Source organism: Coregonus lavaretus (assembly GCF_964263955.1).
Source record: "Coregonus lavaretus genome assembly, chromosome: 29".
Classification (NCBI taxonomy): Eukaryota; Metazoa; Chordata; class Actinopteri; order Salmoniformes; family Salmonidae; genus Coregonus; species Coregonus lavaretus.
In genome coordinates this window covers 16,841,596-16,913,684 of record NC_140016.1, presented here as the reverse complement: position 1 = coordinate 16,913,684, position 72,089 = coordinate 16,841,596, and the positions used below count along the sequence as shown (strand labels likewise).

The 72,089-nt window shown below is 44.7% G+C and overlaps 1 protein-coding gene across 1 annotated transcript; it reads left to right on the top strand.

The window, feature by feature from the left end:
* Positions 1–24,948: 24,948 nt before the first annotated feature.
* LOC311104721 (glutamine--fructose-6-phosphate aminotransferase [isomerizing] 2-like) lies at positions 24,949–51,584 on the top strand. The gene is made up of 18 exons (XM_084146609.1): positions 24,949–25,069; positions 28,114–28,221; positions 29,533–29,637; positions 30,352–30,477; positions 31,135–31,193; positions 33,504–33,638; positions 35,562–35,623; positions 40,470–40,549; positions 42,543–42,660; positions 42,775–42,938; positions 43,799–43,894; positions 44,436–44,533; positions 44,737–44,857; positions 45,671–45,943; positions 47,769–47,896; positions 48,134–48,301; positions 48,503–48,664; positions 50,350–51,584. The coding sequence occupies exons 1-18, from the start codon at positions 25,063–25,065 to the stop codon at positions 50,392–50,394; spliced, it is 2,055 nt and encodes a 684-aa protein (XP_084002735.1). The 5' UTR covers positions 24,949–25,062; the 3' UTR covers positions 50,395–51,584.
* The last annotated feature ends 20,505 nt before the right edge of the window (positions 51,585–72,089 follow it).

Here is a 72,089-nt window from a genome sequence, read left to right as displayed (position 1 = left end):
AGTGTGCCCCCTCTGCAAAATACTGATGACAGATATTTTTATAGATAATGGTGCTAAAGCGTGGGCTTAAAAAATTATAAAACGTGACAAATCTGAGGGGGCACGTGACCTTGTGCCCCCTATGGGCATGACGCCTCTGCACACACGTACACTCAACTCTCACACACACATACTAACAAGCATGCACACACTCGACATACAAACACACACACACACACACACACTGTATACCCCATACCATGGGGATGTGGTGGAGCTGAGAGTTGCTGGAGGCAGGAAGCTTTAGGCCTCTCCTGTCTCACGTCAGGTTACTGTGGGAAACAGGCGGATGCCACAACACTGGAGGAATCCATCCAGCTGATAATTAGCTGGGGCCTCAGCCCATACCCACCGCTGGATTCCCTTAGTTACGTCAGCCCAGCCAAGAGAGAGCGGGGTGCAAAGTTGACTGTCTGTAACATTAAACCCACACAATCAGCAGGCTAAGGCAAAGAAACACAGGCAAAAGAGAGGGAGAAGGAGAGAAAGAAAAACCAAGAGAGACAGGGAGGAGAGAGAGATAAAGACAGGAAGACAGGATAGAGAGACATAACTTCAAAGAGTGAGATAAAGTCAAAGACAGACCAGAGAGAGAGAGAGAGAGAGAGAGAGAGAGAGAGAGAAAAATTCAAAGAGAGAGCAGAGAAAGAGAGAGAGAGAGATTCAAAGAGAGAGCAGAGAAAGAGAGAGAGAGAGAGAGAGACAGAGAGAGAGAGAGAGAGAGAGAGATTCAAAGAGAGAGCAGAGAGACAGAGAGAGAAAGAAATTCAAAGAGAGAGAGAGAGAGAGAGAGATTAAAAGAGAGAGCAGAGAGAGAGAGAGAGAGAGAGAGAGAGAAATTCAAAGAGAGAGCAGAGAGACAGAGAGAGAAAGAAATTCAAAGAGAGAGAGAGAGAGAGAGAGAGATTAAAAGAGAGAGCAGAGAGAGAGAGAGAGAGAGAGAGAGAGCAGAGAGAGAGAGAGAGAGAGAGAGAACAATTCACAGAGAGAGCGCAGAGAGAGCGGTGGAGTCCCAGACCAGGACAACCATGACATAATACAGCCTTTTCTTTTCTCTGACACTACGTTCTGCCTATACCACGCACTGTGGTCCACACAGATGTGTGAAGGCCAGCACCATAAGGCCGCAGCACACAACAACAAAATCACTTACCTCCAGCCTAACTCAGACAACACCCCATGGATGACATCTCAACTATGTATACATTTAATAGACAGAATTTCTGTCAGAGAGTTCAGAGGAGATGAAAGAGGAATGTCTCTCCACAGGGATCTACCGAGTAGTTTGGATCCTGGATGCTGATTAGCTAAAATAGCATTCCAGCCGTGTGTATGTCAGACGATAGGCTACCATGGGTATGTCGCAAAATACTTGTTTACTGTTCTATCTGAAGTATCACTACGCTGTTCTTGATATACCACGGCAAATGACAAAATAAAAGTCATAAGGCTTTTATTAACATATAACATCAAACTCAATTTCACGTTGTGCCTAACAACAGCCCTTAACTGTGGTATATTGGTCAGCTACCACACCCCCTCTGGCCTTATTGCTTAAATAATGCCCTATAGGAGAGGGCTGGAGATGTTACCTGGATTCATTAGCCATAATGCTAGTTTATTTAGTAAATATTTTTTTAACTTAAGGGCTTGTAAGTAAGCATTTCACTGTAAGGTGAATACCTGTTGTATTCGGCTCATGTGACAAATACATTTTGATTTGATTTGATTTGAGAAACAAGATTCTCTGGTCAGATGAAACCAAGATTGAACTCTTTGGCCTGAATGCCAAGCGTCTAGTCTGGAGGAAACCTGGCACCATCCCTACGGTGAAGCATGGTGGTGGCAGCATCATGCTGTGGGGATGGTTTTCAGCAGCAGGGACTGGGAGACTAGTCAGGATCGAGGGAAAGATGAACGGAGGAAAGTAAAGAGAGATCCCTGATGAAAACCTTCTCCAGAGCGCTCAGGACCTCAGACTGGGTCGAAGGTTCACCTTCCAACAGGACAACAAACCTAAGCACACAGCCAAGACAACGCAGGAGTGACTTCGGGATAAGTCTCTGAATGTCCTTGAGTGGTCCAGCCAGAGCCTTGACTTTAACTCGATAGAACATCTCTGGACAGACCTGAAAATAGCTGTGCAGCAACGCTCCACATCCAACCTGACAGAGCTTGAGAGGATCTGCAGAGAAGAATGGGAGACCTCCCCAAATACATGTGTGACAAGCTTGTAGCTTCAGACCCAAGAAGACTCGAGGCTGTAATCGCTGTCAAAGGTGCTTCAACAAAGTACTGAGTAAAGGGTCTGAATACTTATGTAAATGTAATATTTCAGTTTTTTATTTTAAATACATTTGCAAAAATGTCTAAAAAACTTGCTTTGTCATTATGGGGTATTGTGTGTAGATTGATGAGGGATTTCTTTTTTTAAATCCATTTTAGAATAAGGCTGTAACGTAACAAAATGTGTTAAAAGTGAAGGGGTCTGAATACTTTCCGAATGCACTGTAAACTGATTCGCCTAGCTAGCCTATAGCCTCAAATGGAGGACGCTAACAAATGTTTTCAACGCTGCAGGAGCTGTGTTTATTTTGCTCTATTCCGGGACAATGTGGACCTCCCAGACTTTCAATGTAGCAACTGTTTGCTTGCAGAGGACTACAGGGGCGAAGTGGCTACTCTTAGCAAACAAGTATTGAACTTACACAAGCTACTGCGGAATCCACGCACGTCTACTTTTCCCTTTCTCTTCTACCCAAGTAGCCGTACGCCACTCTGGCCTGGTGGAAGTGTCACCGCCGTGTCGGCTCTCCACAGCCGACTGGCCGGTGCTCTGCAGGGAACTCTCCCCAAAGGGGTCTCCCCCTTCCCTGGAGAATGGAGTTAGTAGGTTGCTTCCAGATGACTTGGTGGATGTTCCTGTTCTCGATCCTACCAACCAGCCATGGAGATATGTCACTCGCCGTGGAAGTCGAATGCAGCAACCTCTGGCAATGGGGGCCTCCTTGGCTATGGGAAGCCCAGACTGGACACAGACTAGAAACAGCTTCGCCGCCCTGGATCCAGAGGTTCCGGCGCCTTCTTCCCTGGGTGCTTCCGATTCGAGATCGGATCGGGAGTTACCTGCACCTTCATCATTTGTTCTGTCTTCCTCTCTGGTGGCTTCTACCTCGGGTTCAGATCCTCAGAGATCCCCCTCATCGGACCGTGAGTCTGTCTGAGACTCTGGCCCATTCAGCATCCCGATGGATACTACAGCTGAGCGATATGATCCTCCAAGGTGGCCGAGTAGACCAGGATGTCGTCGATATACACAACCGCCTGGCATCCGAGCATGTCCCGGATCACCTCGTTGACGAATGCCTGGAACACTGATGGAGCATTGGCCAAGACAAAAGGCATCACCAAATACTCGTAGTGACCAGACATCGTGCTGAAAGCTGTCTTCCATTCATCCCTCTCCCGGATGTGGATGAGATTGTAAGCACTCCGCAGGTCCAATTTGGTAAAGAACCGGGCCCGCGGAGCTCTTCGATGGCTGCCGGAACCAATGGGAGAGGGTAACGGTACTTGGTGGTGATCTCATTTAGTCCTCTGTAATCAATACATGGGTGTAATCCTTAGCCACAAAGAAGAAGCCTGCAGACGCAGGAGAGGTGGATGTGCGGATTAAACCTTGTTGGAGTGCCTCAAGGATGTACTCCTCCATGGCCTTGGTCTCAGCCAAGGCAACCACAGGACTCTCAACCAACGTGGGGCCGGGAAAGCAGGTCCTCCGCCATTCGGGTGCCCAGTCCGTGATTTTCAACCTCAACCATGAGATGGTGGGGTTACGGCGTTGGAGCCATGGGAGCCATGGGAGGCTGAGGATGATCTTGTGAGCTGGTGCACTAGTGATGAAGGGAATGTTCTCTGATAGATGGACTCCACAGTGAGGGTGAGTGGTGTGGTGATGTGTGTGATGGTCCCGGATCCTAGTGGCCGATTATCAAGGGCTTGAACCGGAAACGGAGAGGAGAGCGGGTATGAGGTGATGTTAAGAGAGGAGGCAAGGGTCTGGTCAATAAAGTAGAGCGGGTATGAGGTGATGTTAAGAGAGGAGGTCTGGTCAATAAAGTACTCCGCAGCACCGGAATCCACTAGCGCTGTAGAAACAGTACATGAGGGACAGTCAGTTTGTGTGATCGACACAAAAAAAGTGATGTAGAGGGGATACTCACACCTGCCCCAGGAGGTGGAAGATCACGTGACCATCCCTCTGCTCTCGTGGATCCCGAGTTGGGAGGTACTGGACACTGCTGGAGCTGGTGCCCTCCTTGACCACAATAGAGACAGAGCCCCAGCTGTCCCCGTCTGCGTCGATCCGCCATGGGGAGGCATGTGACCCCTACCTCCTTGGGTTCAGGCTCTGATACAGAGTGTTCACTGAGGGAGGGAGAGAAGCGATGAGGGTACCGACACTCCCGAAGTAGGTTATCCAGACATATGGCCATCGCGATGAGTGCGTCCAAGGAGAGGTTCCGTCTGGACCTCCTCGTGCAGTCCTCTTCTGAATAACGTATGGAGCACCAGCTCATTCCATCTGCTGGATGCTGCTACTGTCCGGAAGGTGAACGCGTACTCATTTTTATTTTTACATTTTAGTCATTTAGCAGACCCTCTTATCCAGAGCGACTTACAGTTAGTGAGTGCATAAATTTTTCATACTGGCCTCCGGTGGGAATCGAACCCACAACCCTGGCATTGCAAGCACCATGCTCTACCAACTGAGCTACAGGAGGACACGGTCTGGCCATCCTGCCGTTGTTGGAGTAGGCGCTCACCCCCCTCTCTGCCCTCCGGCGGATTATCTAAGATACCTCTGAACAGAGCCATGAACCCCTCATACGAATCCAGCTCCTCCTCTCCTCTCTCCCAGACAGCTGTGGCCCATTCCAATGCCCACCCAGTCAGCAGACAAATAACCGTGGCAACCTTGGACCTCTCGTGGTGGGGGCTCCCATCTGGTGCGCAAAATAGAGGGAGCACTGTAGTAGGAAGCCACGGCATTTAGATGGGGTTCCGTCATAATTATCCGGGAGGGACAAACGGGCATCGCTGACCTGGGCGGGCTGCTGAATAGACTGGTGTGCTGGCTCGCTGGGTCAACTGGTGGCAGAGTATCCTCTGCTAGTTGAAGGCAACGCCTCTCGGGTATGTTCGAGACGTTGAAGACTGTGAAGAACCTCTTCCATAGCTGTCCCCAGTTGCGCCAGCTGGTCGTGGTGTTGACGAAGTAGGTATCCCTGTTCGTCGACCGTCTGGGAGATGTCCTGATTTCCTGCCGCTTCCATTTGTTTAGGCAGTATTCTGTAACGATGATGCTGGGAGTCGAGAAGCAGGTGCATGTGGAAAGTTTAATAAAACAATGAACATCCAACGATACAAAACAGGAGTAGCGTCTGGACATGAAACACATCATCAATACTGCCTGGGGAATGAACCTAAGGGAGTGACAGATATAGGGGAAGTAATCAGTGAAGTGATGGAGTCCAGGTGAGTCTCATGATGAGGCGCAGGTGCGCGTAATGATGGTTTTCAGAGCCAATGATTAGTAAACCAGCGACTTCGAACGCCGGAGAGGGGGAGCGGGAGTAGACATGACACTGTGGGATATTGTCTGACATACCAAGGCTTTTAGCCAATCAGCATCCAGGACCCAAACTACCCGGTTTATAATTAAGCAATAAGGCCTGAGGGGGCAGGTATATGGCCAATATACCACGGCTAAGGGCTGTTCTTAGGCACTATGCAACACTTGATACAGCCCTTAGCTGTGGTATATTGGCAATATACCACAAACCCACGAGGTGCCTTATTGCTATTATAAACTGGTTACCAATGTAAATAGAGAAATAAAAATGAATGTTTTGTCACCCTGATTAATAACTTGTAAATCTATATTTACAATGTTAACGTGGTGTTATCAATGTTTGAGGAACTGTAAAATAGAGTTCACGTTAACGCCTCATCCATACACACAAATACCACACACACACACCATCCCTAATGTAAAAGCCAAGTATGTTCTCGACAAAAGGCTTAAAAATGATGATGAAGCGGAATGTTGAAGCAAACCATCCTTGTCTCATTTATATGGCTGACCGCTGAATGAGCGCCCATCATTTCATATCACCATAGCGATTAGGGAACCTTTGATCTCTGGGGTGGATATGATAGGATGAGGAGGAGGGATGGTGAACACATCGTTAGAGCACGCAAATGCTCACAGGCACGCACACACACCTGCACAAGCACCTTGCTCATAAACACACACACACACACACGCGACAGCACCTTTTTTCCCCTTCAGGAGGTTGAAAATATTTGGCATGGCCTATCACATCCTCAAAAAGTTGCAGCATTGAGAGCATCTTGACTGGCTGCATCACCGCTTGGTATGGCAACTGCACCGCCCTCGATCACAAGGCGCTACAGAGGGTAGTGCGTACGGCCCAGTACATCACTGGGGCCGAGCTCCCTGCCATCCAGGACCTCTATACCAGGCAGTGTCAGAGGAAGGGCCCTAAAAATTGTCAAAGACCCCAGCCACCCAAGCCATAGGCTGTCCGCTCTGGTAGCGCATGGCAAGCGATACCGGAACGACAAGTCTGGGACCAAAAGGCACCTGAACAGCTTCTATCCCCAAGCCATAAGACTGCTGAACAGTTAATCAAATGGCTACCCGGACTATTGCATTGACCCTTTTTTGTACTGACTTTCTAACACTGGCTCTATGTACACTCACTGGACTCTACCCACACACTCTCACACACACATACACACACTACATACGCTCACACATACAAAACAAACACACACGTGCATATTGACGCCACACACACACACACACTTTAACACTCTCCACATACGCTTCTACTACTCTGTTTATTATCTATTCTGATTCATAGTCACTTTTACCCCAACCTACAGTGCCTTCAGAAAGTATCCACATCCCTTGACTTTTTCCACATTTTGTTGTGTTACAAGAAAACTGTAGGCTACTACACAATTATTTATGATTACTGCATGTCAGAGGCATGAAAAACTTGCGAATGGACATGAAAACGGGTGGTATAGCCTACAATGTGGTTCGACGAGAACACTGACATTTTGCCAAGGAGGAGATAAGTGACCGGTACCGAGACGTGCTTGGACAGCAGAAGTTGCATAAATTCTGGCCTAATGACTACCACCAAATGTCACTACACTTTTTGGTATTTTGTGTAACAGATTTCTCTTTCCATGCACCAGTGTTTAGAGGCTGGAAATATGTTGCGAGTCGATGAACGTGCGCTGGTAGCCTATTAAAAGAGCCCTTTGAAGTGAGTTTGACAATCAGATGAAAACATGACTGGTTGTGTTTATGCCACAATAAAATGTAATACATTTTCAAAGTTAAATGACAAATCTTTACAACTAGGCCCACAGAGATCCTATTGAATTAATAGGGATTGTATATGTAATTCTATGATTAGGCATGCACACATTGGAGGCCTCGTACCAGGAATAAATATATTCTACTTTCACCCCTGGTTACAGCCTGAATTAAATCAAGCAATCAATCAAATGTATTTATAAAGCCCTTTTTACATCAGCAGATGTCACAACGTGCTATACAGAAACCCTGACTAAAACCCCAAACAGTAAGCAATGCAGATGTAAAAGCACGGTGGCTAGGAAAAACTCCCTAGAAGGCAGGAACCTAGGAAGAAACCTAGAGAGGAACCAGGCTATGAGAGGTGGCCAGTCCTCTTCTGGCTGTGCCTAGTGAAGCATATAAGAGCACATGGCCATTAAGGCCAGATTCGTAGATGACCAGCATGGTCCTAGGGCTCAGGTCCTCCAGGAGGGAGAGAGATAGAATTAGAGGGAGCACTTAAGCACAGAGGACACCAGATAAGACAGGAGAATTACACAAGATATAACAGACTAACCCTAGCCCCCCGGCACATGGACTATTGCAGCATAGATACTGGAGGCTGAGACGGACGGAGGGGGGGGGGGGTCGGGGGACACTGTGGCCCCGTCCGACGATACCCCAGGACAGGGCCAACCAGGCAGGAAATAACCCCACCCACTTTGCCAAAGCACAGCCCCCACACCACTAGAGGGATATCAACACACCACCAACTTACTACCCTGAGACAAGGCTGAGTATAGCCCACGAAGATCTCCTCCACCGCACGAGCCCGACGGGGCGCAAAACCGGACAGAAAGATCACGTCTGTGACTCAACCCAACCCAAGTGACGCACCCCTCCTAGGGACGGCATGGAAGAGCACTAGTAAGCCAGTGACTCAGCCGCCGTAATAGGGTCAGAGGCAGAGAATCCCAGTGAAGAGAGGGGAGCCGGCCAGGCAGAGACAGCAAGGGAGGTTCGTCAGATCCAACAGCAGATCTCTTTGTTTCTTGGGACCTAGAACTAGCATCTCTGTGTTGTCCGAGTTTAAAAGTAAAACATTTGCCGCCATCCACTTCCTTATGTCTGAAACACAGGCTTCCAGGGTAGGCAATTTTGGCACTTCACCATGTTTCATCTAAATGTACAGCTGCGTGTCGTCCGCATAGCAGTGAAAGTTGACATTGTGTTTCCGAATGACATCACCAAGAGGTAGAATATATAGTGAAAACAATAGTGATCCTAAAACGAAACGTACAATTGATTTGTCAGAGGACAAACCATCCACAGAGACGAACTGATATCGTTCCGACAGATAAGATCTAAACCAGGCAAGAACTTGTCTGTTTATACCAATTGGGTTTCTAATCTCTCCAAAATAATATGGTGATCGATGGTGTCAAAAGCAGCAATAAGATCTAGGAGCACGAGAACAGATGCAGAGCCTTGGTCTGGCGCCATTAAAAGGTTATTTACCACCTTCACGAGTGCAGTCTCAGTGCTATGATGGGGTCTAAAACCAGACTGAAGCATTTTGTATACATTATTTGTCTTCAGGAAGGCAGTGAGTTGCTGGGCAACAGCCTTGGCAGGGGGCGGGGCGTGGTCTGCTCATCAGCATGGCTGAATTTGAGAGAATATTTTGGCATTTCTAACCTCTACGGGATCGGGTTCCAGTGTACGGGATGGTTGAGCTAACGTGCGCTAACGTGATTAGCATGACTGTTGTAAGTAACAGCAAACTTTCCAGGACATAGACATATCTAATAGGGCAGAAAGCTTAACTTCTTGTTAATCTAACTGCACTGTCCAATTTACAGTAGCTATTACAGTGAAAAAATACCATGCTATTGTTTGAGGAGAGTGCACAACAACAAAAAACATATCACGGCAACTAGTTTGATACATTCACCTCTGAAGGTAAATAATATACTTACATTCAGTAATCTTGCTCTGATTTGTCATCCTAAGGGTCCCAGAGATAAAATGTAGCATAGTTTTGTTTGATAAAATCAATTTTTATATTCAAATGTAGGAACTGGGTTCTACAGTTTGAACCCCTGCTGTCTCTGGCTCCACACCCACCCCGCCCGGCCATCTAGATGTGTGAAAGTTAGTGTATAAGCTAATGATCCATCATGTATGACATTCCTGGGAGTGTGTGAATTTACATTTTGCAATTCCATATCATTTTTGCATGTTCTCTATAGTTATGTACTTGAAAATGTATAAATTGACCAATTTGGCACATTTGGGCAGACTTGATACAAAAATGTCCAGTATTGCAACGCTTCACTGGATCAATCTGAAACTCTGCGCACACACTGCTGCCATCTAGTGGCCAAAATCTAAATTGCGCCTAAACTGGAATATTATATTGTGGCCTTTCTTGCATTTCAAAGATGATTATAAATAACAATAATAGCAAACACATGTTTTTTTGTTTGTATTATCCTTTACCAGATCTAATGTGTTATACAGTGGCTTGCGAAAGTATTCACCCCCTTGGCATTTTTCCTATTTTGTTGCCTTACAACCTGGAATTTAAATGGATTTTTTGGGGGGGTTTGTATCATTTGATTTACACAACATGCCTACCACTTTGAAGATGCAAAATAGTTTTTCTTGTGAAACAAACAAGAAATAAGACCAAAAAACTGAAAACTTGAGCGTGCATAACTATTCACCCCCCCCCCCCCCAAAGTCAAAACTTTGTAGAGCCACCCTTTTCAGTAATTACAGCTGCAAGTCTCTTGGGGTATGTCTCTATAAGCTTGGCACATCTAGCCACAGGGATTTTTGCCCATTCTTCAAGGCAAAACTGCTCCAGCTCCTTAAAGTTGGATGGGTTCAGCTGATGTACAGCAATCTTTAAGTCATGCCACAGATTCTCAATTGGATTGAGGTCTGGGCTTTGCGCCAGACATAACGTTTTCCTTGATGGCCAAAAAGCTCAATTTTAGTCTCATCTGACCAGAGTACCTTCTTCCATATGTTTGGGTAGTCTCCCACATGGCTTTTGGCGAAAATCAAACGTGTTTGCTTATTTTTTTCTTAAGCAATGGCTTTTTTCTGGCCACTCTTCCGTAAAGCCCAGCTCTGTGGTGGGTACGGCTTAAAGTGGTCCTATGGACAGATACTCCAATCTCCGCTGTGGAGCTTTGCAGCTCCTTCAGGGTTATTTTTGGTCTCTTTGTTGCCTCTCTGATTAATGCCCTCCTTGCCTGGTCCGTGAGTTTTGGAGGGCGGCCCTCTCTTGGCAGGTTTGTTGTGGTGCCATATTCTTTCAATTTTTTAATAATGGATTTAATGGTGCTCCGTGGGATGTTCAAAGATTCAGATATTTTTTTATAACCCAACCCTGATCTGTACTTCTCCACAACTTTGTCCCTGACCTGTTTGGAGAGCTCCTTGGTCTTCATGGTGCCGCTTGCTTGGTGGTGCCCCTTGCTTAGTGGTGTTGCAGACTCTGGGGCCTTTCAGAATAGGTGTATATATACTGAGATCATGTGACACTTAGATTGCACACAGGTGGACTTAATTTAACTAATTATGTGACTTCTGATGGTAATTGGTTGCACCAGATCTTATTTAGGGGCTTCATAGCAAAGGGGGTGAATACATATGCACGCACCACTTTTCGGTTATTTATTTTTTTGAATTTTTTGAAACAAGTTCTTTTTTTCATTTCACTTCACCAATTTGGACTATTTTGTGTATGTCCATTACATGAAATTCAAATACACATCCATTTATGGATGTAAGTCGCTTTGGATAAAAGCGTCTGCTAAATGGCATATTATTATTATTATTATTTAAATTACAAGTTGTAATGCAACAAAATAGGAAAAATGCCAAGGTGGATGAATACTTTTGCAAGACACTGTATTATCCTACATTAATTTCACATTTCGACAAACTTCAAAGTGTTTCCTTTCAAATGGTATCAAGAATATGCATATCCTTGCTTCAGGTCCTGAGCTACAGGCAGTTAGATTTGGGTATGTCATTTTAGGCGAAAATTGAAAAAAAGGGTCCGATCCTTAAGAGGTTAATGAATTCATCACCGCTGAAGTGAAAGCCATCCTCTCTTGTTGAATGTTGCTTTTTAGTAAGCTTTGCGACAGTATCAAAAATACATTTTGGATTGTTCTTATTCTCTCAATTAGGTCGGAAAAATAGGATGACCAAGCAGCAGTGAGGGCTCTTCGATATTGCACGGTACTGTCTTTCCAAGCTAGTCGGAAGACTTCTAGTTTGGTGGAGTGCCATTTCCGTTCCAATTTTCTAGAAGCTTGCTTCATGGCTCGGGTATTTTCTGTATACCAGGGAGCAAATTTCTTGTGACAAATGCTTTTTGTTTTTAGGGGTGAGACTGCATCTAGGGTATTACGCAAGGTTAAATTTAGATCCTCAGTTAGGTGGTTAACCGATTTTTGTACTCCGACGTCCTTGGGTAGGTGGAGGGAGTCTGGAAGGGCATTTAGGAATCTTTGGGTTTGTCCGAGAATTTATAGCACAGCTTTAGATTATCCTTGGTTGGGGTCTGACCAGATTATTTGTTGGGATTGCAAATTTAATAAAATGGTGGTCCGATAGCCCATGAATATGAGGAAAAATATTTATATCCACAATAATTATTCCACGGGACAAAACTAGATCCACGGTATGACTGTGGCAATTAGTAGGTCGGGAGACATGTTGGTCAAAACCCCACTGAGTCGATGATGGCTCCGAAAGCCTTTTGGAGTGGGTCTGTAGACTTTTCCTTGTGAATATTAAAGTCACCAAAAATTAGAATATTATCTATTATTATAAGTCCAATAGGAATTCATGGAACTCAGTGTGGAACGCTGTAAATGGCCCTGGAGGCCTGTAAACAGCAGCTATAAAAAGGGATTGAGTAGGCTGCATAGATTACATGACTAGAAGCTCAAAAGACTAAAACGTAGTCTTTAAAAAAAATTATAATAATAATTAAATTTAGATTTTTTTGTCACTGGCCTACACACAATACCCCATAATGACAAAGTAGAGTTATGTTTTTCAATTAGTTCAGGAGTAAAACATTTGCTTAATAAATCACACAAAAAATGACAATGAAATCAGTTTTAATCCCAATTTGGAAAAAAACTAAATATGGGAAAAGTCCAGGGGTGTGGATACTTTCTGAAGGCGCTGTACATGTACATACAGTTGAAGTCGGAAGTTTACATACACTTACGTTGGAGTCATTAAAACTAGTTTTTCAACCACTCCACAAATTTCTTGTTAACAAACTCTAGTTTTGGCAAGTCGGTTAGGACATCTACTTTGTGAATGACACAAGTAATTTTTCCAACAATTGTTTACAGACAGATTATTTCACTTATAATTCACTGCATCACAATTCCAGTGGGTCAGAGGTTTACATACACTAAGTTGACTGTGCCTTTAAACAGCTTGGGAAATTCCAGAAAATGATGTCATGGCTTTAGAAGCTTCTGACAGGCTAATTGACATAATTTGAGTCAATTGGAGGTGTACCTGTGGATGTATTTCAAGGCCTACAGTGAGGAAAAAAAGTATTTGATCCCCTGCTGATTTTGTACTATTTGCCCACTGACAAAGACATGATCAGTCTATAATTTTAATGGTAGGTTTATTTGAACAGTGAGAGACAGAATAACAACAAAAAAATCCAGAAAAACGCATGTCAAAAATGTTATAAATTGATTTGCATTTTAATGAGGGAAATAAGTATTTGACCCCTCTGCAAAACATGACTTAGTACTTGGTGGCAAAACCCTTGTTGGCAATCACAGAGGTCAGACGTTTCTTGTAATTGGCCACCAGGTTTGCACACATGTCAGGAGGGATTTTGTCCCACTCCTCTTTGCAGATCTTCTCCAAGTCATTAAGGTTTCGAGGCTGACGTTTGGCAACTCAAACCTTCAGCTCCCTCCACAGATTTTCTATGGGATTAAGGTCTGGAGACTGGCTAGGCCACTCCAGGACCTTAATGTGCTTCTTCTTGAGCCACTCCTTTGTTGCCTTGGCCATGTGTTTTGGGTCATTGTCATGCTGGAATACCCATCCACGACCCATTTTCAATGCCCTGGCTGAGGGAAGGAGGTTCTCACCCAAGATTTGACGGTACATGGCCCCGTCCATCGTCCCTTTGATGCGGTGAAGTTGTCCTGTCCCCTTAGCAGAAAAACACCCCCAAAGCATAATGTTTCCACCTCCATGTTTGACGGTGGGGATGGTGTTCTTGGGGGTCATAGGCAGCATTCCTCCTCCTCCAAACACGGCGAGTTGAGTTGATGCCAAAGAGCTTGATTTTGGTCTCATCTGACCACAACACTTTCACCCAGTTCTCCTCTGAATCATTCAGATGTTCATTGGCAAACTTCAGATGGGCCTGTATATGTGCTTTCTTGAGTGTGTTACCAATTGTTTTCTTGGTGACTATGGTCCCAGCTGCCTTGAGATCATTGACAAGATCCTCCCGTGTAGTTCTGGGCTGATTCCTCACCATTCTCATGATCATTGCAACTACACGAGGTGAGATCTTGCATGGAGCCCCAGGCCGAGGGAGATTGACAGTTATTTTGTGTTATAATCGCACCAACTGTTGTCACCTTCTCACCAAGCTGCTTGGTGATGGTCTTGTAGCCCATTCCAGCCTTGTGTAGGTCTACAATCTTGTCCCTGACATCCTTGGAGAGCTCTTTGGTCTTGGCCATGGTGGAGAGTTTGGAATCTGATTGATTGATTGCTTCTGTGGACAGGTGTCTTTTATACAGGTAACAAGCTGAGATTAGGAGCACTCCCTTTAAGAGTGTGCTCCTAAACTCAGCTCGTTACCTGTATAAAAGACACTTGGGAGCCAGAAATCTTTCTGATTGAGAGGGGGTCAAATACTTATTTCCCTCATTCAAATGCAAATCAATTTATACAATTTTTGATATGCGTTTTTCTGGATTTTTTTGTTGTTATTCTGTCTTTCACTGTTCAAATAAACCTACCATTAAAATTATAGACTGATCATTTCTTTGTCAGTGGGCAAACGTACAAAATCAGCAGGGGATCAAATACTTTTTTTCCCTCACTGTACCTTCAAACTCAGTGCCTCTTTGCTTGACATCATGGGAAAATCAAAATAAATCAGCCAAGACCTCAGCAAACAATTTGTAGACCTCCACAAGTCTGGTTCATCCATGGGAGCAATTTCCAAACGCATGAAGGTACCACATTCATCTGTACAAACAATAGTATGCAATTATAAACACCATGGGACCACGCAGCTGTCATACCGCTCAGGAAGGATACGCGTTCTGTCTCCTAGAGATTAACGTACTTTGGTGCGAGAAGTACAAATCAATCCCAGAACAACAGCAAAGGACCTTGTGAAGACGCTGGAGGAAACAGGTACAAAAGTATCTATATCCACAGTAAAAAAGAGTCCTATATCGACATAACCTGAAAGGCCGCTCAGCAAGGAAGAAGCCATTACTCCAAAACCGCCATAAAAAAGCCACACTACGGTTTGCAACTGCACATGGGGACAAAAATCATACTTTTTGGAGAAATGTCCTCTGGGCTGATGAAACAAAGATAGAATAGTTTGGCCATAATGACCATTGTTATGTTTGGAGGAAAAAGGGGGTCCTTGCAAGCCGAAGAACACCATCCCAACCGTGAAGCCAGGGGTGGCAGCATCATGCTGTGGGGGTGCTTTGCTGCAGGAGGTACTGGTGCACTTCACAAAATAGATGGCATCATGAGGAAGGAAAATTATGTGGATATATTGAAGCAACATCTCAAGACATCAGTCAGGAAGTTAAAGCTTGGTCGCAAATGGGTCTTCCAAATGGACAATGACCCCAAGCATACTTCCAAAATTGTGGCAAAATTGCTTAAGGACAACAAAGTCAAGGTATTGGAGTGGCCATCACAAAGCCCTGACCTCAATCCTATAGAAAATGTGTGGGCAGAACTGAAAAAGCGTGTGCGAGCAAGGAGGCCTACAAACCTGACTCAGTTACACCAGCTCTGTCAGGAGGAATGGGCCAAAATTCACCCAACTTATTGTGGGAAGCTTGTGGAAGGCTACCCGAAACATTTGACCCAAGTTAAACAATTTAAAGGCAATGCTACCAAATACTAATTGAGTGTATGTAAACTTCTGACCCACTGGGAATGTGATTAAATAAATAAAAGCTTAAATAAATCATTCTCTCTACTATTATTCTGACATTTCACATTCTTAAAATAAAGTGGTGATCCTAACTGACCTAAGACAGGGAATTTTTACTAGGATTAAATGTCAGGAATTGTGAAAAACTGAGTTTAAATGTATTTGACTAAGGTGTATGTAAACTTCAACTGTATTATCTCAACTACCTACCTCCGCACGTTGACTCGGTACCGGTACTCCTTGTATATAGTCTAATTTCTACCTCGTACCCCCGCACGTTGACTCGGTACCGGTACTCCTTGTATATAGTCTCATTACTACCTCGTACCCCCGCACATTGACTCGGTACCGGTACTGCTTGTATATAGTCTCATTACTACCTCGTACCCCCGCACATTGACTCGGTACCAGTACTCCTTGTCTATAGTCTCATTACTACCTCGTACCCCCGCACGTTGACTCGGTACCGGTACTGCTTGTATATTGTCTCATTACTACCTCGTACCCCCGCACATTGACTCAGTACCGGTACTCCTTGTATATAGTCTCATTACTACCTCGTACCCCCGCACATTGACTCGGTACCAGTACTCCTTGTATATAGTCTCATTACTACCTCGTACCCCCGCACATTGACTCGTTACCGGTACTCCTTGTATACAGCCTCGTTATTGCTATGTATTGTGTTACTATTTTCTGTTAGACATTTTTTATTTTAAACTCTGCATTGTTGGGAAAGGGCTCATAAATAAGCATTTCACGGTAAAGTCTACACCTGTTGTATTCGTCACTTGTGTCAAATAAAATGTTATTGATTGATTGACATACAGACACACACTCAGCATACACTACAGTAACATAGCACATATACCCTAACACAGAACGCACTCACTGCAAGCACCTGCCTGCATATAAGAAATCCTTATACACAAAATATGCCCATCACCTGATAGACTCTAGATCTTGAATAACTGTGAATACATAACCAGCTGAACTTGGTGGAGTGTGATAATGTTTTGTGAGAAGGTCTCTGTGGATGAGGATTACTTTCCATTGACTGAAGGATGGGGCTCTCGTACTGTACATTACAGCACTGAAGACAGACACCCTCATCTGCTCCGATCTCTCTCTCTCACTGGAACATTTCTGGGCCTTCCTGAGATGGCATTACGTAAATGTTTTATGACAGGGTAGGCCACCTGTGAAATAAGGCCTGATTCCTGTAGTGTGAGAGGCTATCGTCTGGACTGGGTTAGGGTATGGGTCATGGCCTGGGTCGGACATAGCGCAGAAAGGCGTGTGACTTGGCTGGACTCGCACAAATTCCTCAAGCAGAGTCAGAGGGGATGATGTGGTCAGACAGAACCGTGCTAGTGCGGATCTCACTCTCCTCTCTTTCTCTCTGTTTCTCTCTTTTCTAAATGTCTCCCTTGTTTCTGTCTCTCTCTCTCTCTCTCTCTCTCTCTCTCTCTCTCTCTCTCTATCTATCTCTCTCTCTCTCTCGCTCTTTCTCGTTCTTACACTTTCTGACCACTGTCTTTCTGTCATTGTTTATATGAATTTGTTAATAATGGACCTGCCTAGTAAAACAAAGGTTACAATAAATAAAATTCAATTTTTTCCATCTTTATTTTAAGTGCTATTTATTTGTACAGTGTTAATATTAGGACACTCTTAGTCTCAGTAAGAGTTGAGACACAATCCAGAGACTTCCCATCATACTATAATTGAGACATCATGTGCACTGAACTAAACTAATACCTGACATTTTGCATCAAAAAGAGCCAAAGGCATAATTAAAACACTTCCATGGAGGTAAAAGTTCCTGGAAGCACATTTTCCATCATCAGTGATGTTATGAAGAACAAGGGAATGTATCTTGTGAATAGTTGTGAAATGAATTTTATATGGAAAGTCCTTAAACATCCTCATTACCATCATCATCATTCTCATCCTCATCATCATTCTCATCATCATGCTCATCATCATCTTCCTTCTTCCCCTCATCATCATCATCATCCTCCTCCTTCCCCTCATCCTCATCATCACCCTCATCCTCATCTTCCTCCTCCTCCTTATCATCATCATCATGATCTTCCTCCTTCCCCTCATCATCATCCTCATCATCAATATTATTCGATGTCCTTGCACATACGTTGGTCTAGTTCTTGTGGCAGTTTTGTTCGGCGACCCTAGCCGGCTGGACTGACCACCTGGCAGTCAAACCTGGGTTGTCAAGACCATGTTAGTACTCATAGCTAAGGCTCGGGTCTCTAGGTCTCAGACGAGATCACTCATCATGCAAGCATAGTTCACTGAACCACCTCCGCAGAGCTACAGATATTCAGAGCAACTAGCCCAGGCATGCAAATCTGCCCTGCCAATGGAGTCTATAGTCCAGTCCAGTCTTTATCAGACTGACTCAACTTCTACCGAGAATGACTCAACTCTTACTGAGAATGACTCAACTCCTACCAAGAATGACTAAACTCTTACTGAGAATGACTCAACTCCTACCGAGAATGACTCAACTATTATAGAGATCAACTCAATGCCAACCAAGACTGACTCAACTTCTACTGACTCAACTTACATCTTATCCAGAGCGACTTACAGTTAGTGAGTGCATACATTTTCATACTGGCCCCCCATGGGAAACCAACCCACAACCCTGGCGTTGCAAGCACCATGCTCTACCAACTGAGCTCCAGGGGACTACTGAGACTGACTCAACTTATACTGAGACTGACTCAACTTATACTGAGAATGATTCAACTTATACTGAGACTGACTCAACTCCTACTGAGAATGACTCAACTTCTACTGGCTCAATTTCTACTGAGACTGACTCAACTCCTACTGCGACTACTGAGAATGACTTCTAACTGAACTCCTACCAAGAATTACTCAACTCTTACAGAGACTGATTCAACTTCTACTGACTCAACTTCTACTGAGAATGACTCAACTTCTACTGAGAATGACTCAACTTCTACTGAGAATGACTCTACTTCTACTGAGATTAACTCAACTTCTACTGACTCAATTTCTACTGAGACTGACTCAACTCCTACTGCGACTGACTCAACCTACTGAGAATGACTAAACTCTTACTGAGACTGACTCAACTCCTACTGCAAATGACTCAACTCTTACTGAGATTGACTCAAGTCTTACTGAGACTGAGAGCGTCCTAATATGGACACCGTACATCTGCTCCCTCTGCTCCCTCTGTCTCTCTACACACTAAGAAAATAGGGTTCCTCAAGGGTTATTTGAGAAGGGCGATGGTTCTATGTGGAACCATAATGACTCAAAGAACCCTTTGAGCACTTCAATGGTTATTTGCAGTTCAGAAAAGGGTTCTTTCCTCTTTTAGTGATAATTAAAATGTAGGGGTGGCGGCTCATTCAAATATTTTGGGGCGTGGTTTGCACACAGCTCTTTTTGTGGAACCATGAGTGAGAGTGTCATTCCAGTTCATGCAATCTGTTGTGTTATGTGGCTACAAGTTTAATTAAACTAAGGCCAGTGATGGTATCTTGTGAAAAACTCTCACATTGCCTTGTGTCAATTGAGAACAGTTGACTAAATCAGTGGTTCTTAATTCTCTCCTCAGGGACCCCCAGCTGTTCCAGAGCCAGCACACCTAATTCAACTTGTCAGTTAAAACAATAACAACAATACAGAATTTTAACAATATAATATGGCTAACCAGAATAAAAAGTTATGTGTGGTTCTTCAAATTGATCTACAAATAACTTTTGAGATTAAGAAAATGTTTTTTATAGAATTATTCTCCATAAAAGTTCTATAAAGAACCATAAAACAAAACTGTTCTATATAGCCCCAAAAAGGGTTGTAACCATAACGGACCTCTTTTTCGGTGCTACATATAACTTTTTATTAAAGGTTCTTTAAAGAATCTTAGTAAAGGGTTCTTTACAGCACCATACAGGTTCCATTTAGAACCTAATGAGCATGGTTCTTTATATAACCTTTTAAAAAAAGGTTCTATATAGCACCAAAAAGGGATCCGCTATGGTTACAAGCCAAATAACCCTTATTTGGCACTATATAGAACCATTTTCTTTGTGTGTATTCTTCCCTCTGACTCTCTGTTGTTACGGGAGGGGATCGCAGTTCCGGAGCGACCCACTAGGTGTCATACTCCAACAACCTTAGGCACCTCCTCACACACAGTAGGGACTAATCATCTTCCTATTGGTGTCACCTGTGTCTATCTGATTCACCTGTGTATTTATGCCCTCACTTCCCTTTTTTCCCTTGCTCAGTTTTCTCTACTAGTTTCACTATGCCAAGCAGTACTAATCAGTGTCTGATCACGGGACGTATGGACAGGCACGTGCGAAGTGTTCTCTGTAGCTCAATTGGTAGAGCATGGCGCTTGTAAAGCCAGGGTAGTGGGTTCGATCCCCGGGACCACCCATACGTAAAAATGTATGCACACATGACTGTAAGTTGCTTTGGATAAAAGTGTCTGCTAAATGGCATATTATTATTATAAGTGTTCTCCCTGTTTATTTATTATTTCAGTCATAGTTAGTATTTTGTATTTTTGTCTGTCTGCCTGTTTTTTTGAGTATTATTTGCTCCGCCTTTCTTTTTCGTGTGAAGTCTGTTATTTTGTATCCTGGCTTCGGGACCATCAGTAAAGATCATTGTTTCACCATCTCTGCCTACTGCCTATTGTCTAACCTGCACCGCACCTGGGTCACACCTCACACCAACCCTTTCATCTGTTCTGACTGTCTCTACCCTCCACTCCTCTCTTGATAAACTATTAATCAAACAGTACTGTGGACAAACATCGCTTTGCATCACCTTAACAACAGTTTATATAGACGATTTATCACTACAATTCCTGTGTTATACAGCCATACACATTTAATATGTGCAATAAAGCTCAGTTACTGTGTGCACAATCAACCCACTCCTAAATAATCAATGCATGCCATTCATCCCTCTGTATCCACTATCATATATTTAAATTGGGCCATCCCTTGGTGGATGTTTCCTTATATCTCCCTTTATTTGTTGCTAAATGATTGTGAGTAATTACTCTCAAGGTCCTCCCTTGGCCTACAAAGTTATAAAGCCACGTCAAGATTGTAAATGTACAGGGATTGGGACGATATCAGTACCCCACTGACAGTAATGGTATGATAAAGACTGGACTGGACTATAGACTCCATTGGCATGCTTGGCCTAGTTGCTCTGACTATCTGTAGCTCTACGTAAAGTTGAGTGGAGGTGGTTCAGTGAACTATGCTTGCATGATGAGTGATCTCGTCTGAGACCTGAAGACCCGAGCCTAGGCTTAAGCTCTGTAGAATAACATGGTCTTGAGGTGTACAACCCAGGTTTGACTGCCAGGTGGTCAGTCCAGACTGCTAGACTCGCCAAACAAAACTGCCACAAGAACTAGACCAGCTTATACAGTAGCTTGCGAAAGTATTCACCCCCCTTGGCATTTTTCCTATTTTGTTGCCTTACAACCTGGAATTAAAATTGATTTTTTGGGAGGTTTGTATCATTTGATTTACACAACATGCCTACCACTTTGAAGATGCAAAATATTTTTTCTTATGAAACAAACAAGAAATAAGACAAAAAAAACAGACCACTTGAGCGTGCATAACTATTCACCCCCCCCCCCCCCCAAAAAGTAAATACTTTGTAGAGCCACCTTTGCAGCAATTACAGCTGCAAGTCTCATGGGGTATATACACTGCTCAAAAAAATAAAGGGAACACTAAAATAACACATCCTAGATCTGAATGAATATTCTTTACATAGTTGAATGTGCTGACAACAAAATCACACAAACATTATCAATGGAAATCAAATTTAACAACCCATGGAGGTCTGGATTTGGAGTCACCCTCAAAATTAAAGTGGAAAACCACACTACAGGCTGATCCAACTTTGATGTAATGTCCTTAAAACAAGTCAAAATTAGGCTCAGTAGTGTGTGTGGTCTCCACGTGCCTGTATGACCTCCCTACAACGCCTGGGCATGCTCCTGATGAGGTGGTGGATGGTCTCCTGAGGGATCTCCTCCCAGACCTGGACTAAAGCATCCGCCAACTCCTGGACAGTCTGTGGTGCAACGTGGCGTTGGTGGATGGAGCGAGACATGATGTCCCAGATGTGCTCAATTGGATTCAGGTCTGGGGAACGGGCGGGCCAGTCCATAGCATCAATGCCTTCCTCTTGCAGGAACTGCTGACACACTCCAGCCACATGAGGTCTAGCATTGTCTTGCATTAGGAGGAACCCAGGGCCAACCGGACCAGCATATGGTCTCACAAGGGGTCTGAGGATCTCATCTCGGTACCTAATGGCAGTCAGGCTACCTCTGGCGAGCACATGGAGGGCTGTGCGGCCCCCCAAAGAAATGCCACCCCACACCATGACTGACCCACCGCCAAACCGGTCATGCTGGAGGATGTTGCAGGCAGCAGAACGTTCTCCACAGCGTCTCCAGACTCTGTCACATCTGTCACATGTGCTCAGTGTGAACCTGCTTTCATCTGTGAAGAGCACAGGGTGCCAGTGGCGAATTTGCCAATCTTGGTGTTCTCTGGCAAATGCAAAACGTCCTGCACGGTGTTGGGCTGTAAGCACAACCCCCACCTGTGGACGTCGGGCCCTCATACCACCCTCATGGAGTCTGTTTCTGACCGTTTGAGCAGACACATGCACATTTGTGGCCTGCTGGAGGTCATTTTGCAGGGCTCTGGCAGTGCTCCTCCTGCTCCTCCTTGCACAAAGGCGGAGGTAGCGGTCCTGCTGCTGGGTTGTTGCCCTCCTACGGCCTCCTCCACGTCTCCTGATGTACTGGCCTGTCTCCTGGTAGCGCCTCCATGCTCTGGACACTACGCTGACAGACACTGCAAACCTTCTTGCCACAGCTTGCATTGATGTGCCATCCTGGATGAGCTGCACTACCTGAGCCACTTGTGTGGGTTGTAGACTCCGTCTCATGCTACCACTAGAGTGAAAGCACCGCCGGCATTCAAAAGTGACCAAAACATCAGCCAGGAAGCATAGGAACTGAGAAGTGGTCTGTGGTCACCACCTGCAGAACCATTCCTTTATTGGGGGTGTCTTGCTAATTGCCTATAATTTCCACCTGTTGTCTATTCCATTTGCACAACAGCATGTGAAATGTATTGTCAATCAGTGTTGCTTCCTAAGTGGACAGTTTGATTTCACAGAAGTGTGATTGACTTGGAGTTACATTGTGTTGTTTAAGTGTTCCTTAATTCTTTTGAGCAGTATATGTCTATAAGCTTGGTACATCTAGCCACTGGGATTTTTGCCCATTCTTCAAGGCAAAACTGCTCCAGCTACTTCAAGTTGGATGGGTTCCGCTGGTGTACAGCAATCTTTAAGTCATACCACAGATTCTCAATGGGATTGAGGTCTGGGCTTTGACTAGGCCATTCCAAGACATTTAAATGTTTCCCCTTAAACCACTCGAGTGTTGCTTTAGCAGTATGCTTAGGGTCATTGTCCTGCTGGAAGGTGAACCTCCGTCCCAGTCTCAAATCTCTGGAAGACTGAAACAGGTTTCCCTCATGAATTTCCCTGTATTTAGCGCCATCCATCATTCCTTCAATTCTGACCAGTTTCCCAGTCCCTGCCGATGGAAAACCATCCCCACAGCATGATGCTGCCACCACCATGCTTCACTGTGGGGATGGTGTTCTTGGGGTGATGAGAGGTGTTGGGTTTTTTCCTTGATGGCCAAAAAGCTCAGTTTTAGTCTCATCTGACCAGAGTACCTTCTTCCATATGTTTGGGGAGTCTCCCACATGGCTTTTGGCGAACACCAAACGTGTTTGCTTATTTTTTCTTTAAGCAATGGCTTTTTTTCTGGCCACTCTTCAGTAAAGCCCAGCTCTGTGGAGTGTACGGCTTAAAGTGGTCCTATGGACAGACACTCCAATCTCCGCTGTGGAGCTTTGCAGCTCCTTCAGGGTTATCTTTGGTCTCTTTGTTGCCTCTCTGATTAATGCCCTCCTTGCCTGGTCTGTGAGTTTTGGTGGGCGGCCCTCTCTTGGCAGGTTTTATTGGTGCTCCTTGGGATGTTCACATTTCTGTTTTTTTTTTATAACCCAACCCTGATCTGTACTTCTCCACAACTTTGTCCCTGACCTGTTTGGAGAGCTCCTTGGTCTTCAAGGTGCCGCTTGCTTGGTGGTGCCCCTTGCTTAGTGGTGTTGCAGACTCTGGGGCCTTTCAGAACAGGTGTGTGTATATATACTGAGATCATGTGACAGATCATGTGACACTTAGATTGCACACAGGTGGACTTTATTTAACTAATTATGTGACTTCTGAAGGTAATTGGTTGCACCAGATCTTATTTAGGGGTTTCATAGCAAAGTGGGTGAATACATATGCACGCACCACTTTTCCGTTATAAATTTTTTAGAATTTCTTGAATTTTTTTTTTTTTTCATTTCACTTCACCAATTTGGACTATTTTGTGTGTGTCCATTACATGAAATCCAAATAAAAATCAATTTTAATTACAGGTTGTAATGCAACAAAATAGGAAAAACACCAAGTGGGATGAATACTTTTGCAAGGCACTGTATGCAAGGACATCAAATACTATTGATGATGATGGGGAGGAGGAAGATGATGAGGATGAGGATGAGGAAATGTATCAGTTGCCCAATTCGGCACATTTGGGCAGACTTGATACAAAATAGTCCAGTATTGCAATGCTTCACTTGATCAATCTGAAACTTTGCAAACACACTGCTTCTAGTGGCCAAAATCTAAATTGCGCCTAAACTGCAATATTATATTGTGGCCTTTCTCCTGCATTTCAACTATGATGTAACATTTTTTTATTTTTAAAACGCATGTTTTTTTGTTTGTATTATCTTTTACCAGATCTAATGTGTTGTTATTCTCCTGTCATTTTAGGCGAAAATTTAAAAAAAGGGTCCGGAACCTTTTAAGTATGCCTTTGGCTCTTTTTGACTATGTTAAGATTCAGGTATTAGTTTAGTTCAGTGCACATGATGTCTCAATTATAGTATGATGGGAAGTCTCTAGAATATGTAAGGACAGGTTTACAGTAAAACTTGAGTGATAGGAAGTAGTCCACATTACAGTATAAAGTTGGTGTAGGTTACAGTGAAAGGGTGGTTTCCCTAGTTGCCTTGGAGACGGGGCCGGGGTGCAGCCCGCGCTTGCGGAAACTGGCTTTAAATAAGTGGTGTGAGTGAGAAGTTTTACACAGTTCCATTTGGATTCTACTCGGGAACTACAGACAGTAGTAACGGGTTAAACTACCACGAACCGGCCGTCGCCCTGAACAGTATCCAGTTGGGACAAGACAATCAGAACCATGTGTGGTAAGGCGGATAGGGCTACATCTTTTACTGTGCATCATGGAAATGGCAACCTGGATAGCCTAATCAGGAGACAGATTACGCATTATGCATAAACATTACGGTAGGCTAGTCTAGTTTAGGCTACTACTAGTATTGGAATCTGACCTAATTATTATGTATGTTGTTGTAGGCTTTTTTAAACCAGTCTGTTCAGACAGTTTGTGTATGTGCGTCACTGAATGCGGAATGAGGTGTCATTCTTGTAGGCAATTTACATGTCAGTGTAGGGATTTTTTAAAATATATATAAATATAAACCTTGATTAAATGTAAATATAAGTTGTATTACAACTAGTAATAAAAATGGAGGTTATTACAGTGTTCTGCTGCGGTCCTCAGTACCATATATTGGTGGGACTCTGATCCTTCCGCGATAGATTCCATGCATCCTGAATAGGATGTTGAGCTGCTACGTAGCCTATGCTTAAAGATGTAGGTGTCATCCGAGTCGTTGGACTCTAGGCCTATGCACATTTCTGTTGCTGAAATATGATTATGCATTATCATGCAAATGTAGGATTATAACTATTTAAATACTTTTAGTTTAATAGTAATAATAACAATTTTACCCCGAGGTGAGTAATATAAGCAAAGCTTTACAGCAGACACTATATCTAGGTCGACCAGTTTGCTCTTCTCGGCAACTCTTAGAAAAAAAGGTGCTATCTAGAACCTAAAAGGTTTCTTCGGCTGTCCCCATAGGAGAACCCTTTGAAGAAGTATCCCCTTTTCGTTCCAGATATAACTATTTTGGGTTCCAAGGATAACCCTTTCCACAGAAGGTGAGGGTTCTACCTGAAACCAAAAAGGGTTCTACCTAGAACCAGAAAGGGTTCTACCTGAAACCAGAAAGGGTTCTCCTATGGGGACAGCCGAAAAACCCTTTTGGAACTCTTTTTACTAAGAGTGTACCTGGGTGAGGCGAACATTGCGCAATGTGCTCCGCTAAATGGCCACCTTAAACCAACCTCCCTCCATCGCAGCGCGCAGACTGGGAACTTTAATTGCACACATCACACATCACGGACCCCCTTTGAGGCACTCTACAGAGCATAATGTGTTATGTTTTTATCAGAACCCCGGCAATATAGTGCACCAGTGGTTCCTAACCCTTTTCAGTTCCTAGTACCCCTGGTTGGGAACAACTGTAGTACACTGTAATGGTTTGCTCATTGAGACAGGCCCTTTACATCCTATTCAGACAGCACCAAATATTCTGTAAATGCTACCATTATTTCCCCAGTTGGCTAGGGACTAATTCATTGATATACAATTTTTTAAATGATATTATAATTTCATTTCACTTTTATGCTGCCCCAGTTGGCTGGGGCGGCAGGTAGCTTAGTGGTTAAGAGCGTTGTGCCAGTAACCGAAAGGTTGCTGGTTCTAATCCCCGAGCCAACTAGGTGAAAAATCTGTCGATGTGCCCTTGAGCAAGGCACTTAACCCTAATTGCTCTGGATAAGAGCGTCTGCTAAATGACTAAAATGTAATGTCAGTAACCCATCTGCATAGGCCACTGTTTCCAGTATATTATAGAGGATTATATTCCCAAACACAGGAAGAGAGGATTATGAACTACAACAAACAAATGTTGGGTTACTGAGTGACACTTTATCCGTCTCTGTTCTCAACTTCTTACACTACTTTGCTGAGAGTTTTATTCTATATTTGAATAAATACACTGTAAAACATATATAGTACAAGCCTCCTCAACTCATCAACTGTTTGCTGCACCATAGCAACAGAATAGGATTTACACCCTTTGCAAACAGAATATAGGACGTATTGTAACACGACTATGGGAAATGACAGCCCAATCCCTAACTCAACAACCCAGTACCGAATGTACAATCTACAATAGACCTACACACTGCTCATTTCAGTAAAATAACTGATAAAAAGGCTCAAGTTGAATATGAAGATCGAATAACGAAAGGGAGGGTTAAAAAAACAGTGAAAAGACGAGAGCTGATCTGTGTCTATCTCTGTATCTCTGTCTCTGTCTGTCTCTCTGTCTGTCTCTCTCTCTCTCTCTGTCTGTCTATCTCTGTCTCGCTGTCTCTATCTGTCTCTCTGTCTGTCTATCTCTGTATCGCTGTCTCTGTCTGTCTCTCTGTCTGTCTCTCTGTCTGTCTGCCTTTCTGTCTGTCTATCTCTGTCTCGCTGTCTCTGTCTGTCTCTCTGTCTGTCTATCTCTGTCTCGCTGTCTCTGTCTGTCTCTCTGTCTGTCTATCTCTGTCTCGCTGTCTCTGTCTGTCTCTCTGTCTCTCTATCTGTCTCTCTGTCTGTCTATCTCTGTCTCTGTCTGTCTCGCTGTCTGTCTGTCTCGCTGTCTATCTGTCTCTCTGTCTGTCTATCTCTGTCTCGCTGTCTCTGTCTGTCTCTCTATCTCTCTGTCTGTCTCTCTGTCTCTGTCTGTCTCGCTGTCTGTCTGTCTCGCTGTCTATCTGTCTCTCTGTCTCTGTCTGTCTCTCTGTCTGTCTGTCTCTCTGTCTGTCTATCTCTGTCTCGCTGTCTCTGTCTGTCTCTCTGTCTGTCTATCTCTGTCTCGCTGTCTCTGTCTGTCTCTCTGTCTCTCTGTCTGTCTCTCTGTCTGTCTATCTCTGTCTCTGTCTGTCTCGCTGTCTGTCTGTCTCGCTGTCTATCTGTCTCTCTGTCTGTCTATCTCTGTCTCGCTGTCTCTATCTGTCTCTCTCTCTGTCTGTCTATCTCTGTCTCGCTGCCTCTGTCTGTCTCTCTGTCTCTCTGTCTGTCTCTCTGTCTGTCTATCTCTCTCTGTCTCTGTCTGTCTCGCTGTCTGTCTGTCTCGCTGTCTATCTGTCTCTGTCTGTCTATCTGTCTGTCTGTCTGTCTGTGTGTCTGTGTCTGTGTCTGTGACTGTCTCTCTCTCTCTCTCTCTCTCTCTCTCTCTCTCTCTCTCTCTCTCTCTCTCTCTCTCTCTCTCTCTCTCTCTCTCTCTCTCTCTCTCTCTCTCTCTCTCTCTCTCACTTGGCCTCATTGCAGGGATCTTTGCCTACCTCAATTACTGTGTGCCTCGCACCAGAAAGGAGATATTTGAGACGCTGGTGAAGGGACTGCAGAGGCTGGAGTACAGAGGCTATGATTCAGCAGGTAAATAAATAAATAAATATGTTTTATTTTCGCATACACCAGATAGGTGCAGTGAAATGTGTTGTTTTACAGGGTCCGCCATAGTAGTACAGCACCCCTAAAGAAAATTAGGGTTAAGTGCCTTGCTCAAGGGCACATCGACAGATCTTTCACCCTGAACACACACACACACACACACTCTACTAATGTATCCAGTCTTACTGTGTAACTATACAGACAGTGTTATGGCACAACTCAACTATGACTAATCATAGTAAATCACTGTTACATCATAAAACCCAAGGACTACTGATTTCTGCTCTTTGTGCTTCGGGCCGGTTAGACCGTATTGGTGCATGCTCTGTGTGGTCATACTGAAGCTATGGTATCTAATCACTTACAAGGCAGCTGAGTGCTGCCAGTTACTGTCAATTATAGATCATCCTGATGAGTGCATTGTAGATCTAGGTCCAGGAATCAGGGCTATGTTGACAGACAGACAGGACAGGTACGATTAGGTGAGTTGTGCACATCTGATTACATGCTTCATATGAAACTGGGTGTGGGCACTCCATCTAGCTGTAATACCTTATTACTTCCACTATCTGATCTTAGCTACAGCTAGGGGTTGATTTGGGACAGGGCATCGGTCAGCAACGTTCAGATAAGTCTGATGAGTTGAACTTATAACAGAGAAGGTGGTAGTAGTAGAGAGCCCTCATGTGAGGAGAGAATCTGTAGCCTTTAATCCTGTTCTGAGCCTCACCGTACACCAATGATATCTGCCTCACTGGTATTTATTATTGCTTTGACATTCCTCCAATGGCATATTCCAGAGTCCACAGACACGCATGAACACTCCCCCCCCCCCCCCCCCCCCCCCCCCCCCCCATATTTGTTTATCATGGAACACATATGCCCTTTCATGGCCGGTAAAACCCATATGCTGCACACACACACTCATTACCTGTCATTCTATTTGAGCTCGTTAAAATTCACAGGGGTTCCACAGTAATCAGCTGGTTGATATTCACAGGGGTTCCACAATAATCAGCTCTTTGCTCTAAATTAACAACTTAACTCTTCCCTGAATTATCTCAGGGAAGATAATTAAATCACATTAAAAGGTTTTAAATGGATTAGGATTTGGAGTCTTTCAAACAAGCTTTCACATTGTCATGACTACTGTCTCAGTTCTCAAGTTGACCTGATTCATTGATTAGCCTTGCAGCGTACTAGCCAGCTAATATAGACTGCAGTGATGATGATTGGTTTATGGTTGGTATTGGTTTACATTTGCCTCATTAGTTTTTCTGGTTTTTCTGGTTTCAGGCATCGCTGTGGACGGCAACAAGAAGACGACAGCAGAAGACAACAGCAACATTGTTCTCATAAAGAAGAAAGGCAAGGTCAAGGCCCTGGATGAAGAGCTCTACAGTAGGTTCCATGACTACCTGCATCCATCACATTCCTTTTCTCCAGTGTCAGTATTATGTGTTTACAAAGTATTCTATAGTCTGTAGCTCTCTTTCTTCTTGGTAACTCCTGTCTTCTGTCCTTCTGCCTAAGGACCCTTTCAGTTCACTTCCCTCCTTCTTTGCCATAACCAATACCTCTCTAATGAAAGAGGCGACAGTGTAGGGTTATGGTAAGGGTAGCCTCTGCCGAGTCCTCAAGAACCGGATGTTCCGGTTTTCAGGGGAAATGAAAAGAGATTATGTGACGCGACTTCCGTTTTTAGACGTTAACAAGGCGACACCACAGAGTTTCTAAACCTAAGTACTATACTGTCTTTGGCGATACTCCATCTTAACTCCTCGTCCTCATTTACTGGATTGGTTGAATAGTGCAGAAGAGAACCTCCCCAGACAGTTTTTTTCTTCTCGTCAAGACCAGTATATAAGGGGATCTAGTTTTAGGCGTTTCTTTCACACCTACTACGTTAGGTTATGCTAAGGGTTTATGGTAAGACTTCTGAGCTGAATTACACTTCCGTAGTCCTCTGTCAGCTTCACCCTTTATCACAGTGCTTTATAATGTACCTTTATTGACCGATGCAATGTCGCTCCCTTTCATGTTACTGATCAGTCATTGATATATAATATCACATGCTCATGGCATCGATCAGTTCTTGATGTGTCTTGTGAGCAGAGAAAGACGGCATGGATCTGGAGGCGGAGTTGGACACACATTTTGGCATCGCTCACACACGCTGGGCTACCCATGGTGAACCCAGTGCCCTCAACTGTCATCCCCACCGCTCCGACAAGAACAACGGTAACACACACTACACACACTACACACATACGCACACATGCCATACATACATACACCCACCCACTGCTCTGCCACATAGGTTTCTGGAATGGAGGTGAGCTAGCTTTTTTTCTGGTTACTGATTGTCCAGAGATGTCACTGTGTAGTTACCGGTACACCTCACAGACTGTGACCAGCCCACCACCTCTGTGACCAGGCCCTGCCTCCCCTTCACCGTCTCTATTGTAGGGAGGGTCTAGAGGAGCTTGTCTCTTATACAGGGAGGCCTCAGTGAAAGGAGTAATTATACACATCCAGACATAGTACATGAGATACGCCAGACAGACAGAGGACAGACAGACAGACAGACAGAGGCCAGACGGAGTGACAGAGGCCAGACGGACAGACAGAGTCCAGACGGACAGACAGAGGCAGGCCAGACGGACAGAGGCCGGCCGGACGGACAGACGGACAGAGGCCGGCCGGACAGAGGCAGGCCGGACAGAGGCAGGCCAGACAGAGGCAGGCCAGACAGAGGCAGGCCAGACGGCCAGACAGACAGACAGGTTCTACTTGAGTTGACCAAAGCCATGTCCTTCCTCAGGCACACATTATCATATTAAATATGTTTTGGACAGTATCTTCACTGTATTCTCTCTCTGTCTCTCTTTTCCCCAGAGTTTGTAGTCATCCACAATGGCATCATCACCAACTACAAAGAGTTAAAGAAGTACCTGGTAAGTCCTACCCTACCTCTCCAGTCCCCCGTCTGTGTTTCTGTAGTTTCACTCTATTTCAGTATAAATGACTCCACCATAAACTTCAGCCTGTTTTGGGTCACACCCTTGGTTAAGGTCCGAGATATGATCAGAAGTGTTATAGGGTTTCAAACATTCTGTCATGCAAAGCTTTGCCTTTGACAATCTTAGGCCTGGGTCCTTTGTGTAGGGCTTTTTGACTGTTGCACTATTCTATACAAATGCAAGTGAATTGAAATGGAATTGACAAAGTGGCAATGGGCAATGTTTGCTTTAGGCAGAAGTCATACATAGGCTATGTAGAAATCCTACAACGTATTTGTTCAGTTACCCTCTATATTGTGGACTTCACAGCGTGAGCAGCGCAAGTGATTTAAATAAGGAAGGGAGTTCGTAAAATCTAAATAGTTTTCAATATAAACTTTCTATGCCCAAACTCAGAATCACTTGGGCTCTCCAAAAATAATATGGTTGCTGTGATAGAACATTTATTTTGATTGGCGATTCTCTCTCTTGCCTCGATTTTAACGCACACCCCTTTCAAGTCCCACTTTCTCATAGTCGTGTAATTCACTCAGAATTTGAATTGATTGTGATGTCACTCAGGTTAGGCCTAGATAGACCTCTACTGGTATTACTAGTTACCACTCCTTATTAATGTGGTATAGAATGTTGTTACCCATCCCATTGCAACTACACTGAGTATAAAAAACATTAAGAACTCTTTCCATGATATCCAATCCAATCAAATCAAATTGTATTTGTCACATGCGCTGAATACAACAGGTGAATACAACCTTACAGTGAAATGCTTACTTACAAACCCTTAACCAACAATGCAGTTTTAAGAAAAATAAGTGTTAAGTAAAAAATATAAATAACAAATAATGAAAGAGCAGCAGTAAAATAACAGTAGCGAGGCTATATACAGGGGGTACCGACACAGAGTCAATGTGCAGGGGTACAGGTTAGTCGAGGTAATTGAGGTAATGTGTACATGTAGTTAGAGTTAAAGTGACTATGCATAGATAATAAACAGAGAGTAGCAGCATTGTAAAAGAGAGGGTGGGGACAATGCAAATAGTCCACTTAACCCTACCCATGCCCATGCCAAATCTTTACCAGGTGAAAGCTATGATCCCTTATTGATGTCACTTACAATAAAACATCAACCTGCGAAAGTTGCTGGGAAAGTAGCGCTGTTTCTGCCCCAGCCATGACTGTACTATACATGCTGTAAACTACAAAGGGAGAAGCCAAATTCTGAACCATGCCCTTCTTAAGGAAGTACTTTGATGTTGTTTACCCCGTTCTTTTCCCCCATTTGACCATATCTCAGCTATTACCAATGTTATCAGTAATTATTAGCAATTAATTTATCATAAGCAGTTGATATGCTATGACAGTTAGTCAATATGGTATGTACTAATTCATTTTGTATCTGTGTTCTGTCTCACTGGTTTCTTGTGGCAGGTGAAGTCTCAATATATACTAAAATACACTGAGTATACAAAACAGCTCTTTCCATGACATAGACTGACCAAGTGAATCCGGGTGAAAGCTATGATCCCTTATTTATGTAACTTGTTAAATCCACTTCAATCAGTGTAGATGAAGGGGAGGAGACCGGTTAAAGAAGGATTTTTAAGCCTTGAGACAATTGAGACATGGATTGTGTATGTGTGCCATTCAGAGGATGAATGGGCAAGACAAAATATTTAAGTGCCTTTGAACGGGGTATGGTAGTAGGTGCCAGTTGCACCGGTTTGTGTCAAGAACTCCAACGCTGCTGGGTTTTTCACGCTCAACAGAAGAGTTGTGATGCTAGAGGAGTTGTGATGCTAGAGGAGTTTTGATGCTAGAGGAGTTGTGATGCTAGAGGAGTTGTGATGCTAGAGGAGTTGTGATGCTAGAGGAGTTGTTATGCTAGAGGAGTTGTTATGCTAGAGGAGTTGTGATGCTAGAGGAGTTGTTATGCTAGAGGAGTTGTGATGCTAGAGGAGTTGTGATGCTAGAGGAGTTGTTATGCTAGAGGAGTTGTTATGCTAGAGGAGTTGTTATGCTAGAGGAGTTGTGATGCTAGAGGAGTTGTGATGCTAGAGGAGTTGTTATGCTAGAGGAGTTGTTATGCTAGAGGAGTTGTGATGCTAGAGGAGTTGTTATGCTAGAGGAGTTGTTATGCTAGAGGAGTTGTTATGCTAGAGGAGTTGTTATGCTAGCTAAAGGAACATCTGGGAGTGCTGCTTCAGTAAGCTTGTAACATTCATTCTGATCCCCACCCTCTTTCAGAACTCCAAGGGCTACGAGTTTGAGTCAGAGACGGACACAGAGGTCATCCCTAAACTGATAAAATATGTTTACGACAACCGTGAGAGAGACGACTTGTCCTTCTCTACGCTGGTGGAGAGGGTCATTCAACAGCTGGTGAGTACTGGGACACCTCAACACTGTACCAATATGTTATTACTATGGTACTACTAAGTAAGGTACTTCTGTTACTACTACTGCTACTACTACTATTATTAATACTACTGCTACTACTACTATTACTACTACTATTACTACTGCTGCTACTACTACTGCTGCTACTACTACAACTACTACTGCTATTACTACTACTACTACTATTACTACTAAACAAAACAATTAATTGCTTGACAAAATAACAATAACCCCCTTAGATTCCATCTGGCGCTATGATGAATGCCAGTTTTAAAACAGCATTGTAAGATGGGGATGTTTTTAACAACAGCAGAGCAACAATCTCCCCCAGTTCCTCTCGATGATGTCATCATACCATACCCCTGTCCCGTAGTTCTATGTCAAAGAGGGGGTCATTGAGTCCAATCTGGCCTAAAATTTGACCCCCTCCCATCTTTCTCTGTTCAGCCCAGTATGACGTTACTTCACTTTCCATCCCATTAATAGTGTTACATCATCGCCAAAACAGTCATCATGGTAACCGCCCTAACAACATATTTAGTGACATCACATCTGTATCTGGAGACCAGGAGCGAGACAGACTAACTTACTTTTTCACCAACTAGATTGTCCAGTCATTTTCTCTCTCTTTCTCTCTGTCTCGCTCAGTTCTTAACACACTCTTTTGTGTTTAATGTTGTTGAGTTTTGTCTTATTGGAGCCCGTCCCAGCTCATGCCCATCTCCCCTCTCCCTGGCTCATCTCAGCCCCATCTCCCCTCTCCCTGGCTCATCTCAGCCCCATCTCCCCTCTCCCTGGCTCATCTCAGCCCCATCTCCCCTCTCCCTGGCTCATCTCAGCCCCATCTCCCCTCTCCCTGGCTCATCTCAGCCCCATCTCCCCTCTCCCTGGCTCATCTCAGCCCCATCTCCCCTCTCCCTGGCTCATCTCAGCCCCATCTCCCCTCTCCCTGGCTCATCTCAGCCCCATCTCCCCTCTCCCTGGCTCATCTCAGCCCCATCTCCCCTCTCCCTGGCTCATCTCAGCCCCATCTCCCCTCTCCCTGGCTCATCTCAGCCCCATCTCCCCTCTCCCTGGCTCATCTCAGCCCCATCTCCCCTCTCCCTGGCTCATCTCAGCCCCATCTCCCCTCTCCCTGGCTCATCTCAGCCCCATCTCCCCTCTCCCTGGCTCATCTCAGCCCCATCTCCCCTCTCCCTGGCTCATCTCAGCCCCATCTCCCCTCTCCCTGGCTCATCTCAGCCCCATCTCCCCTCTCCCTGGCTCATCTCAGCCCCATCTCCCCTCTCCCTGGCTCATCTCAGCCCCATCTCCCCTCTCCCTGGCTCCCTGTAAAAGCTCAGAGTAGCTTACAGCTTCACAGGGTTTGGGCTAATAGAAACCAGACCAGAGCACACCCCTTACAGTCTAAAGACCACTGCCTCCCATCTCTTTCTCCTCCTCATCCTCCTCCATCTCCCTCTCCCCCTCCTCTCCCCTCTCTCCGCCGTCTCCCTCTCCTCTCCCCTCTCTCCTCCGTCTCCCTCTCCCCTCTCCCTCTTCTCTCCCCTCTCTCCTCCATCTCCTTCTCCCCACTCCTCCCACTCCTTTCCCCTCTATCTCCCCCCGCTGGTTTTATACAATAAGGGTCTTATTCCCCCTTAGCTTCCCTAAACATCCCCCATCCCTCCCTCCCTCACACCCCCACTACTACACAGATTAAAATACTATCCAAAAACAGACAGGGAATTTTTATGTTGCTTTTTAAGCTCGCTGTCTGTCTGTTCGACTTCTACATTTTCCTCCCATGTATTTAGTCTTTTTACAATTCCTTCTCATCTTCATCCTTCTTCTCCTCTGGCATCATCTTCATCATCATCATCATGGACGCTAACATATTCTCTCCTCTTTGGCATCCTGTTTTAGGAGGGGGCCTTCGCTCTGGTGTTCAAAAGCCATCATTTCCCCGGAGAAGCTGTAGCCACCAGGTCAGTATCCACGTCCACTCACCCACACGTCTCGGTCTGTCTGACTAACGTATGAACACATGATAGAAAAAATGATCAAGACCCATTGGCATTGACTCATCGTCTATTGCCATAATAAATCAATAAAACCTGACTATATATAGCCATATATTGATCTTCAGATTGTGTGTCTCTACCTACGTCTATTCCATCTATTCCATGGGTCACGTATGATGACTGGAAGTTGGAACAGTCAGGGTTTACAGGAAAGGGGTGGACGTGTGTGTGAGCGGTTAAGAGCGTTGGGCCAGTAACCGAAAGGTCGGTGGTTTGAATCCCCGAGCCAACTAGGTGAAAAATCTGTCCTTGATGTGCCCTTGAGCAAGGCACTTAATGCTAATTGCTCCTGTAATATGCTCTGGATAAGAGCATCTGCTAAATGACTGAAATGTAAATGTTAGTTTGTGTGCCTCATGCATACTTGTGTGTGTGGTACTGTATAGAGAAGCAGTGTGACTTTGAGACCCAGACAGGGGGAGAAAGAGAGGAGTGTGGTCCAGGTTCAGTCACTCCTTACAGGGCCTCTCTAAGGCTGGCTGCTGGCCTCCTGCCTGGCTCTACTCTACTCTCTGTGACTCATTAAAGGAAGGCTCTGCTCTGTTTCCTCTTGCTTCTCAGGGAAAAACCCTGGCCAGCACCTATCACACTCAATCACCTCTGATCTCTTGATTTCTCTCTTGATTTCTTCAATTATTTCTCTCTGTTTCCTTGTTGGTAGACTGAGGGAAAGAGGGTGAGGCGAGGGCTGTTGTTGACCTATGGTTTATAGTACACAGTAAAGAGGATGGTTGGTTGGTGCTGTTGCCAGCAGACTAATATACTGGCCAGGGTTCAGTTAGTCCACCTGTTGTTGCTCCACCTGGATACAGTGGGTTTGACTAAATAATACAACTCTCTCTCCCTTTCTCTCTGTCTCTCTGTCTCTGTCTCTCTGTCTCTTTCTCTCTGATAGTTACCTGCTGTTTTTAGCTTAGCCTAGTCTTGGGAGTCAGAGACTGAGCTGTTAGGTGTGTCTCCCAGGGTAGAGAGAGAAATGGAGGGATGGAAGTGATTAAGTAGTGATGCTAGCCCCTGCTCCCTCTCTTTTTGGCAGAACTATCAGCCCTCCAGCAAGGCTCGCCTGAGAATCTCTCTCTCTCTCTCTCTCTCTCTCTCTCTCTCTCTCTCTCTCTCTCTCTCTCTCTCTCTCTCTCTCTCTCTCTCTCTCTCTCTCTCTCTCTCTCTCTCTCTCTCTCTCTCTCTCTCTCTCTCTCTCTCTCTCTCTCTCTCTCTCTCTCTCTCTCTCTCTCTCGATGAATAATGTATAGTGCTATTTCTTCTGTTGTTTTTTTATGACCATTTTCATTCTTTAATTTAACTTAGTCCTGCATGTTGAAGCTTGGAGCCTAAGACTTTCACTGTACCCTGCAATCACACCTGCAACCCTGTACATGTGACTATTACAGTTTTTCTCGATTGCTAAGACACATTTCTTTCTCTTAACTGTGAACACAAAACCCAATTTTCAAGCTACATTCACAAAACCTCAGACTCTTCTTGCAAAACCAAACTTTCACCTCAAAACAGTTCAATCTGTGCTCAAAACTGAACTATGTTGTGAAATCGTGCCCCGAGTCAATCAAAATTAAAAAACACTACTGAACAGTCACTAAACACTACGTAGAAAAATAGAAAACACAATGCTCAGGACATGAAGCTGGAGAAATAAATGTTTATTGTTCACTGTAGGCTAAATGCATGTTGCAAAACAAAAAAACAAAACAGAAATCTTGTGCATTTACATGTAGCACTTGTAAAAACAAACAGAAATCTTATGCGTTTGCCACTTGTGTACAGTAAGCCCATGTAAAAAGAATGTACAAAAATATAAAAATAAGTGCATTACTCAGCCACAGCATCATGTCTCCGTACTGGGTCAGGCCACAGGACTTCATCCACATCACAGGCCACATTTTGTCTGGCCAGGCAACGGGGGAAAAAACCCCTGGCATGCCGTATCCAGGCTTGGCATGCCTCCACACCTATGTCACCACAGGCAAGTCCCATGGCTTGCAGGAGATTTACCCTGGTGTAAGGTTGGCGTTCATATACCTTCCACCGCCATGAGGAGAAGAATTCCTCAATGGGGTTTAGGAAAGGGGAGTACGGTGGAAGGCAAAGATTGATAAAACCTTGGTTCATATTGTACCACTCTCTAACCTGGAGGGCTCTGTGAAAACTCACATTGTCCCAAACAACAACATAGATGGGATGCTCATCCTGCTGCCCTAACAAAGCATCTCGCATGTGATTGATGAAAATGAGGAGCTGGTGAGTGTTGTAGGGCCCCAGGTTGGCATGATGGTGGACAACCCCATGATTGCTGATGGCAGCACATAATGTGACATTGCCACCACGCTGCCCAGGAACACCAATCACATTACGGCCTCTCCTTCTCCTTTTGGTGAGATTAAACCCAGCTTCATCCATGTAGATGTATTGATGGGGTCTTTCCATTGCATCCAGTTGAAAAACCCTCTGTAGAAATAGATATAGTTTTGTAAGTGATACGGAAAAAGTGATTTAGGCCACTACAGTAAATCACTACTTAGAGTAATCAACATTGAATGTGTCTGGATATATGCCAACCTGTACATACTGGAATCTTTGCTCTTTGACTCTGTCTGAGTTGCGATCAAAGGGCACTCTGTATAGCTGTTTCATGCGCAGTCTGTTGCGCTTGAGGACACGATCAACAGTAGAGAGGCTGACACTGTTGATACCCTCAAAATTGTAATGGTCCTCAATGATCTTCTGCTGAATTTCGCTCAGTTTAATGGCATTGTTCTCACGGACCATATCAACAATTAGGGTCTCTTGGTGTGGGGAGAACATACCTGTCCTCCCACCCCCATGTGGCAGTCTTTCAATTCTACAAAAAGAGAACATGGAGTTACAAAAAATATACATGGAATACTAGGCCTACAAACAGTTAGACCAACCCTCCATTACAATACTACAGTACATTGGTACAGTGATGTACTGAAACATATATTTACTTACAGTATACTGTGGTACAGTATATAGTATGTCATACAGTAATTGCTGTCAACATTTACATACTGTACTATAATGTCAAAAAAAGGTAATTACCTGTTCTCTTCTCTAAATCTTCGGATTATGGTGGACACAGTGAATCTACTGATGTTTGGTTGTACCCTTTGTCCAGCCTCCCTCATGCTCATACCATGGACAAGAACATGGTCAATCACAGTAGCTCTGATTTCATCAGATATTACTGTTCTTTGTCTTCGCTGACCACCTCGACCACCTCGACCACCTCGACCTCCTCTCACACGAACTCTTCCTCTCAGATTTCTATCCATTGTAGGGCCTCACAAACCAGTGCTCTCTGAACTGGCTTACTGTATATGTTCCCTCACATCATTAGCCACAAGTGTGATCAATTTTGAGTTGTTGTGTTCAAGTGGTGACACCTGTGCTCTAATTGTGTTTGACTTTTGTCACCTGTGCTCACCATTATGCAGCACGGGTGCATCACAATGAAAATGTGTTGGCAAGTTATGTCTAAACAGGTGAAAAGTGCTTATGGTTTTGCCAAAAGAGTGATTGATTCAATCAGTGGGTTCAGGCAACTGAGCATTTGGTTCAGACAATAGGGTTTAGTGTTTTAGCAATTGAGAAAAACTGTAAACACTGTACCCTGCAATCACACCTGCAACCCTGTACATGTGACTATTAAACACTGTACCCTGCAATCACACCTGCAACCCTGTACATGTGACTATTAAGCGCTGTACCCTGCAACCCTGTACATGTGACTTAAACACTGTGAATCTGAAAAAGAACAGCACAGCAGCCTGCCTTTCTGCCTGACGTCACTCTGCCCCAGCTTACAGCTCCCAGCCCCACATACAGGGCTGACAGAGAAGAGAGGGATGCAGTAAACAGAGGGAAAGAAAATAGTGTAATTGAGAAACGTTGCTGTTTTCTTTGAGCCTCAGGTGGGTATTACCCCAGCCAGGTGTAAGCTGTCAAGCACTACAATGCTACATACATAGGTGTAATTGAGATGTAGATATTTATCAGGTGCTTTGTGTACAGTACACTCCGTCATAGGTCCTACTTGATCTATATGCAGGTTAGGTTTGCCAAGCCATCTCTCCTCACCAGTTATGGACACTTACATCTACACCTGCATCAGCCAATCAGAGAAGCACACATGGCGTACTGGAGACAGAATGCATGGCTGATGAGCTAGAAACATGAGCAGGAACTGACGCAACCACCTGTAGGGGAGAGGGTGGACAAGGAGCAAGAACGTGCTAGAAAAGATCAGAGACATAGATTAAAGGAAGGAGGGAGGGAGGGAGGGAGGGAGGGAGAGAGGGATGGAGGGAGGGAGGGAGGGAGGCTGGCAAAGAGAAAGTAAGAGATAGTATGACGAGAGAGAGACACACAGGGGAGAAAAAGGAGAGAGAGAGCGAGGAGTGCTCCAGGTACTTCATTATTGTGTAGTGAACAATGGGAGTCATTCAAAGGTAACACTCGGGAGAAAGAGTTCAGCTGAGGTGTGGAGACCAATCCCAGCTCATATTCCCCTGCTGAGGGAAATATTACAGTCACAAGAAATGTATTAAGACATTACACTGTGTGTGCGCACGTGTGTGTGTAAGTGTGTGTTTGTGTTCTCTCACACAGATAGAAATCTAACCATTTCTCCCCTTCTACCCCCTCTGTCTTTCTCAATCTCTTTCCCATTCATCCCCATCCCTCTATCCATCCCCCCTTTCTCTCTCTCCTTCAGGAGAGGAAGTCCTCTGCTCATTGGTGTGCGGAGCAAGTATGAGCTGTCTGCAGAGCACATCCCAATCCAGTACAACAGTGGTGAGCTCTGTTCCTCTCTCTCAACCCTCCTCTCTGTCTGACATTCTCACTTTACAGTGTTCTTAAACCTCTGTCTGCCCACTGTTCTCACAGAAACCTGACTGGGTTAGTTAACGCATCTCAACACGTTCTGGAACATAATATTCATGGACCGATCTCTGACTTGAGATACGAGTGCATAACTCGAACAAACGCATAAATCATGCATTGATATTAATGAGGTTTGCATGAAAAGTGAAGTTATGTCTGTATCTCAAGTCATGATTCAGGTAAATAGGAGTAAACCCATGAATAACAAACTAACCAACCTAATCATTCAATTAACTAACTGTGTCCTAACCCGAACAGTAGCAGTACTTACTGTGAGCAGTATCTGTGTCCTGACCCTAACAGTAGCAGTACTTACCATCTGGTCCAGACTAATGATAACCCTCTTGTGTGTGATAACATGTAATCATCTAAGACTAACCCTAACCCTGTCCTATCCGTAGCGCCGTACTACTCTGTCCTGAGGGACTGTGCAGTCACCCCAGTGTTTACAGCACGACAGGGGGCTGCTGAGCCCGTAGGTGCGCTAACTACCCAATACACACGTGGGTGTTGTGGGTTTTGACCTCTGATTGGACGTTAAGATTGAACCACCTCATAAGAGTTGCATGACTAACAACAATCAGATTCTCTTTAATCAGACAAATGTCTCCAATGATTCGAATGTTAAATGATTGTCTACTAGTGCAAAGATTATGCAGAATCACAAAAATGATGGTTGAGAAATGAGACTCTTGCTTCTTGTGGAAATGCTGCCAATACTGTGTTGAACCTCTATGGGTTATTATAGGTTAACATCATGATCACACTCAGTGGAAAGTAGTGTCAGGTTAATAACATAACATTGCAATATAACATTCTGACTCTAAAGTTCCCTTTCTTCTAATGAATAGGGTGCTGAATCCTCATCCAGTAACTATTACTTATAAACAATGAGTAGGATAGCACTCTCCAAATGATAGATTTCAAAGATGTATCTTGACATGTGTGTCATAATAAATCTGCTCCTTACCTACTCATTGGCCAGTTAATAACAGTTGGTTATGTTCTCTCTGTGTGCGTCAACTATCTAGAGAACACCCTGTAGATTTATTCACTGTCTTCACCCTGCTATATGTTTACTTAGCTAAGCTCCGATTTATTAGTGATGTATCCTGCTGGAAACATTTTGTGGGGCGGGTCCGAAGTCTGAGGCCCAATGAAAGGAACGAGGAAGAGTAGGAGGTTAATGGGGTGCATCTCAACGCTATAAAGTGGCTTCCTCCTCTATGCTCCTTTCCCTCATCTCCGCTCATCTAAAAACACAGGATAGGTGAAAGCAACATAGTGGATGGAAATGTGTTTTCACCTGTCGCGTGCAGATGAAGGAAAGAAACAAGGAGACAAGGAGATGTCACTTATCGCTATCAGGGACTAATACTCCTGTAACTGTGACAAAGGGCAAAGGTCACTGTGTGTGAGTCACCTCATAAATACCATGTGACAAATCAATACAGATTGCAAATTGAACCTTCACCTCCACCTGGTGAAGCAATGTAACCATATGATTAGCATGTTTATTGATGGTCAAAGGACCCTTGACTCCTCTCTGTTGTCTGTCAATCACGATCATGAACTCTAATCCCACCTGTCTTGTTTTGGTTGAAATCATTGGGTTGTTGATTCAATCCCTCTCTGTTTATTATTCACTGTTCACACTTGCAATCTTTAGTTTGCAGCACTTTACTTGAACCCTCCACCTTGAAGGCTAAGTAGCCACCATCATGATCATGACATACAGTATAAGCAGTTATAAGCATGTCACAAGCAGTCACTAGTTAATGACAACTGACTTAAAACAGTCTAGGTGAAAGTTCAAGTAAAGCAGGAAGTGTTGATTTCCCTGACCCAGTCTGAACCATGACCCCTAACCCCTGCCCTCTAACCCCTGCCCTCTGTCCTGTAGATCTGTTCAAGGAGGGGGTCCAGGAGAAAAACAGCCACAACCGGCCAGACAACTCCACTGCTGTGAATTCAGCTGGAGACGGCAAGGCTGTGGAGTACTACTTTGCCTCTGACGCCAGGTGAGCTGAAAGCCCTAGGTGTGTGTGTGTGTGTGTGTGCATGCATGCTTGTGTTTTTGTGCTTGTCTCATGCTCCCTCCTCTTCCTCCTCCTCCTTCTTCTGTCCCTGCCCAGTGCCATCATAGAGCACACCAACAAGGTGATCTACCTGGAGGATGATGACATAGTAGCAGTGGTCGGGGGCAAGTTGTCCCTCCATAGGCTGAACAGCCTGGCAGGGGAGGATTCAGTCCGGGCCATCCAGACCCTCCAGATGGAACTACAGGAGATTATGAAAGGTCAGAGGTTAGAGATCCTAGTGCTCATTGCCATGGCAACCTAGGAGTTTACTAGGAGTAGGATAGAGTGTCCCAGGCCCTACACACTAATGTAAGGTCCGTTTTGTGCCAGGTTAGGATTTGAGGAGGTTAGGCAAAGCCTCATTCTAGATCTGTGTGCCTAAGGGTAACAAAAAACTGGAGTGGTCAATACCAATACACCTTCCCATTCACACAGCGGTCATATACCTGGAGCTGGTCAATACCAATACACCTTCCCATTCAAACAGAGGTCATATACCTGGAACTGGTCAATACCAATACACCTTCCCATTCACACAGAGGTCATATGCCTGGAGCTGGTCAATACCAATACACCTTCCCATTCACACAGCGGTCATATGCCTGGAGCTGGTCAATACCAATACACCTTCCCATTCACACAGCGGTCATATGCCTGGAGCTGGTCAATACCAATACACCTTCCCATTCACACAGAGGTCATATACCTGGAGCTGGTCAATACCAATACACCTTCCCATTCACACAGCGGTCATATGCCTGGAGCTGGTCAATACCAATACACCTTCCCATTCACACAGCGGTCATATGCCTGGAGTGGTCAATACCAATACAGCTTCCCATTCACACAGAGGTCAAAGATAAGGTCTCGTGTCATACCTGAGAAATGTAGTCTGATTTACAGAGAGACAGGCCCATGGCCAACCATACTTTACTGCTGTCTATAGCTCTAAGAAAAGTAGAACAAGATCTCCCCCTGTTGGTGTTGAGGAGTACCTACACCATTGAGCTGTAAGACTGAAACACAGTCATCATGTTCCGTGTCCCTCCTCTCTCTCTCTCTCTTTCTTTCTGTGCAGGTAACTTTGAGGCATTTATGCAAAAGGAGATCTTTGAGCAGCCAGAGTCTGTCTTCAACACAATGAGGGGGCGGATCTGTTTTGACACCAACAAAGGTAGCTTACCATTGTGATGTCATATTCTGATTGATGTCACTCCATGTTGTTCCAGGATGCTGATGGTACGTTGCCATAACCTCAATCAATATTAGCACAGCAACTCACGGAGGCAAGCATAGGTTATTAACAGTTACTACATGGATGTATAGAGTGATTCCTCAGGAAACCCAGACAAAAAAAAGACTAGTGTTAAAGTATTGCCCATTTTATACAGAGAAATTGACATAGTAGACAATGTGACCAATTACAGCCCTCCTTTTACTTGTATCATTGTACATCCTGCAAATCACCAGCAGAGGGCGACCATTTTGAATCCATTTTCACATTCACTCTGTTGGTAATGCTTACAAATTGAATCATAACTCTAAAAGTAGCAGAGATCACACTCTGGAACTTTAATATGCTTGTTTCTCTCCTGGACTTAGTTTGTGTTGTCAAAGTAGTGTAACGTAAAGAAGTCCATAGTTACCCCTCTTACCTCCTTGGACTAAATATGAATCCTGATGGTCTCTCCTCTCCTGTCCTGTCTTGTTCTCAGTGATCCTGGGAGGGCTGAAGGACCACCTGAAGGAGATCAAACGCTGCAGACGTCTCATCGTGATTGGCTGTGGAACGAGCTTCCACGCTGCTGTGGCTGTAAGTGAACCAACTAGAAGTGTGATTGAGGAAGAGGAGGAGAAAGAAAAGATGATGATGATGATGACCATTGTGATTATGATAAGGATGAGTCTCTCGCTCTCTCTCTCTCTCTCTCTCTCTCTCTCTCTCTCTCTCTCTCTCTCTCCCTCTCCCTCTCCCTCTCCCTCTCCCTCTCTCTCCCCCTCCCTCCCTCTCCCCAGACCAGACAGATTCTGGAGGAGCTGACAGAGCTTCCTGTCATGGTGGAACTGGCTAGCGACTTCCTGGACCGCAACACGCCCGTCTTCAGAGACGACGTCTGCTTCTACATCAGCCAATCAGGTAATTCCTCAGAGCGATTAATCTGCTATACATTTTTGTGTTGTTGGTGTTTCATAAAACTCTCTATCTGGTGGAGACTGGATGTTCTAATAGAGAGAAATCTCTCTCTGGTGGAGACTGGATGTTCTAATAGAGATAGCTATCTCTCTGGTGGAGACTGGATGTTCTAATGGAGAGAACTCTCTCTCTCTGGTGGAGACTGGATGTTCTAATAGAGAGAACTATATCTGGTGGAGACTGAATGTTCTAATAGAGAGAGAACTCTCTCTCTCTGGTGGAGACTGGATGTTCTAATAGAGAGAACTCTCTCTCTCTGGTGGAGACTGGATGTTCTAATAGAGAGAACTATATCTGGTGGAGACTGAATGTTCTAATAGAGAGAGAACTCTCTCTCTCTGGTGGAGACTGGATGTTCTAATAGAGAGAACTCTCTCTCTCTGGTGGAGACTGGATGTTCTAATAGAGAGAACTATCTCTCTGGTGGAGACTGAATGTTCTAATAGAGAGAACTCTCTCTCTGGTGGAGACTGAATGTTCTAATAGAAAGAACTCTCTGGTGGAGACTGGATGTTCTAATAGAGAGAGAACTCTCTCTGGTGGAGACTGAATGTTCTAATAGAGAGAACTCTCTCTGGTGGAGACTGGATGTTCTAATAGAGAGAGAACTCTCTCTCTGGTGGAGACTGGATGTTCTAATAGAGAGAAGGCTAGTATGGATACTGTGGATAATCTGTTGAGTAAGGGAGAATTCTAGTGTGTTTTGCTTGTATTAATGATAACATGCCTTGGTTATCTCCCTCCTTCCCCCCTCAGGTGAGACAGCAGACACCCTGATGGCTCTGAGGTACTGTAAGGATAGAGGAGCTCTGACGGTGGGGGTCACCAACACAGTGGGCTCCTCCATCTCCAGAGACACAGACTGCGGGGTGCACATCAACGCCGGCCCAGAGATCGGGGTGGCAAGCACCAAGGCCTACACCAGCCAGTTTGTGGCTCTCATCATGTTTGGTCTGATGATGAGTGAGGACAGGATCTCCCTGCAGCCGAGGAGGCTGGAGATCATCAACGGACTCAGGATACTCCCAGGTGAGTTCCTATATTAAAGCCATATACATTGCTTAAAAAAATTAAGGGAACACTAAAATAACACATCCTAGATCTGAATGAATGAAATAATCGTATTAAATACTTTTTTCTTTACATAGTTGAATGTGCTGACAACAAAATCACACAGAAATTATCAATGGAAATCAAATTTATCAACCCAAGGAGGTCTGGATTTGGAGTCACACTCAAAATTAATGTGGAAAACCACACTACAGGCTGATCCAACTTTGATGTAATGTCCTTAAAACAAGTCAAAATGAGGCTCAGTAGTGTGTGTGGCCTCCACGTGCCTGTATGACCTCCCTACAACGCCTGAGCATGCTCCTGATGAGGTGGCGGATGGTCTCCTGAGGGATCTCCTCCCAGACCTGGACTAAAGCATCCGCCAACTCCTGGAAAGTCTGTGGTGCAACATGGCGTTGGTGGATGGAGCGAGACATGATGTCCCAGATGTGCTCAATTGGATTCAGGTCTGGGGAACGGGCGGGCCAGTCCATAGCATCAATGCCTTCCTCTTGCAGGAACTGCTGACACACTCCAGCCACATGAGGTCTAGCATTGTCTTGCATTAGGAGGAACCCAGGGCCAACCGCACCAGCATATGGTCTTCACAAGGGGTCTGAGGATCTCATCTCGGTACCTAATGGCAGTCAGGCTACCTCTGGCGAGCACATGGAGGGCTGTGCGGCCCCCCAAAGAAATGCCACCCCACACCATGACTGACCCACCGCCAAACCGGTCATGCTGGAGGATGTTGCAGGCAGCAGAACGTTCTCCACGGCGTCTCCAGACTCTGTCACGTCTGTCACATGTGCTCAGTGTGAACCTGCTTTCATCTGTGAAGAGCACAGGGCGCCAGTGGCGAATTTGCCAATCTTGGTGTTCTCTGGCAAATGCCAAACGTCCTGCACGGTGTTGGGCTGTAAGCACAACCCCCACCAGTGGACGTCGGGCCCTCATACCACCCTCATGGAGTCTGTTTCTGACCGTTTGAGCAGACACATGCACATTTGTGGCCTGCTGGAGGTCATTTTGCAGGGCTCTGGCAGTGCTCCTCCTGCTCCTCCTTGCACAAAGGCGGAGGTAGCGGTCCTGCTGCTGGGTTGTTGCCCTCCTACGGCCTCCTCCACGTCTCCTGATGTGCTGGCCTGTCTCCTGGTAGCGCCTCCATGCTCTGGACACTACGCTGACAGACACAGCAAACCTTCTTGCCACAGCTCGCATTGATGTGCAATCCTGGATGAGCTGCACTACCTGAGCCACTTGTGTGGGTTGTAGACTCTGTCTCATGCTACCACTAGAGTGAAAGCACCGCCGGCATTCAAAAGTGACCAAAACATCAGCCAGGAAGCATAGGAACTGAGAAGTGGTCTGTGGTCACCACCTGCAGAACCACTCCTTTATTGGGGGTGTCTTGCTAATTGCCTATAATTTCCACCTGTTGTCTATTCCATTTGCACAACAGCATGTGAAATGTATTGTCAATCAGTGTTGCCTCCTAAGTGGACATTTTGATTTCACAGAAGTGTGATTGACTTGGAGTTACATTGTGTTGTTTAAGTGTTCCCTTTATTTTTTGGAGCAGTGTAGAATGACACATTACACACCATAAACCAGCTCACTGAAACAAAACTGCAGGTATAACCATCACACACTATAACCAATAGAGTACTACCAGGTGTTACAAAATGGACTGAGTGAACAAAATAGATGAATAAGAGTGAACCAAACCCTCTGTCCCCCTCTCCCTCCTCCTTTCTCTCTCTCTCTCCCTCGCACTCTCTCTCTCTCCACTTCCTCTCAGACATGATCAAGAAGGTTCTGACTCTGGATAAGAAGATCAAGTCAATAGCAGATGAGCTGTATCAGCAGAAGTCTCTGCTGGTCATGGGACGAGGCTTCAACTATGCCACCTGTCTGGAGGGGGCGCTGGTGAGGACAGATCTAGGATCAGCTTACCCACCCCAAATCCTGACCCTAAACCATTATAGGAAACATGCTAAACTGACCTTAAATCAGTTTCTAGGGGCAATGTTTTGCTTTTTCTCCTATTTTTCAGTCCTTTATATATCATTAAACATATCTCTCTATGTATTCACGTTCTGGTTTATCTATATTAATTATAGACTGTTGATTATGTTATATAACTGATTGATTCTTCCCAAACAGAAAATCAAGGAAATCACGTACATGCATTCAGAGGGCATCCTGGCTGGGGAGCTGAAGCACGGCCCCCTGGCTCTGATTGATAAGCACATGCCGGTCATCATGATCATCATGAGAGACGCCTGCTACACCAAGTGTCAGAACGCACTGCAGCAAGTCACAGCCAGATCGGTATGTCACATTCTTCACTCACATAGACACAACTAAATACCCACCTCATATACACACCCACATCTAAACTGGCTCACGCACAGTACACAGACAAAAAGAATAATACACAGCCTCACTATGAAAAGATTTGAATAATGTATGAAAATGAATTGATCGATTTACTTCTGTAAACCACTCTTTCTTTCTCTCCTTCCCGTTCAGGGGCGGCCGATTATCCTGTGTTGCCAGGATGACCCGGAGGTGTCTAAGAATGCGTATAAGACCATCGAGCTGCCTCACACAGTGGACTGTCTCCAGGGCATCCTCAGTGTCATCCCCCTGCAGCTCCTGTCTTTCCACCTGGCCGTGCTACGAGGATACGACGTGAGTCTACCACTACCTTATCTTACTGCTCTTTCCTTATGGACTTCTACTGTACCTTGCATTTCATTCCCTACTATTGACTATTTTATTTTTTCAATTTCATTACAACAAGTATCAAAATCAACAGTTACAAGTGCACACCAAATCAACTACCCATACACCAGTGGCGGTCGGTGCCGTTTAAGATGAGGGAGGACGTTTATTTTTTTAATGAGCATGGCTTTATTTCTATTACAGCATATTGGATGACTGTCATTCATATTCCATTCACCCAGCTCAATGTAATATCGATAGGTTTAGGCTACTACATGAATTCTCCCTATACCCATCATGAGGTTGCTACAACCTAGCCTATGAATGAAAGTTGACAATGTAGGTGCACAGGTCGAGAGAAATTTGAGTAATCAAGGTGACAGACAGTGACACATTCAAAACCGCCTTGCACACACTTGCCTGCATCTAGCTGATCTAGGGTGTAATCAATTAGTCCAACAGTTGCAAACGAGAGTTTCTATTGGACAAATTATGTATGTTTATCCCCGTTTCATTCCGTTTGCTTCTGTTTAAGAAACGTTTTTCAACATGATCGGCGGAATGAATACACCCCTGATCACACACAAACACAGTTCACTTTCATAGCAGCCACATACAAACAGCATGAGCCCTTTGATGGTTGGATAATTACATCTACGCGCTCTCCTCCTCTCACCTTTCCCCTTCGCTTGTGGACTTCAGTGCACAACACATCAGCTGTCTGTGACCAGGCGAAAAACCTTTCCAAGCCAAACCTTCATATCATAACCGCTAACCGCTACACACAGCCTACATCTTTGTCACCATATTAGCTAACGTCAAGTCAATATAGCTACTAGAACTAACACATTAGTAAACCCGCTACAATCATGCAGTACAGTGTACAGTAAGCAAGCAGTTTAGCAGATACACCGGCGGGCCCCAGTGGTAATAAATTCATACAAATAAAGGCTTACCTTGACTTGGAAGAGTTACAGTGTTGGATAGCCATAGCCAGCTAGCTAACATAGCATCCCTTCTCTGTTTGAGTAGGCTAAACTAGCTAGCCTCATTCAGTAGCTAAGTGAAAGTGAAAAAAATATTAAATATAGCTCTCTTTCTCTTGCTTCTCCTTCATTTTTAAATAACTGCATTTGTTCAAAACTGTTCAACTGTTGTCTTTCTCTCTCTTTGAGTCATCTACTCACCATATTGTATAAACTGCAGTGCTAGCTAGCTGTAGCTTATGCTTTCAGTACTAGACTCATTTTCTTGTCCTTTGATTGGGTGGACAACATGTCAGTTCATGCTGCAAGAGGATGCCCTGCGGAAGTTGTCATAATTACTGTATAAGTCTATGGAAGGTGGTGAGAACCATGAGCATCCTAGGTTTTGTATTGAAGTCAATGTACCCAGAGGAGGACAGAAGCTAGCTGTCCTCCGGCTACACTATGGTGCTACCCTACAGAGTGCTGTTGAGGCTACTGTAGACCTTCATTGCAAAACAGTGTGTTTTAATCAATTATTTGGTGCGTGAATATAACTTTTGTAATGTATTTTTATAAGGAGCCTACACTGCCATACACCTATGCTGTATGTGTATCTAGTCTTGTCTCCTTTACTCATCAGTATTGGTCTTGTTTAATGGCTGACTCTCTCTCCTCTGGTTGCAGGTGGACTGTCCCAGGAACCTGGCCAAGTCTGTCACTGTGGAGTAAAGACAGACAGACAGGAGGCAGTAGAGACCATAACACTGCTCTGCCTTTGCTCAAGAGAGATACTGAGTGGAGGCTTACACATCAATGTGCAATTGTGTGTGTGTGTGTGTGTGTGTGTGTGTGTGTGTGTGTGTGTGTGTGTGTGTGTGTGTGTGTGTGTGTGTGTGTGTGTGTGTGTGTGTCAGTATATGTGTGAATAGAGGGACATGTGCGTGACATTGTTATAGCAGAGAAATGTGATGTCCTACCATCACACTGTTGAGGCGGTGCCATTTACCTTTTGGGCACATCTCACGAGTTTTTGACCATCTGTCCAATCAGCAGCATAATCACCAATAATGTTTCCAAAGCAAGAGACTTTCACTATACACTACTGTACTGTGCCTTGTACCCAGTTGGTGCCTTGTCCACAAACAGTTGAGCCAAAAATACAAAATGTAGGAATAATGCATTGACTTGGTGGATTGAAGTGCTTACAACTGTGCAATATGGGAAAAAGTGCATTGTGAATGTTTATGATAATATTCTCTTCATGTTTAATGGGCTCTCTGTCCTGTGGGACATCTTGGGAAGTGTAGTCTATTCCATAGCATTCCGTTATTCAGTAGTGCCTATTGAGCCCCACAGTGGAAGTGTCATAATTCCCATAAAACATAGCGGTCAAACAGGGAAATGGTTCCAATCGTTTTTCCACCATTCATTTTTCCCATAGGGAATTTTAGAAACACTTAAAATAAGGGCTGTGTTTCATGTAGGCTTATCCTGTCGTGGCTATATGATTACCATGTAAATCTCTCTTGGATAAGGTGACTTTTATCAATATAGTCAGCTCTATTTACTCTCAGATTTGAAAATGCTAATTAGCATTCAAGTATACTACAAATCCATGCAAGCTCCTGCATGTCATCTCTAGCTGACACCATTGCTAACAGGTATTGTGAAAGAGCACAGTTAGAACGATATGGCATATAGAAGGAAACCAGATGGACATCATGAAAATGATCGGAGAGGTTGAGGATAGAGGAAGTTCAGGAGTAAAAACAAACAAAATAGAATTATTGTAAAATTGACTGTGTCCATAAAATTTATATAGTATGTATAAGCTGGAAGTAGAGGCCTAAGCGTTGTTGTTCACTAGTTTACTCCAATTAGGGAAGGGGTGGTGGGGTTGGAAAGTAATAAAGGGAAATATATTTTTTTAAAGGATATGTACTGTATGTGTGTGTGTATATATATATATATATATATATATATATATATATATATATATATATATATATATATATATATATATATATATATATGCGAGAGAGAAAAAAAAACATGGGGGATTGGAAGCGATACAGACAATTACATTGATGGAAGTTACAATCTATCTGATATATTAAAGCTGATCTACCCCCAATAATAAAAAAGAATAAATTAAAAAATAAAAACTGGTATTGTGTCAATAAAAAAATTGCACAAGACAGTTCACAGAATTGTCAATTTAAAGAAATGTTGCCAATTTTATTAATTACTAAATTTAGCTAACATTAGATAGTTAATCCAGAGATTCTTACATCCCCTATGGGAAAAATGAATGGTGGAAAAACGATTGGAACCATTTCTTTGTTTGACCAATAGGTTTTATGGGTATTATGACTCATACTGTGGTACTCTATAGCTAGCACATTGTAAGGAACTACTCCGGAAACGCGTTGTAGGCTATTTAAAAGTAACACTTATGGTGTTATGATGTAGACACGTTGCTTTGATGTACTGTATACAGACTGTATTCATTGTGCCTTGTAGTCCTTTTGAATCCCTCTGAGTGAATCTAATATGGTTTTACTCATGAGGGGATTACTGTTAATCTACACTCCAGTCTGTTGAAAAGGGCTGGATGATACTGCTACTGTTTAGTCTCTCAAACCACCATACAAATTCTACTTCATTTAATTCACTACCCTTTCATGAATTATGATTCTGTGTTGTCGTTGTGTGGCAGTCGTCATCATCATCATCATCATCTTATTCTATTGTCTGTCATGCAGCATTGTGAGGGACATCTGTCAACATTCTCTGAAGATTGTCTGGGGTTCATCTCCCATAATGCCAGTCTTGACCTAACTATTGCTTTCGTGAGGCACTACCTTGATATCTCATTGGAAGAGTAATATGCAGAAGAAAAGGAGCAGCATGATATTAATTGTAGTTTTGGCAATTTCACTACGTGTACCATATAGGGTAAAACATGTTAGATGTACTGTAGTCAGTGTATTTATCTGGTTATTTTATGACGATTAAAGAAAGTGGTGCTGATTTATCACTTTAACTATGATTGTATTTTATACCGTATTTTTTATAGCAACCAGATATTCTATTAATCAATGAATGAATAAAGGAAACTTTAGGTGAAAATGGAAAGTATGCTTACCTTTACCTTTTACTGTGCCTCTATGACCCATAGGCAACAACAATTTCAATCCCTTTTATACATCTTCCTGGACAAAACGTTCCACTGTAATAGTGAAGGTGTAAACTTGGCAGTAGAAAACCTAAACAGTATATTTGACCTCTCAGCTTCCCTATGAAATCTAAAAATCTCTTAACAGAAAACCGAAGAAAAGCAAAAACAATGAAGAATGCAAAAACCTAAGAAAGAAATTGAGAAACCTATCCAACCAAAAACATAGAGACCCAGAAAACCTGAGCCTACGCCTTCACTATGGTGAATCACTAAAACAATACAGAAATACACTGTGGAAAAAGAAGGAACAGCATGTCAGAAATCAGATCAATGTAATTGAAGAATCCTTAGACTCTAACCACTTCTGGGAAAATTGGAAAACATTAAACAAACAACAACACGAAGAGCTATCTATCCAAAACGGAGATGTATGGGTAAACCACTTCTCCAATCATTTTGGCCCTATAACAAAGAACAAACAGCAAAAAAATATACATGATCAAATGCAAATCTTAGAATCAACTATTAAAGACTACCAGAACCCACTGGATTGTCCTTTTACATTGAATGAACTACAGCACAAAATACAAACCCTCCAACCCAAAAAGGCCTGTGGTTTTGACTCAATTTGGCATAAGGGTCTGCTATATAAATTGATGGAAAGTGGGGTTGGGGGAAAAACATATGACATTATAAAATCCATGTACAGAAACAACAGGTGTGTGGTTATAATTGGCAAAAAACACACATTTCTTTCCACAGGGTCGTGGGGTGAGACAGGGATGCAGTTAAGCCCCACCCTTTTCAACATATACAGTGGGGAGAACAAGTATTTGATACACTGCCGATTTTGCAGGTTTTCCTACTTACAAATCATGTAGAGGTCTGTAATTTATATCATAGGTACACTTCAACTGTGAGAGACGGAATCTAAAACAAAAATCCAGAAAATCACATTGTATGATTTTTAAGTAATTAATTTGCATTTTATTGCATGACATAAGTATTTGATACATCAGAAAAGCAGAACTTAATATTTGGTACAGAAACCTTTGTTTGCAATTACAGAGATCATATGTTTCCTGTAGGTCTTGACCAGGTTTGCACACACTGCAGCAGGGATTTTGGCCCACTCCTCCATACAGACCTTCTCCAGATCCTTCAGGTTTCGGGGCTGTCGCTGGGCAATACGGACTTTCAGCTCCCTCCAAAGATTTTCTATAGGGTTCAGGTCTAGGCCACTCCAGGACCTTGAGATGCTTCTTACGGAGCCACTCCTTAGTTGCCCTGGCTGTGTGTCTCGGGTCGTTGTCATGCTGGAAGACCCAGCCATGACCCATCTTCAATGCTCTTACTGAGGGAAGGAGGTTGTTGGCCAAGATCTCGCGATACATGGCCCCATCCATCCTCCCCTCAATACGGTGCAGTCGTCCTGTCCCCTTTGCAGAAAAGCATCCCCAAAGAATGATGTTTCCACCTCCATGCTTCACGGTTGGGATGGTGTTCTTGGGGTTGTACTCATCCTTCTTCTTCCTCCAAACACGGCGAGTGGAGTTTAGACCAAAAAGCTCTATTTTTGTCTCATCAGACCACATGACCTTCTCCCATTCCTCCTCTGGATCATCCAGATGGTCATTGGCAAACTTCAGACGGGCCTGGACATGCGCTGGCTTGAGCAGGGGGACCTTGCGTGCGCTGCAGGATTTTAATCCATGACGGCGTTGTGTGTTACTAATGGTTTTCTTTGAGACTGTGGTCCCAGCTCTCTTCAGGTCATTGACCAGGTCCTGCCGTGTAGTTCTGGGCTGATCCCTCACCTTCCTCATGATCATTGATGCCCCACGAGGAGAAATCTTGCATGGAGCCTCAGACCGAGGGTGATTGACCGTCATCTTGAACTTCTTCCATTTTCTAATAATTGCGCCAACAGTTGTTGCCTTCTCACCAAGCTGCTTGCCTATTGTCCTGTAGCCCATCCCAGCCTTGTGCAGGTCTACAATTTTATCCCTGATGTCCTTACACAGCTCTCCGGTCTTGGCCATTGTGGAGAGGTTGGAGTCTGTTTGATTGAGTGTGTGGACAGGTGTGTATTTTATACAGGTAACGAGTTCAAACAGGTGCAGTTAATACAGGTAATGAGTGGAGAACAGGAGGGCTTCTTAAAGAAAAACTAACAGGTCTGTGAGACCTGGAATTCTTACTGGTTGGTAGGTGATCAAATACTTATGTCATGCAATAAAATGCAAATTAATTACTTAAAAATCATACAATGTGATTTTCTGGATTTTTGTATTAGATTCCGTCTCTCACAGTTGAAGTGTACCTATGATAAAAATTACAGACCTCTACATGCTTTGTAAGTAGGAAAACCTGCAAAATCGGCAGTGTATCAAATACTTGTTCTCCTCACTGTATATCAACGAATTTGCGAGGGCACTAGAACAGTCTGCAGCACCCGGCCTCACCATACTAGAATCTGAAGTCAAATGTCTACTGTTTGCTGATGATCTGGTGCTTCTGTCACCAACCAAGGAGGGCCTACAGCAGCACCTAGATCTTCTGCACAGATTCTGTCAGACCTGGGCCCTGACAGTAAATCTCAGTAAGACAAAAATAATGGTGTTCCAAAAAAGGTCCAGTTGCCAGGACCACAAATACAAATTCCATCTAGACACCGTTGCCCTAGAGCACACAAAAAACGACACATACCTCGGCCTAAACATCAGCGCCACAGGTAACTTCCACAAAGCTGTGAACGATCTGAGAGACAAGGCAAGAAGGGCCTTCTATGCCATCAAAAGGAACATAAAATTTGACATACCAATTAGGATCTGGCAAAAAATACTTGAATCAGTTATAGAACCCATTGCCCTTTATGGTTGTGAGGTCTGGGGTCCGCTCACCAACCAAGAATGGGACAAACACCAAATTGAGACTGCATGCAGAATTCTGCAAAAATATCCTCTGTGTACAACGAAAAACACCAAGTAATGCATTCAGAGCAGAATTAGGCCGATACCCGCTAATTATCAAAATCCATAAAAGAGCCGTTAAATTCTATAACCACTTAAAAGGAAGTGATTCCCAAACCTTCCATAACAAAGCCATCACCTACAGAGAGATGAACTTGGAGAAGAGTCCCCTAAGTAAGCTGGTCCTGGGGCTCTGTTCACAAACACAAACAGACCCCACAGAGCCACAGGACAACAACAACAACACAATTAGACCCAACCAAATCATGAGAAAACAAAAAGAGAATTACTTGACACATTGGAAAGAATTAACAAAAAAACAGAGCAAACTAGAATGCTATTTGCCCCTAAACAGAGAGTACACAGTGGCAGAATAACTGACCACTGTGACTGACCCAAATTTAAGGAAAGCTTTGGCTCTCAAGAGAAGACAGGCTATGTGCACACTGCCCACAAAATGAGGTGGAAACTGAGCTGCACTTCCTAACCTCCTGCCAAATGTATGACCATATTAGTGACACATATTCCCTCAGATTACAGAGATCCACAAAGAATTCGAAAACAAACCCAATTTTGATAAACTCCCTTATCTACTTGTTGAAAAACCACAGTGTGCCATCACAGCAGCAAGATTTGTGACCTGTTGCCACAAGAAAAGGTCAACCAGTGAAGAACAAACACCACTGTAAATACAACCTATTTTTATGTTTATTTATTTTCCCTTTTGTACTTGAACTATTTGCACATTGTTACAACACTGTATATATACATAATATTGTCAGAGCGGGCGTAGGTGTGGTGTAGGAATCAGATGCAGGACACAGATGCTAGTCCAAAAATACTTTAGTAAAGTCCACAGAATGAACGGCTACAAACAGAGCCGGAGGCACGAGAACAATAACGCACACAGCGTATAAATGCAAAACATGCACAACAAGTGCGGACTCTCTATCTAAAACAGAATAGAGCACAAACTGACTGGAAGCACCTGCTGACAAGGAACAGTTACACACAACCACAAGACAGAAACAACGAGAACTTAAAGGACACATAATCAAGACAAAATGAGAAACAGGTGTACCAAAACAGACCAAACCAAACAAACACAGAAACAACGAACGGTGGCAGCTAGTACTCCGGGGACGATGACCGCCGAAGCCTGCCCGAACAAGGAGAAGGAGCAGCCTCGGCCGAAACCGTGACAGTACCCCGCCCTTGACGCGTGGCTCCAGCCGTGCGCCGACCCCGGCCTCGGGGACGACCAGGAGGACGCGGAGCAGGGCGCGTGGGATGACCACGATGGAACTCAGTCAGAAGGGACGGGTCTAAGATATCTCTCCTCGGCACCCAGCACCGCTCCTCCGGACCGTACCCCTCCCACTCCACGAGATATTGGAGACCCCCCATCCGACGTCTCGAATCCAGGATGGACCGAACTGTGTACGCCGGAGCCCCCTCGATGTCCAGCGGGGGCGGAGGAGTCTCTGCTATCTCACAGTCCTGGAGTGGACCAGCTACCACCGGCCTGAGGAGAGACACATGGAACGAGGGGTTAATATTCTTATAATCAATAGGTAGTTGTAATCTGTAACACACCTCGTTCAACCTCCTCAGGACTTTAAAAGGCCCCACAAACCGCCGACTCAGCTTCCGGCAGGGCAGGCGGAGGGGCAGCTTTCTGGTCGAGAGCCAGACTCGATCTCCCGGTGCGTACACCGGTCCCTCACTGCGGTGGAGATCGGCGCTCGCCTTGTGTCGACGGATGGCCCGCTGCAGATGTACGTGAGCAGCGTTCCACGTCTCCTCCGAGCGCCGCACCCACTCATCCACCGCAGGGGCCTCGATCTGGCTCTGATGCCAAGGTGCCAGAGCCGGTTGGTACCCTAATACACATTGGAAAGGAGTTAGTCTGGTGGAGGAGTGGCGGAGAGAGTTCTGTGCCATCTCGGCCCAGGGAACATACCTCGCCCACTCCTCCGGCCGGCCCTGGCAATACGACCTCAGAAACCTACCCACATCCTGGTTTACCCGTTCAACCTGCCCATTGCTCTCCGGGTGGTACCCCGAGGTAAGGCTCACCGAGACCCCCAAGCGCTCCATGAACGCTCTCCAGACTCGAGAGGTAAACTGGGGGCCTCGATCAGACACTATATCCTAAGGTACCCCGTAATGCCGGAAGACGTGAGTGAATAGTGCCTCAGCGGTCTGTAGGGCAGTGGGGAGACCTGGCATGGGAAGGAGACAACAGGCCTTCGAGAACCGATCCACAACGACCAGGATGGTGGTATTTCCCTGGGAGGGGGGAAGGTCAGTAACAAAATCCACCGAGAGGTGAGACCAGGGTCGTTGTGGAACGGGCAGGGGTTGTAGCTTACCCCGGGGCAGGTGTCTGGGTGCCTTACACTGGGCACACACCGAGCAGGAGGAAACATAAACCCTCACATCCCTGGCTAACGTTGGCCACCAGTATTTAGTGCTAAGGCAGTGCACCGTCCGGCCAATACCTGGATGTCCAGAGGAGGGTGACGTGTGAGCCCAATATATAAGTCGATCCCGAACCTCGAGCGGAACGTACGTCCGACCCACAGGACACTGTGGAGGGCTAGGATCGGTACGCAACGCCCGCTCGATTTCGGAATCGACCTCCCACACCACCGGTGCCACCAGGCAAGACGGCGGTAGTATGGGCGTGGGCTCAACGGACCTCTCCTCCGTGTCATACCGCCGGGACAGGGCATCTGCCTTACCGTTCTGACACCCAGGGATGTACGTGATCTTAAAAACGAACCGGGCCAGAAACATGTTCCACCTAGCCTGGCGAGGGTTCAGTCTCCTAGCTGCCCGGATGTACTCCAGGTTTCGGTGGCCTCCACACCTTTAGGGCCTGGACCACGGCTAGCAGCTCCCTGTCCCCCACGTCATAATTTCGCTCCGCCGGACTGAGCTTTTTAGAGTAAAAAGCACAGGGACGGAGTTTCGGTGGCGTGCCAGACCGTTGCGAGAGCACGGCCCCTATACCGGCTTCAGACGCGTCTACCTCGACCTGGAATGGTAGCGCGGGATCCGGATGCGCCAGCACCGGCGCCGAGGTAAACAGGTCCTTCAGTCTCCCAAAAGCCCTATCAGCCTCAGCAGACCACTGCAAGCGCACCGGACCTCCCTTTAGAAGATACGTTATGGGAGCTGCCACCTGTCCAAAACCCCGGATAAACCTCCTGTAGTAATTCGCAAAGCCCAAGAACCGCTGCACCTCTTTAACAGTGGTTGGAGTTTGCCAATTACGCACGGCCGACACACGGTCAACCTCCATCTTCACCCCTGACGCAGACAACTGATAACCCAAAAAGGAGACAGACTCCTGGAAAAACAGACATTTCTCTGCCTTGACATATAGGTCATGCTCCAACAATCTCCTTAACACTCGGCGCACCAGGGCTACATGCTCGGCTCGGGTAGAAGAATACACCAGAATGTCGTCAATGTACACGACCACTCCTTGCCCCTGCATATCCCGGAAGATCTCATCTACGAAGGATTGGAAGACTGAAGGAGCATTCATTAACCCGTATGGCATGACGAGATACTCGTAATGACCCGAGGTGGTACTAAATGCTGTCTTCCATTCGTCTCCCTCCCTAATACGCACCAAGTTGTATGCGCTCCTGAGGTCCAATTTTGTGAAGAACCGCGCCCCGTGTAAAGACTCCGTCATAGTCGCAATCAGAGGGAGTGGATAACTGTATTTCACAGTAATCTGATTGAGACTGCGGTAATCAATACACGGGCGCAAACCTCCATCCTTTTTCTTCACAAAAAAGAAACTTGAGGACGCAGGGGAAGTGGAGGGCCGTATGTATCCCTGTCTCAGAGACTCGGCTATGTAAGTCTCCATAGCTCTCTTCTCCTCTTGAGACAAAGGATACACATGGCTCCACGGAAGCGCAGCTCCTACCTGGAGGTCTATCGCACAATCCCCCTGTCTATGTGGTGGCAATTGCATCGCCTTCGCCTTACTAAACACAAGTGCTAAATCCTCATACTCGGGGGGAATGTGCAATGCGGGCACTTGGTTTGGACTCTCCACCGAGGTCGCCCCTATGGAAACGCACAGACATCGCCCTACACACTGGGCAGACCACTCCTTAAGAGCCCTCTGTTGCCACGAAATAGAGGGATTATGGGTAATCAACCAGGGAAGCCCCAGCACCACCGGATACGCAGGAGAGTCAATAAGATATAGCTGAATAGTCTCCTCATGACCCTCCTGCGTCCCCATCCTAAGTGGAGCTGTGACCTCCCTAATCAACCCCGATCCCAACGGACGGCTATCTAGAGCATGTACAGGGAAAGGATTGTTGACAGGAAGGAGGGGAATCCCTAACTACACAAAATCTCCGATCTATAAAATTCCCGGCTGCGCCTGAATCTACTAGCGCCTTATGCTGGGAACGAGGTGCAACCTGTGGGAAACAAACAGGTATGGTTAGGTGCACAACAGAGAGCTCTGGGTAAGTGGGGCACCTACTCACCTGGAAGGACTCCCCAGTGCGTGGCCTGCCGTCTCGTCCCCTAGGAGACCACCCCCAGCACCTAGCCGCAGTGTGTCCTCCACGGCCACAGTTGGTACAGGGGGTGGTCCCTTTCGGGCTCCTTCTCCTCTCCTCTCTAGCGCCAGCACCCCCGAGCTCCATAGTACTAGGCTCGGAGGTGCTGGAGGGTGGAATGGACGACCCCCACTCAGGACGTCCGCGGGTAGCCAGCAGGGTGTCTAGGCGAATGGCCATGTCCACCAACTGGTCAAACGTAAGGGTAGTGTCCCTGCAGGCCAACTCACGACGGACGTCCTCCCGTAGGCTGCAGTGGAAGTGGTCTATGAGGGCCCGCTCATTCCACCCTGCGTCTGCCGCTAGAGTCCGGAACTCCAGTGCAAACTCCTGGGCGCTCCTCCTCCCCTGTCGGAGGTAGAATAGACGTTCTCCCGCCGCCTTCCCCTCAGGTGGATGGTCGAATACAGCCCTGAAGCGACGGGAGAACTCCGCAAAGGTGATCGTCGCGGGGTCTATTCTCCTCCATTCGGCGTTGGCCCACTCCAACGCCTTGCCGGTGAGACAGGAGATGAGGGCGGAAACGCTCTCGTGTCCCGAGGGCACCGGGTGTACGGTGGCAAGGTAGAGTTCAACTTGTAGGAGGAAACCTTGACACCCGACAGCGGTACCATCATACGCCCTCGGGAGCGAGAGCCGAATCCCACTGGGTTCCGGAGCGTGGACAAAGGGACTGACCGGTGCTGGTGGTAATGTGGGAGGAGGCGTGGGTGCCCAACTGGTCTCCAGGCGATGCAGGGTATTCATTACTCCCTGCAGAGCGTTGGTGATTTGGGCTATCCGCTCGTCCTGTCCGTGGACGCGCTCCTCCCAAGACTCGGTCGCAGCTGCTGCTCCTGCTGATTCCATGGGAGGTGTGTGACATTTGAAATGTCTTTCTTCTTTTGGAACTTCTGAGTGTAATGTTTACTGTTAATATTTATTGTTTATTTCACTTTTGTTTACTATCTACTTCACTTGCTTTGGCAATGTTAACATACGTTTCCCATGCCAATAAAGCCCTTAAATTGAAATTGAATTGAAATTGAGAGAGCACACACACAGAGAGAGTGAGAGAAAGAGAGAGAGAGAGAGCACACACACAGAGCACTCACTCTCTGACTCTGCTTACAATAACAGAATTTGGCTAGATGGATAGAAGGATGCTTTGCAAATTTGAGTGAGACATCCATTTTGAATTATATTAGGACCAGTCCTAACACATCGATGTCTGTGTCTCCCAGACTGGTTCCGGCCCCTGAGGCAGCAACAGTATGAGAGAGGGTGAGGGCAAGGGCCAGTTCTACAGTGTGCAGTTGGGGGACTGTTGGAACATGATTCATGTTTAATGATCACTACCACTCATAGCTTTCGGCTAAACATTTTATCTTCATTTCTCTATCTGGTGGCTCATCCACTTCTCTCTGTCTCTCTGTCTCTCTATCTCTGTATCTCTCTCTCCCCATCTCTCTCTGTATCTCTCTCTCCCCCCTCTCTCTCACTCTCCCTCTCTCTCTGTATTTCTCTCTGTCTCTGTATCTCTCTCTCTCCCTCTCTCTCTCTGTCTCTCTCTCTCTCTCTCTCTCTCTCTGTCCTCTCTCTCTCTCTCTCTCTCTCTTTCTCTCTCTCTCTCTCTCTCTCTCTCTCTCTCTCTCTCTCTCTCTCTCTCTCTCTCTCTCTCTCTCTCTCTCTCTCTCTCTCTCTCTCTCTCTCTCTCTCTCTCTCTCTCTCTCTCTCTCTCTCTCTCTCTCTCTCTCTCTCTCTCTCTCTCTCTCTCTCTCTCTCTCTCTCTCTCTCTCTCTCTCTCTCTCTCTCTCTCTCTCTCTCTCTCTCTCTCTCTCTCTCTCTCTCTCTCTCTCTGAGCTGTCCCATTCCTAAAGGTGCAGATGTGTTAGACCAGGGGTGTCAAACGTCCGGCCCGCGGGCCGGATCAGGCCCGCAAACGGGTTTAATCCGGCCCGCGAGATGATTTTGTAAAGTATAAAAATGAGCTGCAATTTTTCAATAAAAGAAACTGCTGTTCCAATTGTGTCCACTGGATGGCGCAATAGCAATTGTGTTAAGCAAGCAAATTGTTTATACCGGGGCAGAGCAAATAGGTCAAGCAAGTGCAGCCAGTCCGGATGAGCTACTTTGGTTTGCCCGCGATATTTATTACGGCTTCTACTTTTAACATTATGTGCTTTGGCACCCTCATTGCCCCAATATGTCTCTGTCAAAAAAGAGAAAAGTGGACGCAGAGTGCAGAGTGTTCCAAGAAAAATTGTCATCCTTCTATTTATTCACGGAATTGAATGGGAAAGCTGTATGTTTGGTGTGTTCACAGCATGTTGCAGTGCTGAAAGAATATAACCTTCGTCGCCACTATGTGAGTCTTCATGCCGACAAATATGACAACTTTCAAGGACAGCGGAGAAGAGAGAAGGTGAATGAACTGTTGGCGGGTCTGAAGAAACAGCAGTCTGTGTTTACTCACAGCCGAGACATCCGTGACGCTGCAGTGAAAGCTAGCTACCTCATTGCTAATGAAATCGCAGTGGCTTCAAAACCATTTAGTGAGGGTGAATTTGTAAAAACATGCATGATGAAGGCAGCGGAGATTGTGTGCCCTGAAAAGCACCAGGCTTTTGCAAATATCAGCCTGACAAGAAACACAGTTGCAGACAGGATTTCCGATCTTTCAGTGGATTTGGACAGCCAGTTGAAGCAAAAAGTAAAGTAATTTATTGCGTTTTCGGTTGCAATTGATGAAAGCACGGACATTACAGATGTTGCACAACTGGCCATTTTCATCCGCAGAGTTGATGACACATTGACCGTCACCGAGGAGTTCGTGGTGTTGGTGCCGATGACAGATACAACGATAGCAGCTGATATTTTCACTGCACTCGTCAGCGCGCTGGACAGGGTCGGAGTGGACTGGTCCCGCGCTGTCAGCCTGGCTCCAGATGGTGCGCCCTCAATGATCGGGAAAAAAGCAGGCGTTGTGACTAAGTTCAGAGAGAAAGTGCAATCTGCAAATGGAGGACGTGATTTTTGGACTTTTCACTGTATTTTGCACCAGGAGGCTTTGTGTTGCAAGTCATTAAAGATGGATAACGTCATGAAGGTGGTTATTATTTGTAATAATATTATTATATTATATTATTATTATATTATTATTATTATATTATCCAAACTGTTAATTTAATCCGATCCAGAAGCCTGAATCAACGTCAGTTTGACAGCCTTCTCAGAGAGAAAGACCACATCTATGGCCTGCCATACCACACTGAGGTAAGATGGTTAAGCCGAGGTGCTGTGCTGAGGCGTTTCTTTGATTTACGAGAAGAAATTGAACAGTTCATGGAAGAAAAGGGCAAACCAGTGTTAGAATTTCATTCCGCAGAATGGATGCAGGACCTTGCATTTATGGTGGATGTTACAGAGCACCTGAATAACTTGAACAAACAGCTGCAAGGGTGCAACAAAGTTGCCACGCAGTATTATGACAGCATACGTTCTTTCAAGTTGAAGCTGTCATTGTGGGAGACGCAACTCGCCGGTGGTGATGCAGCTCACTTCCCCTGTCTGAAAAATGTGTGCGCGACCCAACATGTGGCAGACATGAAGCGGTTCAAAGATAAAATAACGGGACTGTTAAGGGAGTTTGAGCAACGCTTTCAGATTTTTGCTGAACTGGAGAAAGACTTCAACGTTTTTTGTTCGCCATTAACCGTGAATCCCTCTGATCTGCCCATCAGCATCCAACTTGAAATAATATACTTGCAGTGTGACTCAGATTTGAAGGGCAAATTTGCCGCAGCTGGCTTGGACACATTTTATCAGAATCTCTTGCCAGGTTACCCCAACTTGACAGCCCTCGCTGCAAAACTTTTGTGCATGTTTGGAACCACATATCTTTGTGAGCAAGTTCTCTGTAATGAGCATAAATAAAACAAAGCTGCGCTCAAGGCTCACGCACAAGCACTTGAATCACATCCTGAAGTTGGCTGCCACTCAGGATGTGACGCCTGATATTGATGCGCTGGTGAAAGCTAAAAGATGCCAGGAATCAGGAGTCAAATAAACTATGCAACCCCACTTAAAGTGCTGCATGAGACACCCTGATATAATTCTGTGATCTGTGATGTACTTCTGTGAATCACTGAGGCATTGTGTGTTTGTGTGTTGTTTGTCCTCAGAATTTCAAATAGCTTGAGGTGTTTTATGATTAATAGTGAGGTTGTGCTTTTGGACACACTGTCCTCAGGCTCCAGCTTTATGTTTATATGTTTTTATGTTGATGTGCTATTGTTTTTAATTGATTTGATTTGATTTGTATATTTAACCTATTCTTGACTCTGTGGTTCTTGCACTTGTTTGGGGAACAGGATTTCATTATTTGTATCTACATTTCTGCCTGAGAAATGACACCCTGATATAGTTCTGTGATCTGTGAAACAGTTCTGTGAATCACTGAGGCATTGTGTGTTTGTGTGTTCTTTTTCTTTAGAATTTTCAAATAAACTTGAGGTGTTTTATGATTAATAGTGATGTTGTGCTTGTACTATTTTGGACACACTGTCCTCAGGCTCCAGCTTTATGTTTTATGTTGATAGTATTAAAACAAAGAAAACAATCTGAAGTTGTTGTTTTTAAGTTATATATACCATGATTTTACCGGTCCGGCCCACTTGGGAATAGATTTTCCTCCATGTGGCCCCTGAGCTAAAATGAGTTTGACACCCCTGTGTTAGACACATTCCTCATAGTGCTGTCACTAGCCATACAGAACAACCTGGTTAAACCTTTGATAACAAATAGCAGAATAATTTCAAAAGGAGGTTCCTTGTTGTTCACGTTTGGTGTGTGTAAGGACCTCGAAGGGTTGGATTAGTCTTTTTATTGATCATAGTTAATGATCATGATTTATGGAACATGCTGATTGATCATGTTTATCAATCCCATGTATTGATCATGTTAATATTGATGATGGTTGTTGAATGTGGATGGTATTGCTCTGCAGTGGACCTGTGGTCTGTTGGCTGCATCATGGCTGAGATGATTGCACACAAAATCCTCTTCCCTGGAAAAGACTGCATCCTTCCGTGTGTGTATGTGAATGTGTGTGTGTGAATGTGTGTGTGTGTGTGTGTGTGTGAATGTGTGTGTGTGTGTGTGTGTGCGTGAGTGAATGTGTGTGTGTGTGTGTGTGTGAATGTGTGTGTGTGTGTGTGTGTGTGTGAGTGAATGTGTGTGTGTGTGTATTCATGTGTGTGTATGCTACACTTATGATGCATTACTCTGATAGGAGAATTTGCATGTAGCAGTGTTACATAGTGAATGGTATGCCATCTATATTTATTTTGTATATGATTAATGTATGGCTAAAGCTAGCTTCCTGTGTATGAAGTGAAGGCAAATTGTTCCAGTGCACTAAAAGTTTCCCATTGACCATATCAGAGAAAATACCTCTTTACATGATCATAGGGCTGAAAGGGGAAGGAGTTGAAGACCATTTGTTAGAAGCACACAGTCCAACGCAAACACTATCCACCCACTGACCTCATCACATCCTACCGTACACACACACACACACACACACACACACACACACACACACACACACACACACACACACACACACACACACACACACACACACACACACACACACACACACACACACACACACACACACACACACACACACACACACACACACACACACACACACACACACACACACACACACACACACACACACACACACAACACACACACACACACACACACTCACACACACAAACACACACACACAGACAGGTGTGTAAACTGATAAGCAGTGCTCCTAAGCATGGGAGAGGAGCCTGGAAGCCTGTCCTTCCCATCCCATCCCAGCCTGTCCCCCCCCCCCCCCCCCCAATCGTGCATTTTAACCATTTCATAACTCAAAGCATTATTCTGCCATTGACACATCATCATTAACCACTGTGCCGTCTGTCTGTCTGTGATTTTGATGATCAGTGTTATGTGATTAATTTTGTTTCACAAATAAGACACCCAATCATATGTTTGACCTCCGTGTGTGTTCATGCTTGTTTGTTTTTGTTTTCTTCCTGTTCCCAGTGGACATCTGGTCAGTGGGGTGCATCATGGGAGAAATTGTGAAGGACAGCGTTGTCTTCCAGAGCACGGACCGTATCCTTCATCCACCATCCGTACCATGAGTAATCTCTCTCTGGCATCTCTTCTTACTTGTTTCTTTCATTGTCTCCACTAATATCTATACTTTGACATACTGTTTGGTTAGATCCACGTGGATGTCTGGGCTTCATGTGTGTTTCCTCAACAGTTGTTCAGTTCAGATGACTCACTGATGATTAGCATTTATATTGGCTGTTTCACCTTTTCTAAGGGTTTGGATCCTTTCTCCCTCTCTCTGCCAGACTCTTTTCTTCACAGTTTTGTCATTAAGGTATCTGAGTATCAGGGTTGGGTGGATTACTTAAAAAATTTAATCTGTTACTGATTAGTTACATGACAAATAAAGTAATCAGTAACGTAATCCTTTGGATTACTCAGAATGAGTAACGTAATCTGATTACTTTTGGATTACTTTCACTTCTAACCTCGGCATCTTTTAAAATGTTTAAAAACGGTCATCTAATATAGCATTTTTTTCATTTAGTAACTTGAGTATTTCCAAATTGGGGACTAGTGTTCTATCTATTAATTGTTAGAGCATAGTCACAGGGCTCCATACAAAAGATTTCAGTTAGTGGCACCAGCCCATGATTTGGTTGCACCACAATTGCTGTGGGGTCACGCAATAGAAAAAATGTGTAGCTTCATAGTCTTATAAAGTAATTCAAAGTGTTTCATTAAGAAATGTACAAGACTACTAAAACTGTATGATTCAACACATAAATGGCTTATTTTAACATCATGTTCAAGCATGAATCTGGCCGGCCGGACCTAGCTATCTGGTCAGCCTGCCAGACCTAGCTATCTGGCCGGCCGTACCTAGGTTCTGTGACAAGTAGCAGGATAAATAGATAGATACTAATGGTAATACAGTTGAAACTCGTTTTTCAACCACTCCACAAAATTAGGACACCAACTTTGTGCATGACACAAGTAATTTTTCCAACAATTGTTTGCAGACAGATTATTTCACTTATAATTTGCTGTATCACAATTCCAGTGGGTCAGATGTTTACATACACTAAGTTGACTGTGCCTTTAAACAGCTTGGAAAATTCCAGAAAATTATGTCATGGCTTTAGAAGCTTCTGATAGGCTAATTGACATCATTTGAGTCAATTGGAGGTGTATCTGTGGATATATTTCAAGGCCTACCTTCAAACTCAGTGCCTCTTTGCTTGACATCATGGGAAAATCAAAAGAAATCAGCCAAGACCTCAGAAAAAAAATTGTAGACCTCCACAAGTCTGGTTAATCCTTTGGAGCAATTTCCAAACGCCTGAAGGTACCACGTTCATCTGTACAAACAATAGTACGCAAGCATAAACACCATGGGACCACGCAGCCATCATACCGCTCAGGAAGGAGACGCGTTCTGTCTCCTAGAGATGAACGTACTTTGGTGCGAAAAGTGCAAATAAATCCCAGAACAACAGCAAAGGACCTTGTGAAGATGCTGGAGGAAACAGGTACAAAAGTATCTATACCCACAGTAAAACGAGTCCTATATCGACATAACCTGATAGGCCGCTCAGCAAGGAAGAAGCCACTGCTCCAAAACCGCCATAAAAAAGCCAGACCACAGTTTGCAACTGCACATGGGGACAAAGATCACACTTTTTTGAGAAATGTCTTCTGGTCTGATGAAACAAAAATAGAACAGTTTGGACATAATGACCATCGTTATGTTTGGAGGAAAAAGGGGATCCTTGCAAGCCGAAGAACACCATCCCAATCGTGAAGCACGGGGGTGGCAGCATCATGCTGTGGGGGTGCTTTGCTGCAGGAGGGACTGGTGCGCTTCACAAAATAGATGGCATCATGAGGAAGGAAAATTATGTGGATATATTGAAGCAACATCTCAAGACATCAGTCAGGAAGTTAAAGCTTGGTCGCAAATGGGTCTTCCAAATGGACAATGACCCCAAGCATACTTCCAAAGTTGTGGCAAAATGGCTTAAGGACAGCAAAGTCAAGGTATTGGAGTGGCCATCACAAAGCCCTGACCTCAATCCTATAGAAAATGTGTGGGCAGAACTGAAAAAGCGTATGCGAGCAAGGAGGCCTACAAACCTGACTCAGTTACACCAGCTCTGTCAGGAGGAATGGGCCAAAATTCACCCAACTTATTGTGAGAAGCTTGTGGAAGGCTACCCGAAACGTTTGACCCAAGTTAAACAATTTAAAGGCAATGCTACCAAATACTAATTGAGTGTATGTAAACTTCTGACCCACTGGGAATGTGATAAAAGCTTAAATAAATCATTCTCTCTACTATTATTCTGACATTTCACATTCTTAAAATAAAGTGGTGATCCTAACTGACCTAAGACAGGGAATCTTTACTAGGATTAAATGTCAGGAATTGTGAAAAACTGAGTTTAAATGCATTTGGCTAAGGTGTATGTAAATTTCCGACTTCAACTGTCTATACACGTAAACAGTAAACAGTAATAGCGACCAGTAGCAGGATAAATAGATAGATACTAATGGTAATATATACATGTAAACAGGAGTAATAGTGACCAGTAGCAGGATAAATAGATAGATACTAATGATAATGGCAATAAATAATCAATGAACAACAGCATAGTGGGAGTAATAAATCGAATCAATAATCACTTTAGCAGCAGCATAGGTGTGAGGGGGAGCAGTAGTTGTTAGCCATTTAACAGTCTTATGGCCAGGGGATAGAAGCTGTTGAGGAGTCTGTTGGTCTGAGCCTTGATGCACTGGTACCACCTGCCGGACGGGAGCATGGAGAACAGTCCATGTCTCGTGTGGCTGGAGTCTTTGACAGTTTTTTGGGCCTTTCTCATACACTGCCTGGCATGTATGTCCTGGATGTGTTTGTATTGCATCAGATAAATCTAGTTGAAAGCTGGATCAGTGTTTTTACCCACGAGAAGGAGACAAAGTTCAGTGACATTCATAGAAGTCTTATTTATCTAACACCTCATGTGGATCTCATGTGGTTTGCATAGAATTAAAAGGTCTATCTTAATGAAATTATGTCATCATAGTCCTGTTGCTGTAGTAACAGTGCAGCAATGGTGTCATTCTCTCGTTGCCATGACAGCAGGTCAAGCCAGAGAACTGCTGTCCAAAATGCTGGTGATTGATCCCGAGAGCCGTATCTCTGTGGAGGAGGCCCTGAATCACGCCTATATCCACGTGTAGTACGACCCAGGAGAGTGGACTGTCCCATTCTGGAAGATCTTTAGGGGGATTTTTTTGTTGAGAGAATGCATGTAAAGGGGAATACATTTGTTTTGTCTAATGTGTGTCACTGTGTTGTTGTCTATGTTGTATCTAATAGCCTCCCCCACAGATCTGTGACAAGCAGCAAGAGGAGAGAGAACACAGCGTCGAACAGTGGAAAGGTAGGAGGTGGCTCCCTCTAGGGACAGCACTCTCACCTGTTCTGATACAGTACATTACCACACACACACACACACACACACACACACACACGCACACGCACACTGTGTCGATGTCTGTGTCGATGACTGTACATAGATGAAACTAATCACTCTTTCTCCTCAGAGCTTATCTATGAAGAACTGATAGACTGGGAGGAGAGGAACAAGAATGGAGTGATGAAAGAAGAGTCAGGTAACTGTTTTTACACAATACACAGATTGTATAGGTTGTACTGGACTGTATGGCCAGTTGTGACAGTGTTACTGTAAAATAGTGGTCAGTGTTGGTGGACCCTGCCTGGTACAGTGAGGGAAAAAAGTATTTGATCCCCTGCTGATTTTGTACGTTTGCCCACTGACAAAGAAATGATCAGTCTATCATTTTAATGGTAGGTTTATTTGAACAGTGTGAGACAGAATAACAACAGAAAAATCCAGAAAAACGCATGTAAAAAATGTTCTAAATTGATTTGCATTTTAATGAAGGAAATAAGTATTTGACCCCCTCTAAATCAGAAAGATTTCTGGCTCCCAGGTGTCTTTTATACAGGTAACAAGCTGAGATTAGGAGCACACTCTTAAAGGGAGTGCTCCTAATCTCAGTTTGTTACCTGTATAAAATACACCTGTCCACACAAGCAATCAATCAATCAGATTCCAAACTCTCCACCATGGCCAAGACCAAAGAGCTCTCCAAGGATTTCAGGGACAAGATTGTAAACCTACACAAGGCTGGAATGGGCTACAAGACCATCACCAAGCAGCTTGGTGAGAAGGTGACAACAGTTGGTGCGATTATTCGCAAATGGAAGAAACACAAAAGAACTGTCAGTCTCCCTCGGCCTGGGGCTCCATGCAAGGTCTCACCTCGTGGAGTTGCAATGATCATGAGAACGGTGAGGAATCAGCCCAGAACTACACGGGAGGATCTTGTCAATGATCTCAAGTCAGCTGGGACCATAGTCACCAAGAAAACAATTGGTAACACACTACGCCGTGAAGGACTGAAATCCTGCAGCGCCACGCAAGGTCCCCCTGCTCAAGAAAGCACATATACAGGCCCGTCTGAAGTTTGCCAATGAACATCTGAATGATTCAGAGGATAACTGGGTGAAAGTGTTGTGGTCAGATGAGACCAAAATCAAGCTCTTTGGCATCAACTCAACTCGCCGTGTTTGGAGGAGGAGGAATGCTGCCTATGACCCCAAGAACACCATCCACACCGTCAAACATGGAGGTGGAAACATTATGCTTTGGGGGTGTTTTTCTGCTAAGGGGACAGGACAACTTCACCGCATCAAAGGGACGATGGACGGGGCCATGTACCATCAAATCTTGGGTGAGAACCTCCTTCCCTCAGCCAGGGCATTGAAAATGGGTCGTTGATGGGTATTCCAGCATGACAATAACCCAAAACACACTGCCAAGGCAACAAAGGAGTGGCTCAAGAAGAAGCACATTAAGGTCCTGGAGTGGCCTAGCCAGTCTCCAGACCTTAATCCCATAGAAAATCTGTGGAGGGAGCTTAAGGTTCGAGTGTCCAAACGTCAGCCTCGAACCTTAATGACTTGGAGAAGATCTGCAAAGAGGAGTGGGACAAAATCCCTCCTGAGATGTGTGCAAACCAGGTGGCCAACTACAAGAAACGTCTGACCTCTGTGATTGCCAACAAGGGTTTTGTACTAAGTCATGTTTTGCAGAGGGGTCAAATAATTATTTCCCTCATTAAAATGCAAATCAATTTATAACATTTTTGCCATGCGTTTTTCTGGATCTTTTTGTTGTTATTCTGTCTCTCACTGTTCAAATAAACCTACCATTAAAATTATAGACTGATCATGTCTTTGTCAGTGGGCAAATGTACAAAATCAGCAGGGGATCAAGTACTTTTTTCCCTCACTGTACATAGACATATAAACACTAGATCTCTCTCTTCTCACCATCAACACACTCACTGGACCCCTGGACGAGAGCCAATGAGATCACACCAGGAAGTGTATGTGTGTGTCTCTCTCTACCTTTTGGCTCTCTTCCTCTCCAACGTTTTCTTTTTTCTCTCTAACTTCCGTAGGTCTAT

Coding starts and splice junctions, on each gene's coding strand:
- LOC311104721 (XM_084146609.1), top strand. Junction 30,478..31,134: donor CCGCTCCGACAAGAACAACG/GTAACACACACT, acceptor TCTTTTCCCCAG/AGTTTGTAGTCATCCACAAT. Junction 42,661..42,774: donor TACTTTGCCTCTGACGCCAG/GTGAGCTGAAAG, acceptor GTCCCTGCCCAG/TGCCATCATAGAGCACACCA.